At 34.2% G+C, this 59,201-nt stretch overlaps 1 protein-coding gene across 1 annotated transcript; it reads left to right on the top strand.

Moving 5' to 3' along the window:
- The first annotated feature begins 6,204 nt into the window (after positions 1 to 6,204).
- LOC137404793 (DNA polymerase theta-like) lies at positions 6,205 to 56,391 on the top strand. Its single transcript, XM_068091025.1, has 24 exons — positions 6,205 to 6,329; positions 7,535 to 8,306; positions 10,139 to 10,324; positions 12,567 to 12,779; positions 13,306 to 13,484; positions 14,345 to 14,425; positions 15,222 to 15,431; positions 16,267 to 16,500; positions 17,562 to 17,730; positions 18,684 to 18,843; positions 19,962 to 20,148; positions 22,621 to 23,695; positions 24,121 to 24,453; positions 25,328 to 25,515; positions 26,761 to 26,944; positions 28,479 to 28,691; positions 33,184 to 33,311; positions 35,530 to 35,650; positions 37,018 to 37,218; positions 44,630 to 44,680; positions 48,519 to 48,703; positions 52,332 to 52,443; positions 53,688 to 53,909; positions 55,498 to 56,391. Exons 1-24 carry the CDS (start codon positions 6,219 to 6,221, stop codon positions 55,689 to 55,691), a joined length of 5,709 nt encoding a protein of 1,902 aa, XP_067947126.1. The 5' UTR covers positions 6,205 to 6,218; the 3' UTR covers positions 55,692 to 56,391.
- Positions 56,392 to 59,201: the final 2,810 nt, after the last annotated feature.

Genomic DNA, 59,201 nt, shown 5'->3' with positions numbered 1-59,201 from the left:
GAGTCTCTTTATAATTAAGCTACTCCACATGTCTTCTTTAGTTGCCCCACTAACAAAGTGTATGTTGCTATGGTAACTATGTTGTAACAAATGCAAACACTGTCTGTCTACCTGACTCTCCTTCACTCCCTTTATTTTTTCCTCACTCAACCTTTCTCCACTTTTCCCTCACGCTCTCTCGTCTCCCCTTTCTTCCTCTCCTTCCCTTTCTTCTCTCTCCCTTTTTTTGTCAGTTATTTTGACAATGATTGTCTATTGGTTTAGTTTTATTGCTAACTTCCATACAGGTTTGTTTTAATAAAGTGTGCCAAAAAAACAATGTAGATGTATGTATAATAGTATGCTATATATTATACATACATAGTATTACATACATACATACCGAGAATACATTTGCACATTTAAACTTACTTTTGAGCTGCAGCAGTGTTTGAAGCCATGAAATTTTAATAAAATACTTTTGCGCACATATGTAACATGCAAGAGATTAGTCAGCTAAACTGGTATTATATTTAAAGTTACTTTCTTAGAACTTTCTCAGGTGGCAAGCAATAAACTTTCAATATCTAATCAATAAAAATTCAATAACTAATCAATATATGTGTACCATAGAATACTAGGATACAACATGGGCATGAAATCTTAGCTGACCAGATAAATGTTCTTCATCATTGTATTTGTGAACATTCATGAACTGACCATACAAGAGTAGAAAACTCCTAATGGGCTTCACATGGCTGCAATCCATACTTTTTAATTTTTTCTGACATTCTTGTGGCCTAACAGAAATTCCAATTTTTTATTAGATGGAATAACACAGAATGGAGATGATAAAGTTCATCAACTTTGGCAACTATTACGAACTCATGTCTTCAGACCTAAAAAGAAAAGAACTCACTCCAAGAAAGATGTAATACTGAACCATAGTCTTCATGTTTCTACAAAAGAGGGAAGAGAAGCGCTGTATCAACGATATGGCATATCTAGTCGTAGACCTCGGATACAGAGTGCCCCAAGTTATGACACTTCCAAGCAGAATGCACCAAGTTTTGATATGTCTAGACGCGTAAAAGATCTTGCGGACAGATTTCAAAAAACTAAGATTCGGCCACTAACAGCATCTGCTTTCCGCACAACTAGAAGAAGGCTTAAATCTTAAAGTATATTACTGACAAAACTATATGTACTTCTTAATAATTATTCTATGTAATAACGTATAGTAACAAAAACAGAAAACTTTAGTTTGTAGTAGAGATTTTTAGCCATTAAAATTTTTAACATAACTTTGGCATGTTATAAATTAAATGACTGCTTCATGTGCAACAAACTGAATATGTGTTACAAGCTCAACACAATGTCCATATGTCTTACAGAAATGTTTGGTCTATGGAGTTGTAAATAAATGCAATTATTTTGAATCAAAATAAATCAAAAGATACCTGCTAACAAAACGATTTTAGAGATCACAAAAATTATTTTTCAGATTGTGCAGCAGAGTGCATAAGTATAATGAATAATACATCGGAGTCTCAGAGTGTCAAACCCCATAAAGAACATGGCGCTCATGTAAACAGTAGCAGTAAAAATGACTACGCGTTAGCACTCTCTAGCGCGATTTTGAATTCGCTTAGCCGATCTTAGCTCGTGGACTAATTGTATCGGCTCAACCAAAAAACATTTTAATTAAATTCTAAATTTGTTTGGTTGGGTTGGTTTGCATCAACGTTTGACAGCATGAATGAACGATAACTATTTTTATCACACAGTAACGACTTACATTACTTGATTACATAATTTGCAGTGCTCTGTCCTTTGTAGCTCTGTCCTTATAGTTATATTTTGAATAACCATGTTTATTGGTTTGCTTTGTTTGGGTTTGAGAACTTATATGTTTAGTTATATGCTGCATCAAGTCAACTCTTATCTGTTTGACTTGGCTTATTTGTTTTATTCTAGCGGCGAAAATTACTTCTAGAATTACAACATTCGATAAAAATCATGTTCTAACACAAGTATCACGACTCAATTCTCATTTCTCTTTGTTCTCACACTGTCAATCTGCGTGGATTACTTGTCTGTTTCATAAACTGCAATTTTTTTAATGTCAGTTTCTGGAATAACTATCCAACATATTTTATACTCTGTAATTGCTTTGTTTTGTCATGTTGTGTAAAAAGCCAGTCTATATTGAGTCCTCTCTTTAGTAGTGTTATGAGTGGTTTGGGAGAAATTATGTTATGCATAATTAATCCGAATCCACACACAATATCAGTGTTGAAATTGCTTTGTCATTTTATTCTATTTTGACTATGTTTAGTTTGTGCACTTTTGCTTAGCTTGTGGGAACTAACTTGATTATTACTGGTTCAGGTACAAGTGAAGGTATTAAGCTGTTGTAAGCAATACTGATATTTACCAGTAAAAGTTGCTTCTTTATTCTATGAGTCAAACAATGAAATAAACAACTAATAAAATTTTAAAACAATAATATTAATGACAAAAAAGTTGAACGAGCTAATAATGTTATATAAACGTGCGTACTCACATGTGGTTGAAGCAAAGAAGAAAGCTCTCTCAATCTCCCGACGCCTTTATACTAACCCTGACTTCTCGTACCTTCCCGTAATCTCTCGTAACTACCTGTAACTACCATGACCTCGGGCATTAGGGTAGTCCGCGGCTCACCAACTCGATTATACAACATGCCCTTTTTCTTTTTTGTATGGGCCACTAACCTTCCAGAAATACATTGGAACTCATTCACCGACTCACCTTGCTGGTGAAGTTTACCTTACGCTTTAACCCAGGTCTTCGTCCATCAACACATCCTGTGTACCATCGCTCTCGAGCAACCCGGGGCTGCCGTCGTACTCGGCCGCACTGCTCTCCTCACTCTCCTGATCCTCCACTCTCACTGTTGTATAAATCAGTGTACTCTTCTCGCTACTGCCAGCTCCATTGCCAGTCTGCACTGGCTTTTCCATCACTCTGACCTCCGCCGCTACCAATACTTTTACCGTGACCACTGTCACTACCAACACTCCTTCCACCAACATCTCCAACACTACTTCCACCAACCCTGACAAGCCCGGAGTCTTTTGGTTGGGTCAGTAATGACTCCTCAACCTCATCTCCGTATCTTCCGTCTTTACCTCGCTCTCCCCAGTAAGAGGCAGGCTCAACAGGCTTCCTGTGGGAGGTCTCCACCTGGGCCGTAACCAGCTGCACAGGGGATGGCACCACAGAGCTGGGAGTTGGCATAGGCCCAGACCTATCTAGCTCGACCTCACCTGCAACCAGTGCAGGTCTGCTACTAGCAATTCTCCTCTGAACCTCGGCTAACTCCTGCACCACTACCCTGAATGCCTTGACATTTTCCAACTCCATGACTGCTGCCTCCCGTTTGGCTTTCAGCTTAGCTAATTTCTCTTTCGACTTCCTCCGCACCTCCCTTTCCTCTCTTTCAATCGCCGCTACCTTTTTCTCATGACCTTCTCTGTCTAACATTCCATTGCTGGATATCTTGGCTAAAAAAGAGCAAACCTTTTCCATTACAGACACTGGTTTAGCTACTTTCTCAGCACCTTCCCTTACCTCATCGTGACTCTGTTCTCTATCACACCCCAAAGACACTTGCACATCTCTGGTGCCTTGGGCTGTCCCCTGTTGGCTACCAATTTCCACGTATTCGCTACTCTTCACTTCCTTGGTTTTGCAAGTCCACCAATCTTGACCTGTGTGACCTCTCTTAACTTCGCTCTCTCTGTCAGACTTATTTGTCAGGTTTTGCAACTCGACATCATCTGAAACATAACTTGACCCAGCAATAATGGTTCTTGACGAAAACGGCTTAACTGGCTTAATACTTCTACACTCCTTAACAGCCTCAAACTTACTTTCGCATACCGCGTTTACAACAGCAAACAATTTAAGCTGCCTTAACTCAGTTATGCCCAAGAAGTTTGTTCTCAATTCTTTCACCACGTATACCTCTGTCTCCATAAATCTATATTTACTTTCCAACTGAACACCTGCTTTACCGATTACTCTTAGCTTATGACCATCTATTCCCGCCAAAACAGTAGATGGCTCCTCTAGCCGTAGGTTCAGCCTTTCGGCCGTCCCCTCGGTTACAGTCGACACCTCTGCCCCAGTATCAAACGTAAATTCAACGTTCTTCCCATTGACCTTCAAAACCTGTACAATTCTCCTTTCTAGTCAACTGTCATCTTCATACTTATCCCTAGAACCAGAGAACCTAACACTTCTGCCCTTACTACTATCTTGGTACCTCTCCTTATACTTCTCCCCCTCAAACCTATCTATACTGTTGTCCCTGTACCTACTAGACTTGTCTCTCATCTCGCGGGGGCTTTCTTGGCCCCTGTCAAGTTATATCCTTACTCGAGGGTGGTCCATGTTTGTTTGCTCAGTCCCGAACGGCTGTGAGTTGCAACAGTCAGACGAGAGTCATGACAGTTCATAGGTAGAGAGTGTCGGCAGTTGAGATAGTGGCGTAGAAGAGGCTCAGCTGATGAAGGAGAATGAGGCTCCATACGGGGATGGAAGGGAGGGGGGAGAGAGGCTCCTTATCAGGCAGAGGAGAGAACGTTCAAGGTGGTCCTCGGGAAGAGAGAGAGATAGAGATGCTGAGTCATTGGAGCTGTTCTCTTTTATAGATGTCTGGCGTGTGGGATGGCTATCCTGTGGGTGTAGGTTAAGTGTTAAGGTTCAATGCTTTATGTCGGGCGTGTGCAGATATCATGTTTGCCTAAATCTTCAGCTGGTGCATGTGATGTCGGTATGTAGGGTGGAGCTCGTGACTTACTCCTGATATCTCTGATTACTACTGATACTCCTGATTTGATTCGTCTCTAATGTTTCTCTAGTGGTTTTTTGGTTATGGTGGTTGGTAGGTATTATTGCGTCGACTTTCCTTTCGCAAGTTCTCCATCTTGTGCTGACGCAATTTCTATGATTGATTCCTCCAATTGTGAAGTTTCTAATTTGCTTTTGACATTTTCTAATTATTGGATCTTTTGATGTCTTTGGGCATCTTGCTGCTTGTACGTATTATATGCTTATCCTGTGGTCTGGCTGTATTCCCAGTTGGTATGTTATTTTGGCAGTATTTCCATACGACAGTAGCAAAGTTGTTTCCCTTGTGTTGGAGATAAACCTCTATAACCATGTATATTCTAACAATATTTATTCTAAAAATACATTGATTTAGCTAAGTTGATAGCTGTACTTAACCTCAACTAAACAATATCTTTGTGCAGAAAAGTGTAAGCCATAAACCAAGGGAGACAAATAGTACTAACTAATATATCTACAAATGTAGATGGGGCAGCGGCGGTTCAGTGGTTAAGGCGCTGACTTATGATCAATAGATCAGGGGTTCGAGTCACATAAGGACCCGGCATCGACTCCCCCATTTGCGCCGTGGCGTGGATGAGGAGGGTGGCTAGCAATCCTGCAGGACTAAAACAATGGCCAGCTACAGATGGTGTCTCAATAAAAACATCCAACAGAAGGCAATGGCAAACCACTGTTAAAACCTGCTAAGAACAGTCATGGTTATAGGAAGTGGGGAGAGCCATGATTGCCTACGTCTTCGCATGACATGGTACTCAGAGAGAGATAACATATTCAGCCACTTATATACATGCAGATATTCGAAATTAGACAAATTAAAATTACATGCTGATGTTTTTTAATTGCAGTTTGCATTGTCCACTGTTAAAATTTAGCATACTTTTTTAAATAGGTTAAATTTAAATAAAATGTAAATATGTGGGAACAACTATAAACAAAACAATGGTTATGTGCAGGTTACTAGGATACCTGTACTGAATGTGCCATAGCCTTGGAACTACGTAGGTGTCAGTTGATCATTTAGATAGAATATGGAGATATGATACCCTTTGCTTTACGCCTTATATTTATTATAACTATAAACCTGTTTCTCTTGGTCTTCCTCAAACAAAACCTAAATTCAAGCTAAGATATAACTTAAATATATTGGTGAAAGTTCATGCTTTATTCTAGTACAATTATCTTGGTTTACTTGTCTTATGTGTCTTGGCTGTTGTCTTTGCAGAGTGTCGGACACATGTGGTGTTTGGTGAAGAACTGGCAGGGAGCTTTTTAATCATGTGAACCTTGCAAGCATTAGATGGCTGCTGCTGCTTTCCCACTATTTAGACCAGCCCAGAATGTCACAATTGAACAGGAGAAACAACTTAGACCTTGCTTCTTGGAACTTGCCAGATGTAGTCATAGATCATTACAAGAAGCAAGGGGTTGTGCGAATGTTTCCATGGCAGGTGAGTGAGATGATGTGTTATTGTATTTGGCACAAGCAAAATGCTGTGTCAGACATGAGCTTAGGTTTCTATTGCAGTTATTGACACTGATGCACTTCAATAAAGCTATTCTAAGAATAAATACCAGAAATAGAGGACTTCTAAACATCTTTAAAAGATTTTTGGGTAATACATGTATCTCTTTTTTGAGATAACATGTATACGCAATAAACATTTAAGGTTATATCTATATAAGCTTATATCTCTATTGCAGTTATTGACACTAATAATAACAAAGCTATGCTCAGAATAAATACCAAAAGTGGACAACTCTTAAGAACATCTTCAGCTATTCTTTTGTAATGCTATATCAGACATCATGAGCTTTTGGTGTCTATCGCGGTTTTTAATACTGAAACAACAATTAGGCTTTATTCTAAAAATAAATACCAGAGGTAGGCAACTCTTAAACATCTTTAGCAATTCACTTTGTAATGCGTGCATACGGTGTCAGATATAAGCTTAGATGTCTATTGCAGTTATGGACACTGATTGTAAACAATAAAAATAAATACTAGAAGTAGACAACTCTTAAAAAGATCTTTAGCAATTATTTTTGTAATAGCCAATTCATATTGGTAAATCCCATGTTGCTATTGTAGGTGTGTGCGTGTGTGTGCGCGTGCGTGCGTGCGCGCGCACGTGTATGTGTGTGTGTGTGTATGTGTCAGGCCGATTTTATCCAAACTTCCATACATGTACTTCCGTCAAGTCACTAGAAATATTTGGTTTCAAAACTCCATCTAGTTCCTGAGAATCAGTCCTTAAACAACAACTGTGAGCTGTCTCATTGACAATGAAGGAAATCCCGAACTTCACCATCCTTACTGCTAGTCAGATGTAAGCTTAGGGGTCTATTGATAGAAAACAATAAAGCTATGCTGAGAATAAATACCAGTAGTAGACAACTCTTAAAAAACATCTTTAGCAATTTTTTTCATCTGTTGGCCAGTATTTAGGTGGGTTTGCTGTCATACTAAATATTGCTTAGCTATGTAGGCTCCAGAAAGGTTGATTTAATACTTTGCGTAAAAAGTCCATCTATTAGTTTGTCAATTTTTGTGAACCTCCCCATTTTTCATTGTTCTATGTGTAGCTCTTTTGGTCTATGATTCTGGCATAAGTAATTTCTAATACTTATTGTCATTTAGTTTTGTTTCTATTAGGCACAGTGTCTACAGACGGGGGCTGCTCTACAGGGAGGTAACCTTCTCTACTCCGCACCCACCAGTGCCGGCAAAACTCTGGTCGCTGAGATTCTCGCCCTCAAGAGGATTTTAAAGACGAAACGCAAGGGTATATTCATCTTGCCCTTTGTCAGTGTAGCCCGTGAGAAGATGTTTTCTCTTCGAGCACTATATTCGGGTCTTGGTCTAACTGTGGGTGGATTCATGGGTGCGCAAACACCTCCTGGAGGCTTCAAAAAAGTAGATATCGCCGTTTGCACGATAGAACGAGCGAACAGCCTTATTAATCGCTTGCTGGAGGCTGACAAGCTCTCTCAACTCACCGTCATTGTAGTCGATGAATTACACATGGTTGGAGATGCGAGTAGAGGGTGTCTCATAGAACCCCTTCTAACTAAAGTAAATTTCCATGTGACAAAGTCTATGAATGGAGAAAAGGCGGAAGACAACTCCGTACAAATCATAGGAATGAGTGCCACCTTACCCAACATGCATTTGTTATCTAAATGGTTAAAAGCTGATTTGTATTGTACGGACTATAGGCCGGTGCCCCTTACTGAGTATGTGAAACTAGGCTCAAGCATATTGGATGCACAGCTGAAGTATGTCAGAGATGTAGAAGTGCCAGGGGCGTATGATAACGACTCAGAGATGATCGTCAATCTGTGCATCGAAACAATCAAACAAGGCAAAAGTGTCCTCATTTTCTGTCCAGCTAAGGAGTGGTGCGAACGACTTTGTACGAACATAGGTCAGTATTTCTTTTACCGTGTGACAGCAATTATGGTGGTCACAAAATACATTTTAATTGAAAAGGACAGTTGAATTAAGTGAATCATTGAAAATGTGAGTGAGGAATTCCTTGAAGATCGATTGTGATGTCTACTGAGCTTACTGCAAGCAGAGGCTGTGTGTTTTTTAAGAGCCCTGTTGGGTTGGCGGTTTTGGATGGACATGTCTGAGACCAGTTCCAAGTGAACCCTAGCAACCGGAGACATGCCTCGCTGCAGAGAGCAATTTAAGGTTTGGATGTCATTCCAGTCACCAAACAGTGGCCTTTTTGGCAATTAAACCTCAACCTGTTGTTGCATGTCACCGGGTCTAGACCACTAGACCACAATCGTTGAACATAATGGTTTTGGATCAGTTTATCCTCATATTTATATATATATATATATATATATAAGTCTCAATGTCTGCCGTTTGGTATTTCCAGCTGTAGCTATAAAAATCTAGGAATTAAACATCCGCATTATGCTGGATTTGATCTCGGAACCTCCCGTTCACCAGGTGATAAACTGACCAATTAAGCTCACCAATAAACTCACCACGAAATGCAACAGATTCCTTAGGCAATATGAGCAGTTATCTCGGTTAAAATATGCATAACACTCTGCCTTATGCGATGTTACCAAAGCTTGCTCTCACGGCTCTTATTAATAATTTTAGCAATACTGATAATAGCCTACTCAAATTAGTCATTGGTATTGAGCAAGGCTAATGTCAAGTGGCAAGCAACTGCATTACTTTCCACTGTTTATAAGCTGTTTTTTAATACCCATGCAATGCCGGGCATTCGACTAGCGATAGGTATAGAGCAGAGCTTCATGACGTTGACAGTTTTTCTATGTGTAAACGGTTGATTCAGGATTTTTTAATGTTTAGTCACCAGTAGCCAACTTGTTATGATATGTTTGTGTGACCGGAAGTTAACCTTGTCTAAAGTTACTCACAAGATTGTCGATTTGTTGTTGTTATTTTGTTTTAAGTTATTTTACAAATAACTTTGGCATAATATCTCAGAAATAAGATATTTGCATTTGACCTTGAACTTGATATGTGGATATCTACTTTGCCGTGTATGTTAAAACCATCATATGTTGGAGCGAATATTTTTATAGAAATACATTGTAGTTTGTTTAATTCATTCCAGAGCCTTACATTAATTATCTGTGCTTCAAGTAATCACCTACAGCATTGAAAATTCATGATGTATAAAACTGTAAATGACTAATTGGGATAAAATATTATTAAAGTAAGTATTCAGTCCAAAGAGCTTTTTATTGTTACTTTTCTTTTGAGACATGTGAAGAGAAATGTAGACTCAGCAATGTGTAGGTTCAGTAGGTACATGACATGACTTACCCTAACTTGTATAAGATATAATTTAAATTAACTTGATTAACATATCTTGTATTATTTCTGCTTTTTATTTTTTCTGCTGTTCTATTTTTTCCCTAACAAAACTGTAATGTTCTGAAAAAGTTTGACGTCACACCTTAAAAACCACTGCATATGTTGCACTGCGTCACATTGAAAGATTTATATGTAAATTAGCAAGTTGAGATTGTACCGTATGTCATTAATGTTTACTTGCTGCTTGAACAGAAAATCATCATTAATTTTTAACTAGTTCGGCTTCAGTTTGAGATTAGCTAGGCATAGAACCATGATAGCCTTTCAAAATTAAAGATCTCATACTATGTTTCGCTAGTCATTTTTAAAAGCGAGCTATACTAATCTGGTTTACATGCACTTTTGAGCTTTTTTAGCATAGTTGATATTTTACTTGTTTTCATATAGCCAGGTCTCTATATCTGATTATGGCTGGTAAGGTGGAGACATCCGATGTGTTGTGTGAGCCGGTTACACAGGCTATAGACAAGGAGAGAATTCTAGAATTGCTAGAGCAATTGAAAAGGTCACCCGCTGGACTTGTCGAACAATTGAGGATTTCCATATCATATGGTGTTGCATTTCATCATGCTGGTAGGTATCGGTACCATTTGAAAAGCTTTTGCATTCAATTAATTCTAAATATAATATAGAATTAATTGCTACAATTATTAGATATTCATCACATGCATTAATTTTATTACTCAGTATTTCAATGTTTGGACAGACATTTCATTGTTGGCTGGTCAAAGTTTTGTTATGAAGGTAAACTTTGACCCATGTAGGTAGGCACCTTTTACTGGACAGGTGAATATTTTTCATGGAGGTACATATAGGCATATTATCCTGTTAATGAGAGCTTCCTATGGGTAAATATTTCATTGAGTAGGTAGGTATTTCATGTTATGGGTAACCATTTTAGCCTTGTATAGGATAGGTGTTTCCTTAAACATTGAGCTAGAAGAGTATTACATTGTGCAGGTAGACAGATCGTCTTCTAAGTAGGTATTTCTTTGTTAGAATTTCCTTACACTCAGTGAATCCTACCTTTTTCCTACAAGAGTTGTGTAGCTTTTTTGTATTCATTTTTTTCCAACTACTATATGGATTATCATTTTCATTGTTTTAATCACATACCTAACACTTGATTTTTTCTCAAAAGTAAAAATTCACTTAGCATAATAAATTTAAATATTCAAAGATTACGAAGTAATTTTCAACCGATTCAGAAACTTTTTTGGGTCTCTTTTTAAACCAGTTGATATATGGTGTGTTTAACGGTTCTAATTTCGCTTGGAAAAAAACACATCAAATATTTACTAAAACAACTGAGACCCTTATCAGGCTTGCTCTATCGCACATTTGAACATTTACCCCACAAACCTCTGCTTTTATTATATAATTCTATGGTTAATCCCAAACTTTCATATTGCATTGAGGCATGGGGCAATGCACCTCCCACCCATCTTACAAATTTAATAACACTTCAAAAACGCATGATAAGAACCATTCACACGAAACCCTGCCTCACCCACACCAAACCTCTTTGCAATCAACATCCATACTACCTATCAGTTCACTATATTCATACAGCATTATACTTTTAGCTCATCAAGAATTTTATTTTAATTACGGTATATTACAATCAAACAGTATATCACACAGTATATCAAACTCGATTCTCAAAATTCTGTCTAAATCTTCTGCAATCTTTTTCCCGTGCAGGCCATTGCATGGTAGGATTATCAACAAGCCATTTTTTGGAACCAACTCCCTAATACTATAAAAAACATATAGAGGGTGGCCAGTTTCAAGAAAAAACTTAATTTACATCTTTTAATCTATATATATTTCTCAAAGTCCGTTGTGTGTCCGTGTGTTCATCGGAAATCTGGCTATAGATCTTAAAATCTTAGAATAAATATTCCGAATCGAAGAGGATTTGAAATCGTACCAAGCCGTTCACCAGTCTGACGCCTTGCCCACAAGACTACGGAAGTCAATTTGCTAGCCTGCCAATATAAGTCATTATATCGGAGCAAAAACTAACTGCTTCGCGTGTGACGCGGCTCATAGCATAACGTCACGAGAAGCTGTTTGCTCACATTATTAAACTGCCTAATAGCAAAACTCTCACTACTTCTCATTGTTTATAAGACAAAAAACTTTTCTCATGATATGTAGTTTGAAAGTTAGAATGGCAAATGTTGTAATATGTTAAATACAAATCAATTTTCTGTCCAAATACTCCTCTATTACACGGGCTACGCCGGGTGGCACAGCTAGTAAGTGAATAAAACCTACTTACACATAAAAATTTATCTTGATTAAGTGATGACGACAAGCCCGACGCCACGACTAGCTATGCTAATGCGTATAATGGGCTTCATCACTCTTTCAGCTTTTTGCTTCTGTTGAATTACTACTGTCGATCAAAATAAATCAAAAATCAAATTGTATCTTTTATTTACGAGTATGAACACCATTACTTTCACTAGGGCTGTTTAGTTTTTTCTAGGGATTCTATAGAGTGTCTAAACATACTACTTGTATCTTTAGGTATTAAACTGCTGCATTACTACTGTTTGGTTCGTAAATCAATGGAGATTATATTTTTATATTGAATAGGTACATGTGCATGCAGGTATGTCATTCAGTGTCTGTGGGTAGTTAAATATGCACATTTTATCCCACTATCGTTAAACCTTTTTTTTGCATTGTGTTTCTGTTATGTGACATATTTGGGAATGGTTGTTTTTAAATATATTTATTTTGGTAGAATCAGCCGTATTACCACCATTTACCTCTAGCTGAAAAGAGTGTATTTGTTATGAAGGTTTAACATTGGAAGAAAAAGACATCATTGAAGGAGGGTTTCGCAGTTCAGTCATACGTGTTCTTGTTGCTACGACAACGCTCTCCTCTGGTGTGAATCTACCTGCTCAGAGAGTTATCATCAGATCTCCTCTGTTCATGGGCAAATCTATGGATGTGCTGACCTACAAGCAAATGGCTGGTAGGGCCGGTCGTAAAGGAATTGACTCTTACGGTACGTGGAGCTCAGGCTAAGTTGGATACTCACGTTTAAGACTTCATATTGAGATGTTTACGGATTCACAAATCAGTCATTTTCTTAGGGTTTTCTACGATTCTCAAATCGGCCATGTCTCAGGTCACCTAGAGAAATAGCCTTAATGCACAAGCCTTAATTAACAAAGTCGCATGAGCCACTTATTTTTTAATGTGTTGATAAAAAATAAAAAATAATTTTTTCATTATAGATTAAAAAAAATTTTTTTTTAACATATATTAAAAAATTTACTATTTAATATATATTAAAAAATAAAATTAGTTTTTATTATGTATTTTATGATAAAAAACAATTAATTTTTTTGTTATAAAAAAATAAAAAAAAATTTTTTCAAATTATTTTGAAAAAAAATATTTTTATTAAATTTCTCATTTTAAATTTTTTTTTAAATAAAAAGTTTTATTTATTTTTTATTTAGTTTTTTCAGTTTATTTTTTTATTATTTTCTTCCGCTTATTTTTTTAATATATATATATGTATGTAGGAGAAAGCATACTCATATGTAAGCCAACTGAGAAGCGCCTAGTAGCTGACCTTCTAAACTCAGAGCTTCCTGCTGCAACAAGCAAACTCGTACGACGAACTTCTGATGGTGGTTATATTCTTCGTCCAAGTGTCCGAAGAGCTCTTTTAGAAATGATTGCTAGTGGAGTCGCTACAAGTGTGAGTATTTGGACTATTATATAATCGTCACTATCTCAGGGTCTACTGTTTTACTAACTATAGCTTATGGACCAAATGTTGTCCCAGTTTGGGTGCTAGAGGGCAACTTTGTACTTACTTAATGTTTTTGGTATTTCATATTATGAAGTACTAAACATTCTTGTAAAACCATCTTCTTGGTTGAATAGAATTAGGAACAAGATTTTTCATTGTTTTTATGTTTGCTTGATATTTTTTAATTGTGTAAGCTGGTCATTTCTGTTCGTGTAAGCTTTGCGCTTTCTGCTTCGACGAACCATACTTTTTGTTTGTGTAAAAAAATGTGCTTTTTCTTGTTGTTATTTTTGTTTGAATGAGCTTTCTGTTTGTTTCTTCGTGTACGATTTTTCGGTAAATATTTAAATATTTAAATTTTGATTCAAATCAAAATTTTGATTTAAATCAGAATAGAGGTGTTTGGGTAAATTTTTAAATTTTAATATATAGATTGATAAAAAAACTTGTTATAATAAATTGACAAACATCATATTTAAAAAAAAATTATAGCATATTTTCAGTCAACCATTTTGTTGTACAAAAGTTAATAAAAGTTGTTATTTTCGAGGAAATGAAAAATTTCCATTTTATAAATTTGTTTTTTGTTCAGTTGTCGCTAATGACTGTACGATGAAAGAAAGGACAAACATTAATACCAAAATATAATTTTTACAGAAGAATTGAAGAAAAACTGTCCAAGTTGATAAATTGCTCATCGGTTAGATAATTGTCCTTTTATATGTTTATAAATCTAGTCTTTCTGTTTATCTTTGATACATCCCTTGGTGATGCATCGGAAATTCTCCAAGTTTTTGTTGTTGCAGGTAGAGATGATACAGAAGTACATTAGCTGTACATTATTAGCTGCAGAAATAGATTCAAATGATGGTAACGCCTCACAGCTGGTAAGTAGTACACACCAAACATGATTTTATAAGCTAAAACTTAAGGTCTAAAGAATGTGTTTTATATTGGGAGTTGTCAACACATTGGTATGGGAAGATAACTTTCCTTGTTTGAATGTACTTCAGTTTGCACTGGCTATGTCTAATGTTGAGTTGTTCATTTTGAGGCTTTGCTGAACACTTCTCTATAAATGTCTTGACAAGGAGTGTAAGTTATAAACAGAAATATATCAATTGTACAAATTTTCAAGCCATATTTTATGAGAAAACATATGGTAATTTTTCATCAAAAAAGTACTAGTATTGAGATGAACATATTTGTACGAGTTCGACAAAAGATTTTGTGATTATTTTAAATTGTTAACTTTATGGGCCACTTGATTGCATGACTTCTACATCTTTGTTATCCGCGGAAGAAAACAAACTTATCTAAATGATGTTTTATTATGAAAAGAATTTCTTTATATTTAAAAAAAAAAGAAATGTGTCAGTAATGAGACAAATCTTTTGATCAAGTTGAAGCACCATTTAGGAATGTTTCAAATCATTAATGAGTGGAATCGTCTTCTCTCTATAGAGATAGTATCTAATTGGTTTTTTCCCCTTTACTTCATCTTATAATAAAATTTTATTTTTGTAACAAAATAAAATACAATAAATTTTTATTGCAGGTATCTCTCTATGGTTAATCAAGCTAGTTTGTCTTCTTTACTTCTTGTGTTATAAATTTTAGCGCATCCATTTTGTCTGTCAGCGTTGGTCAGCATTTTGCTGCACTGCTTTATTTTGGCTAAAGGTAGAGGATTGTTTGGAGTCATTGAAAGATGACGAATTCATTAACATCGAGAAAGGAGAGGATGGGAGTGACCTCTTGACCCCAACTCAGCTTGGCCGGGCTGTTTTTGCTTCATCAATGAACCCAGATGACAGTTTGACTATTCACTGCGACCTCAACAAAGCTCGCAAACAGTTTGTACTAGAGAATGAGTTGCACATGGTTTATCAGGTATAACTCTATGTATATTTGTCACCGAGTGATAGCTTTATGTTTTCTGATGTCATAAATATCATATTCCGTTATTGATCTCACTATTGGTAGGTTACTGTATAAATTAGTATTACTAGGTGACATGGAGTTAATATATCACTGTTGCCAGGTGACATTTTGCATATATATAATTATTGCGCGATAATATAACTATTGCTTGGTAACACATAGTTTTGTGTTTTGTTGTTGTTATGTAACTTACTGTCTATATATCTGTTGTAGTATTTGTATATGTAGTCCATATCATTATTTTACATTCATGCAATTAAACTGTATTCCTGGAATACTAAAAGCATTTTTAACATCCGGTATTTGTTGAATAAGTAACTCAAAACACAGTCCTAAAGATTTGTTGGTTGCTATCACTTTAACAAATGTGCGCTGTTAACTTTCAGCAGGATCCTATGCTTTTAGATATTATGGACATGGAACATGCGCTTTTTAGCTCATAGCCTGTGTACCAAACTGTTTGCATATTATGAAGCAAGTCATATTAGAGCCGCTGTGGCCTAGTGGTCTAAATCACCTGACCTGCAAACGACAGGTTAGGGTTCAGTTCCCAAAAAGGCCACCAGTGGTGACAAGAATGACATTCAACCTTAAATTGATTTCTGCAGCTTTGCATGTCTTCAGTTGTCGATGTCTTTTGCCATTGGACTCAGACATTCCAGCAAAGATCAGAGAGCCATTGTCTGTTTAACAATGCTCTTAAAAACAACCACACAGCCTCTGCTAAGCAGATTCCATACTCGATCATTCGAGGGATAAATATAGTTAACCTTGAACTTGCCAGGTCACACCTATCAACTCCATACACAGTGACCTAGATTGGGTGAAGTACCTGAACCTTTGGGAAACACTTCCAGGTGACCAGCAGAGGGTAGGAGATTTGGTTGGTGTCAGTGAGAGATTCATCATGCTCTCTCAACAGGGGAGACGACGACGAGGGGACGATAAGCAGTATCGCTCTTTGCAAATTCATAGGCGTTTTTACACAGCACTTATCTTGCATGACCTTGTAAATGAGGTGAGTTATGTTTTTACGGCATAACTCAATGAATAGTACAACTCTACAAGTAACAAACATAACTCTATGAATAGCATAGCTCTATAAATAACAAACATTACTCAATGAATAGCATAACTCTACAAGTAACAAACATAACTCTATGAATAGCACAACTCTATGAATAGCATAAGTCTACAAGTAACAAACATAACTCTATAAATAGCATAGCTCTATAAATAACAAACATAACTCTATGAATAGAATAACTCTATAAGTTAGTAACAAACATAACTCTATGAATAGCATAACTCTACAAGTAACAAACATAACTATGAATAGCATAGCTCTGTAAATAACAAACATTACTCTATGAATATCATACGTTCATGAATAGCTTAACTCTATGAATGTTAATCTTGGTCGATGTTTATAAAATTGGGGGTCTCAAATTTTTCAATTTTTGAATATTTTATCATTTAAGTTGAAGTAAAGCCTTCAATTCCTCTTGTCTACGAGTTAATACATCCTGCCAAACATTAAGCACTTCCTCATTCAGGTTTTGTGAATTTTCTATGACATGTAATCTCAATAATATTATTAAAATTGTATGACAAAATTATATTACAAATGTTTTTTATTAAATTAATAATTTTTTGAAAGTTATTTTTTGAGTTTTGTTTCTTTTTCAGTTTGAGCTTTCTCAAGCAAAACTTGTATTTTTTATGCCATTTTACGGTTTGTGTTAGAGTTTTAGAGTTCGATAGCATGCTTAGCACTTAGCTTAAAACAGTTTCGCAATCAGCCTTGCTTACGCCACTTAAATGATTGGTTTAGTAGCTCAGTCTACCATTTGATTGTCAAATTCTGTTCAGTAAACTTTAACATACTAGTGGAAACATGTCATACGGGAAATCCACGATGCGTGTTAAAGGGAATTCTTAGTGATATGTGAAGCTACAGACAGCTCTGCTAGTGGAAGACTTGTTTATAGGCAAAAAAACTTTTTACTTGGTGTTTTCCGGTATCTATTATATATTTCTGCGGAGGATAATTTGATGTCTAAGTTATTATTTTGCTAGATGACCCTAATGGACATAGAAAGGAAGTATGGTGTGAACAAAGGCACCGTGCAGGCATTGCAACAGAATGCTGCCATCTTTGCTGGCATGGTGTGCACCTTCTGCAGTAAACTTGGTTGGACACCTCTCCGGCTCCTACTCGCTGACTTTCAGCAGCGACTCGACACTGGTCAGTTTGTATGGCGTTCTTAGAATTTTTAATACTTTATGAATCTGTAGTTTGAGGTTTGTTCAACTGTAGTTATGAAATCTCCGATACTTTTTATAAATTTTGTAGTATCTTTGACACAAGCATTTAATGGTTTGGATTACCTTGTACTTTATAACTAGGATTATAGTTGGTAACTGATGTGAGCTGATGGCAAATCATTTGTTTTCTCCTTTAAGAATTACAATTATATTTGGTATCAACTAGTGACAGAATAAACAATAATAGCACTAAACTTTTCCTTAGCCACTTTTTAGGCCATTTTTTGGTAGTCTCATGCTATTTGCGTTTGGCAGCGCTGATGCCCCGTAATTGCGCTCACTTTACCTGACTGTTGACATGCCACGACCATTGAAATCAGATAGCTTTCCTGACGTGTAACCTAATCAACTTGCTGGATAACATTTGCAGATTAACTTTATTATATCAAGCATCCCTGACTCAACATCCCACACATTTACTAAGTCATGGACACTCTAGAGCACTTGAAGCGTGTCATTTCAGCTCAACTTACAAATTTTACTTATTATGTATGTTGCGCACTAAATCATTTTTATGCAAGGCTGGAATGTTTTGTCTGTTGTACTTGTGCACTTCTCTATGTATTGTGGGGTTGTTATGGGGAACTTGAATGAAGTATGTAGCTTGGACGCTGTGCGATTACAGAAGAAAATTCTTTATTTACACAATTCTCAACTGTTGTAGACTATTTTACTCATTTCATTTGAACTCAGTTAAACGAACCCCGTAACTACTATCTGTCTGCCTTTTCGACTGTTTCATAAATTTTACGCTACGCGTGGAATCTGCTGTATCTGGCAGTCGTATGAAATCAATCGCAGGTAACTGGTTTTTTTGTCATTGCTAAAGTTTACTGTTTCTTGGATGCACTTTATAGCTTACTGGTTTGTCAGGTGTGAGGCGGGAACTGGTTGACTTGGTAAGGATATCGTGTCTGGACAGTAAGCAAGCGCGACACTTGTACAACTCCGGTCTGCAGACGGTTTCCGATGTTGTTAATTCGAATGTCGGGCAAATCTCTCAGCTTCTTCGATCTTTTTTGCCTTTTGAAAGGTAAGGCCTGAGCTCTATAATTCTTGCTTATATTTGCAACCTTCTTTAGTGGAAAATGTTGATTTTTCGCTAGAGAAGGTTGTCTCATCTCATAGCATAGACTTCTGTACGCTACACTTGCGACATGATTATACCGCTAAGTGAGTTCGGCTATCTGCTTGTATCCACTGATGATGTTGGATAGTCTCTGTGGCATCTATGCAGTCTAGAAACATTCTAGTGTGATATATCTATGTTTGGAGTTGCCTTGTTGGAAGCACTTGCTCCGGTGCTACAATGACTAGGAACTCTGAATTGGCCATTAGATTGCCTTTAACTACATATATGTCTGGTGGAGGTCATATATATACAGTATGTACATGTGTATATATGTATATACAGACACTTAAGTTTAAAATCTATATACAAAATAAAAGGGTTGTTTTTATATCTCTGGTGAAGCAAAAATTGGAGATTTCACATGATCTGTTTTTACAGTGTTGTAATAAATTGTAAATAAAATGGAAAATTGACAAATAAGAGATGTTGCTGTTGTTTGGAATATTTTTATAGTGAAATAATATGGCTAGTAACAGTGTATGATTTCACTTTTTACGCCCAAATTTTTCAAGAATATATTGCTGGAGAGCTCAGGTTCGATAAGTACACGCCCCTTAGTTCATCGTTTATCAGAATTGCTGTTGGGGCTAACATTAGGTTTAACAAAATCATCAGGTGTAAAAAAGTGGTTGGTTAATTGTTAGTAACAAAATGTTTTTCAGTTAAATGAATTAATAGTTAGTTACATAACCATAAAGTCATGAATTTCAATTTACTGTTGACCTGCTTGTCGATTACAAATTACTTCACGAGGAAATAACTCCCGATTGTAATGAAGTTGTCTGTCCCAGAATCATTTTCACTCAATACTTAGATTTAGATATTGTCACACTTATAGGGTTTCAGCTGATACATTGTTGCACAAGAGTTGGTTGAAACCTCAAGAAGTCAGTAAAAGGAATTTATTGGGATTTAATTATATTTATAGGAATTATAATATTTGTTCAATTTACTTTAAACGTATATCACTTCTCTCATCACTATATTTCTAGAGCAGTTGTTGCTTTTGTTGTTGTTAGTTCAAAACAGGGATATGGAGAAACGGAACAAGAACTGAAAGATCGTAAAGCTCGTATGCTTGTTCTCAAGGGAAGAAGCAGGTCAGTAGGTATAACTGAAGCAGCTCAGTTGATCATGCAGGAAGCGCGAGAGGTGCTGCAAGACGACCTTGAAATACTTGGAGTTGATGGAAAAGTGCGAATTCTGGTCAGTATTAACATCAAATTAAGACCCTTTTTTTATTGACCGATTTAATTCTGAGCAAGTATATGAAAATAATTTAGATCTTTTATAAAGATTTTTGTCTCGTAGAGTAGGCAAAACTCCACAACTAAGTTCTGGATAATAAAACTGTTATGCCTTCCATTGTTGGTTCTTAATTCATCTTGTACAAAAGTTCATTGTGATGGTTGACACTGAATCTATATATTCAAACAACTCATCAAAACTCTAACAAAAACTAATTTATCCGAAGCAAAGTGTTTAAAAGTTTTTTTCAAACATTACCACTGATTGGTTGGCCCAGCTTGATATGTAAGCATATCAACTTACCTTTATAACAACCTGTAATTGTACATTTTTTGTGCTAAAGTGAACACATAAAAAGTTGAAAAAGCAAAATTTAAAGTTAGCGTTTTCATTGAGAAATTGGTAATTTTTTGGACAAAAAATGGTGTCAATAGAATTGGACTGCCTTTGTACAGTTTTAATAAGGACAACTTGATAAAGCATTGATAACTAAGAAAAATTAAAATTTTAATTTTTTTAGAGTTATTTACTTTTATTAATTAAATAAATAATTCTAATTTATAAATAATATAATTTAATGAATTTATTAATAATTTATTAATAAATGGTAATTAATAATTACCATTTGTTAATTATTCTTATAATTTTTTTGATTTTTTCAAAATTTTAAGAAAATGTTTACGATGAATTGGTAGCAACAACTAGGGCTCTCAGGCAACTGGACAACAACAAAATAAAATGGAACATTTTTACCTCTGAATCACACAAAATATTGCTTTGACTTGTTAAAAGATATAATTTTCTGTGAATGTATTGCTCATGAATTCGAGTTTATTGCATGGCACCTTCTATTAAAAGCATCAATACTGTCAATATTACGTTGCTATTGCTATAACTTAAAGGTTGACTTGCAACAAAATTCACATTACAGTTATTTGGTATCAAAAGATTCACCATGTTTTACTCTGTTTTGTTGTAGGTGCCAAATATGTGAAAATGTGATTACAAGCTCTTAAAAGCTCAAAAACGAAAAGCCGACCGCCGTAAATTGGAATATCTTTATTTCGATGACGTAACCATGAAATTTGGTTATTGTCTTGTCACGTGATGTTCTCATGTGAATTGAAAGGCCAATAAAAAGCTCAATATAAAACTTATCGTAGCACTAGTTTTTGACAAACACTTCAGGTTTTACCGAAGACCCCGTATCAAATATAGATGCTCGCTACTTTACAGTTTTGTTTCGGCATTATTCAATCGTCAAGTCGTAATGTGATCATGTGACCCAATACTTCGCAAATAATTTTTGCAGCACTTTTCGATTATCACAGGTGACCAACAGGCTCGTCATGATTATCAGACAATGATATCTACTCCTTCGAGGTAAGGCTAAAAAATTAAACAAATTTTTACGGTAAGTTATAAGGTATCACTGCTAAAAGTGAGTAGTGACAGCATTACAATGACGATAAAACAGATGTGTAAGAACAATAGACATAGTTTTATTGAATGCGTGAAGTATATTTGTGAAAATATTTCGACGAATAAGATTGCATGAAAGTGTAAACAGAAACCATCTCTCACAACTACGTCACATTTGAGCCGTTTTGGAAAGAGAATCCAAACTACGATGGTCTCGTGTGGCTGCAATTAACTGTTTGTTTTTGAGCTTTTAAGAACTTGTAATCACATTTCCACATATTTTGCACCTACAACACAGCAGAGTAAGACATGGTGAATCTTTTGATACCAAATAACTGTAATGTGAATTTTATTGCAAGTCAACCTTAAAGGATGAGCAAAGTTTAATATTACCTAGCCACTATGGAAATATGGAAGCAACAATTTTTTATGTTGGTTATACCAAAAGAGGCACATCATAATTTGTTGAACGTAACACAAATTATGCAAAAGTTTTTAGTATTATATATATTATATATATTACCATATAAATTATTTGTTCAAAATTCTCACATTCTACCTCCTTCTGGTCCAACCACACTCATTATGTGCTGGAGTATTTTGTAAGTTATCTAACTGAACAGTCGTCTGAATAGGAACTGTTAGTTTTCGATTGATTATTGGCCAATTTCTGATCGACGAGATAAACAATTGCCACAAATGATTGTCTGAACCTAAAATCTGGACCTCTTCAATACTTGGGCAGTGTACTTGTAGCATAAGTAAGCAATGGTTATCATGGCATGCTGACTCTGTGAGTAGGCAGTTTCGTTACAACTGTGCAATCAATAAAGTATTTGTAACATTGTTGGTCATTAATCATTAGATCATATTCGATAGTTATAATAGGTTGTTAATGTGCAGAATCAAGTTAAATGAAATCGTAATGTTATTAATCATTGACGATAATAATAGTATTACTAAGAATCAATATAGTAGTATTAATTCTTTTTATGTTTGTTTTTAAAGAAGGGTGAAAGCGATTCATCAGTGTTGTCTACTTCACAAACAACTGATGAGAGTGAGCCTGGCACAGACAAACAAGTAACTACCACAATACCTGTTTCTCACCAAACAGACAGCAAACATGCTGGAGAGGCAGCCGATAATACTGTTGATTGTGCTGATAACCCGTCCAGTAGCAGATCTAGCCTGGGTCATGAGCGCTTGGAAGAAAAGCAGACGATTCCAGATGGCATTAAGAAGTACAATCAACTTTTGGATAATTTCGAACGATCTGTACCGTCTGAGAATATTTCCTGTACTAGTAGTTCATCGCTAGTTGAAGCAAACGCTGGTTCTGTAATAGTTGACCAATCAAAATTGATAAGTTCAACTGCCAACCAATCACATCCAGATGTTCCATCGACTTCCCTGTCAAAAAATAGTGATATATTTGTTAAACGATTTTATTTTGGTAGCCACGCAACGGACCAATCAGAACCCAAGTGTTTAACAGTTAGCCAATCAGATGCTCACAATTCAAGGATTGGTCATTCTGATGCTACAAGCTCAACTGAGCAAGATGAACCCTCTCTTTCGGAATCTGCAAACAGCTCTTCGGTTCTTTGGGAAGACTCATTTTTGTTTCCTTCTCAAGAGAACCGAAATGAAAAAACGCCTGAAAGGGTTACCACTCCAGACTGCTCTGTTAGTCTTAGCAGTAGTCTTTGTTCTTTGGATGATTTACCAAGTGACCAATCAGTGAAAAAGAGACGTATTGTTAAACGCCGAAGTTTGTCTCCGGATTTAACATACACACGCCTGAAACCTCATAAACGAATCCGAACATCCACAATTAAAAGACGGAGCAGCCAGCTATCACAACAGAGTGGTGCTTCTCAAGACCACTCACACAGATCTCATTTGCCGGAATATTCTTCAGCTAGTAATCCTATGGTACACGTCAACCAAAGTTTATGTCAGGATGCTATTACACCTATACGAAGCCACGTAGACGAGTCAAGCATAATTAGCAACCACCCTTTTTCAACAGAACGTTCCGGAAACAAGTCGGCATCAGATTCAGCTGATCTATTTAGTAGTGAGTATTCCTTGTTTAAATCAACTCTTGGAGGATTTCGACTGATCTGTACCATCCAAGAATATTTTTTGTATGTTCAGTTCATCAGTAGTTGAATCAAACGTTGGTACTGTACCAGCCGGCCAATCAAACATTGGTACTGCACCAGCCGGCCAATTAAACATTGGTACTGTACCAGTCGGCCAATCAAACATTGGTACTGTACCAGCCGGCCAATCAAACATTGGTACTGTACCAGCCAGCCAATCAAACATTGGTACTGTACCAGCCGGCCAATCAAAATTGACAAGCTCAACTGCCAACCAATTACTGTCACTATATATTGGTTATTATTTTGAAGGGTCAGACTTTATAACAAGCTGTGGAATTTTACACTAGTCTTTAACTAGTGGCTGACCGCTGTCCACATAAAATATATCTTTTAGAATCTATGGACAGTTTGATTTGGAGTCCTATGCCAGACTCGACCTGTGGCACCCCAAATAGATCGTTACTAGCCAAGCCTGAGAGCAGCCCTGTAATAAAGAAGGAAGAGCCTGTACCTGATACATTAGACAATCCTAGCAAGCTACAAACGACCCCAAAAATTGAGATCGTTAACGTTTCACAGTACCCCCAACTATTTAAAACATTCTTGTCTGATTGGTCTGAGGCTACAGAATACTCTCTTAGTTTAGCCTGTGGTGAAAATGTTGAAGAGGTGACGCAAGATCAAGATAGTATAGGTTTGCACAGTTCTGATGCTAAAATTTCTTTAGGTGAGAGAACAGCCTCCTCACTTACATGTATGCAACTGTTTTTTTATCTTTATTGAAACATTAATCTTAAAAACAAAGCTCTGTAAAAATCGGTATTCAGTCTACATTCAGCTAGGATGAGAAGGAATCTTTATGCGAGCAACTAGTATCTGTCTACAGTAATGGTTTTCTTCAGGGCAGAGCTTCCGATGCATTAGTTTGAAAATGGCTGTCCATTTCTATGGTTACTGCTGAACACTGTTGAGGCCTGATTCCGTATCACAAAATCAGTCAACTTTAAAGGCTTTAGCCTTTTGTGATTCATAAAATGTAAATTTGGTGTTTTTCTCTTTTGTGGAGACAACTCCACATATGCAGCAACTCCTGGCTACTAAGTAGTTCAACTTTCGCGGTTTCTGTGCTTTGTGGAATCAAAAGTATTTGTGACAAAGTAAAAAAATCCATAAAAGTAAGAAAAACTAAAGCATATCAAATATGTAAATCGCTTTAATGCTTCCGCAAGCATCATTTTGATAGCAGTCATCGCTGTTTTTTTGCTGCCTTTAATGAAGTGCTTGTGACACCCATCATCTGCCTTTCAAATGTTGTTGACCCTCAAAATTGTCTAATGAGTCTGAGAAAAAGATGAAAAGGTTTACGATTAATAAAATATGACTTTATTAGATATGAGTTTATTAGTTTCTATTTCACGGATTTTCACTTTTCATAGGGAGTTGTCTGTCCCTTCTGGATTTACTATGGAAAAAGAGAAATAACTGTAATTGTTGTGCTAACTCCTGGAATTTAACAGCCGAGTAATTCTTTATGCTCAAGCAGACTAAAGATATTTTGATTTTTATTGCGTTTCAAAACAGTTATTTCCTACTTCTAACAGGTGAGAGACGTCTTTCTAACAGTACCTCGGTCTCACCAGAGGGAGTTGTACTGGAGCAGTATGGTGTGGTTGTGGTAGGCGTGGCTATCACTCTCAAATCTGTAGTCTATTACATAGACCTCTCATCTGATGTTGAGCAGAAACTTGATGCCATCAGGAAGATGTTAGTACTCCCTCACTCTACTAAGGTAGCTACTTGGGTTTATTGATTGTTGTCTGTAGGTATCCAAGCCACGTTTGACATGCTGGCTGTCTAGTGTACTATTGGTCAGTCAGTCACATGATGGTCCTATGGCAGATCTGATACTTTTTCTAAGTTGTCATACCTTGTTTCTGAAGAAAATTTTTTTCATGATTATTTTTCAGCATAAGAAGTAAAGCATAATTTGACAAGTTAAGTTGGTGTGATGCTGCATATATTAATATTATTACCCTGGCAGTCTAGAATACTGTGAGAGACCATCAGGTGTGTTTATAAAGTGCAGAGACTAGTTATCTGTACAATGTCTGCGTGGGTGTTTGTTTGTCTACCAATCTGAATGGCTTGAGTTCGAATCCTGTACAATGCAATCTTTTTTTCTTAACCTCCAACTTTGGCTTCTGAAGGATAGACTGTTTTTATTATAGTAAAGATTCGTTTTAGTGATAATTTTTAATTGAATTAAATTTAAACCTTACCTGACCACAGTTAGTTTTGTGTTCTTCAAACACTTTAGATCATAATTTTTAAGCAAATCTTGAGAACTCATCAATTTTTTTGTCATTTGATAATTTTTTTTAGTTGCTGTTTATATGCAATTTATTAAAGCAAAAAAAGGTACGAGCATGTTTAAAGATAAACTTGTACAACATTTTTATAGATTTTATCAAAAAATATCAGTATTTTTCAATCAGATGCGATTGCTTTTGATGTTTGAGGTGACCTGACTGTCAGGATGTTTCAAGATTAAATTCACCAAACCTTGGCTATGGTTAAAACGCTCAAATCAAGCGAAAGTGCGGTTATGACGTCTATTAATACTAGTTGGAAAGAGACCGACAGGATAGAGACGCGTAACGTTGCAACTTGAACGCAATAACTGATATCAACGATAGCTGTGAGAGCAGCTAATGATGTCATTACGCACGTATTTCTATTCTTAAACACGGTCAGGTTTTGTTGATTTTAATCTTGTAACATCCTGGCAGTCAGATTACCTGAAATGCCAAAAACAATTGCAAATGTTGAGAAATATCCATACTTTGTGATAAAATCTATTACAATTTCATGCAAATTCATGTTTAAATATTTTACCTGCTAGAGCATGCCTACATATGTTAAAACATGTTAATTTTTAACATATGTTCAACATATTCCATTTGTTAACTTGTTTGACATATGGAATATGTTAAACATGGTTGTGTCTCATTTGCTCATCATCTATCTCACTCAGGTAATGTTTGATGGTAAAGAGCATATGAAGAGACTATCAGCCCTACTGGGAACTCACCTTGACCTAGGGCCTGTTCTTGACCCAAAGGTTATCGTTTGGATGCTTGAGCCTGATGCTAAGGAGTATAATCTGCCCGGGGTGATACGCAAGGCAGCGCCCTGGTTCGACTCTGTTTTTACTAAAAGTATGAGTTTTTAAATTTATTAATAAGGTTTGACATAAAAATTGATGTTTTGTAAAAAAGTATTTCAACTAGAATATACGGAGTTATCTTCTCTTTCAAGGTTTTAGTCATGCCTGAAAAGTTGAAATTAAAATATTTAAAACAAATAAAATATTTCAAGGTCTAGTTAAAACCATAGTTATCAAAGAGTGTTAATGGTCTCTGTCAACATTTACTATCCAAAGACACCTGCACTTGTCTAGATTTAATGAGTATACAGTTCATCCTCTGGATGCAATTTTGATTCGTTCCAGTGTTGGCATCGTATGGTGAAAAAATCTTATGTAGGGCCATAATAATTGTAATGAAACCATAATAATTAATAATGAAACCATAGTAATTATATAATGCAAACATACCCTGGTAAATAATTATCAAAATTTTATATAATTACTGTACAAGTTAAAAGTTAGTAACAAAATAGTATGTAAACCTTAGTAATTATAATTACTTACAGTAACTTTATTGTATTTAGTGGTTAAGATCTGCAATAACATGTAACATTGTAATGTACCATGTGCAGTACATACCAGAGGGAGTTCTTACCTTCAAGACAGACGTACGTATAACATAGACTTTGAATTCACCTCAAATATGTTTACCTTACTAAACACACTTAAAGCTAAGATTTAGTGTGTATTTTCAACTATTTTACTGAATTTCAACTTTTTATCAATAAAATTTATCACTTATCAGTGTCTGTCTTCGCTTTCACCATAAATTTTAGCGGACTTGTTTAAAACCTTTTTTAACCTAATTCGGCAAGAAAACCCAAACGATGCTGTTATCGTGATGAAGTGGATTTTTGTTAACAGGTTTAGGAAAGTTGTCTGACCATTGATTTTTTGTTTGAAAGGACCACAACTCCAACTTTGCTAATGGTTGTAAAGGGAAAATATTACCATTGTACGCACGAAAATTGCTGAGCTGAGAGCAGTTGGCAAACAGCATTTCGGTATCTTTGAAATTGAGTGAAAATTTTGTTGAGTTTGTATGGTGAAATGAGATTCGTATGGTGAAAAATCATCACGTTCCGCTTCGTAAGGTGAAAAATCGTATACCAAGGTAATCGTATCCTGAGGGTGCACTGTAGTTGCTAATCTAAAGATAGAGTATACAAAAAAGATATGTGTATAATAAAGAGCGATGCAGTCGATCTGTGTCCTTTGGCTGTGGTTCACTCTGTGCTCCCTGTAGAGAGGTGTAGCTGTCCATCATATATTCATGCTGGCATTGCCCACTTTTTGGGAATGGCTGGTCCTTTGTTCAGCCAGTCAGTTGCTTGTCTAATCGGCTTTTCCTTTGGCCAGATGGCCTGGTCTAGCTGGTCCTCTTCTTGGCCCAGCCAGCTACCCCCCTCCTAATATAAAACTGTAAAAATCAAGTCATTTAAAGTCACTCTGTTAGTGCCAAAAACTTGGAGCTGATTTTGGTGGCTAGCATCAAATTTTTAAACCAATTTTATTACACTGTAACTCTTTGGTATACATTGTAGACATCGGTGCTTGCGTCGGGAATGGCAGTGTAGGTCTGACACCTCATGCCAGTGCGTCTCCTAGACTGAGGGCTTGCTACGAAGCACTGGCTATGACGGCTGTTCTTAAACCTCTCCTTGCAATGATAGATAAGCAAGGGCTAAGGCATGCACTAACAAATGTTGAGATGCCTCATTTAGCTTGTCTAGCCAGGATGGAGTCTGATGGACTCGGTGAGTGATTTTATCATGTGAAGAGATCATTGCTTCTGCCTTGCAAAGAGATATCAGCATGTAAACTCTACATTGTTCTAATGTTCAATTGCTTTGAATTAAATATTTCTCTTTATATAGACTTTTATGGGATTGTTGGTAGAGGTATTATCATTTGTAATTTTAGTTGCACTGGTATATTTGGCAGTCTCGAGCACCATGAGAGCTTGTAATGAGTAATCACTATATACATAATTAATCCATGAAGTGGTAAGGCAGCTGGGAGGTGTAGCGGTTAGAGCGCCGGATGGTACGATGGAAGGTCTGAGTTCAATACCCGTGTATTTCTAACGTTTTTCTAACGTTTTCAGCATTGCTTCGGGCAGGCAGACAGACGGGTACTGCTCTTATTGTAGTAAAGACCAGCTGTGTTCCCAGCGTTGCACGGGTATTAAAACTCAGCTTATAAATAACTAGAGGTAATGAAGTTACCTGCCACTTGCTATTGGCCTGGCGCATTGTCAATGGCTAAATTGAGTAAGCTTACTAGTAAGAGCTAAATGCTTGCTCTCACGGAGAGCGGTAGCGTAGTTTCACCCACATAGTGACATATATCTCCCATTGAATTCATCAATCTCTCATAGCTAAATTGTTAAAGGTTGACTTGCAACAAAATTCACATTACAGTTATTTGGTATCAAAATATTCACCATGTCTTACCCTGTTGTGTTGTAAGTGCCAAATATGTGGAAATGTGATTACAAGCTCTTAAAAGCTCAAAAACGAAAAGCCGCCGTAGATTAGAATCTCTTTATTTCAATGACGTAACCACGAAATTTGGTTATCGTCTTGTCACGTGATGTTCTCACGTGAATTGAAAGGACAATACAAAGCTCAATATAAAACTTATCGTAGTACTAGTTTATGACAAACACTTCAGGTTTTACCGAAGATCCTGTATCAAATATAGATGCTCGCTACTTTACAGTTTTGTTTCAGCATTATTCAATCGTCAAGTCGTTCTCTGATCATGTGACCCAATACTTCGCAAATAGTTTTTGCAGCACTTTTCGATTATCACAGGTGACCAACAGGCTCGTCATGATTATCAGACAATGATATGTACTCCTTCGAGCTAAGGTTAAAAAGTTTAACGATTTTTTACGGTAAGTTATAAGGTAACAGTGGTAAAAGTGACAGCATTACGATGACGATAAAACAGACGCGTAAGAATAATAGACATAGTTTTATTGAATGCGTGAAGTATATTTGTGAAAATATTTTGACAAATAAGGTTGCAAGAAAGTGTAAACAGAAACCATCTCTCACAACTACATCACATTTGAGCCGTTTTGGAAAAGGAATCCAAACTACGGCGGTCTCGTGTGGCTGCGATTTTCTGTTTGTTTTTTGAGCTTTTAAGAGCTTGTAATCACCTTTCCACACATTTAGCACCTACAACACAACAGAGTAAGATATGGTGAATCTTTTCATATCAAATAACGGTAATGTGAATATTGTTGCAAGTCAAATTGTTAAGAGGTTTGCCTGGTGAACAGGAGGTTCTAAGATGAAATCTTCTGCGATACAGATTTTTCTTTCCAATAGTTTAATAGCTGTAGCCGGGCATACCGGGGGACATATACCCACACATACACACAAACTTTCAGATTTATATAGACTAAGCGATAACTGCCGTATTTTCTAGGTAAATCAGACACACTGATTCCGATTTTGTACTCAAAATAAAGATTGATCCACTAACTTCCAAAGTAATGAAGGCTTTTTTAAAGCGTTTTAATATCGGTCTCGAAGACAACGCAATCGGCACAACAAGCTCCGCCCATAAATATTTGATGTAGCCTAGCTTGTTAGGAACGGAAGTTAGGGATGTTTAGTCCGATTTAGAATGATAAAGATGGGTGTCTTAAAACCCATTATTATCTAAATTCAGCCTTCAAAATAATCTCAGTATTTTATGGAAGGTAGTTAAACCATTTAAAATTGCTCGTAGCTTGTTACAGGATGTTCAATAGGCTGAACGCCGAAAAAAATGAGCTCAAAAAAACCGTGATTTTATCACAAGCTAGCGTCGTTATCGCGCTTTTTTTGAGCTCATTTTTAAATATGCCATGTTAAATAGCTTATAGCACACATAGTGTAATGTTATTCAAAAGGTTCATGCAATGGTTGTCATGATACCAAAAGGTCATCTTGTAAGAGCAGATTACTCCTGAAACACCTTTGTTACGTGAAATCCTTCAATTCAGTAAACTTGACTAAATGCTACATTATTGTTACAATAAGTTAGTCTGTTAAGAATTATAGTTGTTTTTATGCTAACTGATATGGCCATGGTTTATTACTGCCTTTCATTGGTTAACCACAGTTGTGGTTTGTTATTTCAGCTCCACTCATTGGTTTGATTAGAATTGATACCTTGATGTGGTCACCATGTGATTGTGGATTTAAATCACCTATAATTGGTTAATTGTGGTTTTATTGTACAAATTTTTGGCAAAGAAGTATTACAGAAAACTTTGCTATAATAGCAGCCGTGTCCATTAGTATGTCGGAAACCATTGTTGGAGGTTAGGAAAAAGAATCACATCGTACGGGATTTGAACTCATGATATTTGCCTTCGCAGCCTAACAGTTTTCCGCATAACACTTTCCGGCATATCAGAATAGTTCTGCGCAGTCACACTTTTTGTGCTTTACCAGTACACTTGGCAAGCTCTCACTGCCAGGGTACTAATATGAATAATAAATCTGTCTACTAACTTGGGCAATATTTCCTAGCAACAGTTATTGTGTTTGTTTATACCTTTTTTTATTGATTGGTGTTATTGATTATATTGATTTGTTATTGCTTGTTTGTTGTAGGTATGTTTTTAGATAATTCTCAACACATTTGCTGTTACCATTTGTTGTGAAATATTTGTTGTTCCATTAATAGAAACAAATTCATAAAAAGTTGGTGCTTTATTTCACTTAGTTATTTATTTTTCAATCTCAAATTTATAAAAAGAGTTTGATAAATTTAACTTAATGCTGTGCTTACATTTATACTACTGAGTTAACTAATATGAGGTTTTGTAAAAGTGATATTCAACTGACTCTTGTACAATAAGGTAACAAAACGCTACCTTCATATTTACCAGTACGCTCAGAGATCGTCATGTGAAATAAGTGTGTGCACACTTATTCCTAGATATGGAAAGGTGGTTGAGTGGTGCAGTTGGTACCAACCATAACTTGGATCCAAATTTTATTTGGACACGGTTTTCCCACGACCAAACAAGAGTGAAGTGATTGATTGGGAGATTTATGATAAATGCACATGTGCACACAACTCCCGAAAAATTATCCGTTAACGGCCGTCACCAAACCCTTGCAACGAAATCCTATCAACAAATTTAATATTTTTCAGTAAAGTCGTTTAAGTATAATAATGGTACAAGACGCATATAAACCAATTTAATACGTTACCAAGCCTTTGAAAGGTTACCGCAAATTCCTAAAACTAACCCATCTGATCGGATTATACATAAATAGACAGATTTATTAGGACGAAAATCATCACAAAACGCTTGAAAAGCTTGGTTTAATAAAAGTTAAGACCGGAAATTGAAACGCCGAGAAACAGAGAATAGAACGATAAAGACTTGCGCATTTCACGAAAAAAACGTGCACTTTTCACCAGTCTATAGCATTGTTCCCAAGGTTTCAGCAATTAACATAGGAGTACAGAAATCGTTTCATTCTTGTCGATTTCAATTTTTTCATTTTCAATTTCATTTGCCGACACATTCAAGTACTTTCGTATTCTAACTGATGTCCAACGAAGTATAAGTAAAGGAAATGACGATGATATTTTTTAACAGTTCTTATGAGATTATTACAATAATTGATTATAAGTTTGGATGACTACAGAACAATGACTACCTAGTACAGATTTTCTAAAAATCTAACGCAGTGTAAGTAGCCTAAAGGGAAAGACGATGATATTTTTTCTAACGGTTCTAATGAGATTATTACAATAATTAATTATAGGTTTGGATGACTACAGAACAATGGCTACGTAGTACAGATTTTCTAAAAATCTATGTCAGTGCATTTTACTTCTTATATTGGCCGATATTGCATTTCTCTTTTTGCAGGAGGAGAGATATAAACATATAATCTTTTCCTTTCATTATTGCTATTTGTTGTATATAATAACACCCACACCCAGTACATTACAACTACCATTGCAGTTATCCTATTTGACTGCTAATATTGTATTTCTCAACCATCAGTACCCTTTCTTTTTTCCAATATCACTTTGGTCGTGGGCTGTATGACAGTGGAATTTCTAGTTATTATAGTGAAGATTGAAGCTGTATTCGCATTTAAAAAGGTCATACTTCTCTTCGTCCTACTTCTCCAACCTACTTTACAGAAGGTGTCAAATGTTAGATTTGTCTTTTCACCTTTCATGGGACGATAACTCTTTATTTTCTGTTGCCAGGCATTGATGTAGAGGAGATTCAAAAGCAGTCAGCTGGAATTATAAAAGTTCTTCGATTCATACAGTCTCAGGCTCAAAAATATGCAAAGAGGAGGCTGGACCTCAACTCGGCTAAAGATATCGGAGAGGTAGTTAGGCTATATACTGAATTATTGCTAAAGCAACATTGCGATATGGCCTTTTGCAGAGATACAAGATGTGCTAAGATGAACAACTTATAGTGATTTTTTTTACTTTTTCCAATGCAGAATTGTTTATTCATTCTAACAAAATTAGTTCATGCTAAAAATCTTTGCTGATGTACACTCGGATGTTTGCTGTAAATGCTAAAGTTTTTGTCATAGATCTATAATCTATAGATCTACAATCTAATGCTTTTTGGAGCTAGAAGAAAATTCTGCATTATAACGCATGAAAAGCCACGTTTAATGGTTTTTTCAAGTTTAGTAAAACCAGTTGCAAAAGAAAAATGCTATCGCTCTTATAGTTTTACCAAATCGCAGACCATTTTTCTCTAATATAAAAATATATTTATCAAAAATATCTGAGGTCCAATGGTGAAGAACTTTATTAGCGACAATACATTTAGGTTGCTATGGACCATTTTTCTTTCACCCATCCTAAACCAGAAATAGCAAAAATTGGAAACCAGGAAATTGTGTTATTCTGTGAATTTAAAAAGAAAAAGAAAATCAATTGGTTTGCTTTTTTGCAAAATGGTAACCCGATATCCTAAATTTATTGTGGCATTGTATAGAATGGGTCTGTCAACTCTGTGATCTGTGATTAACGTTTTGTATAAGTACTTGGCGAGCAATTATAACCTCTCTTCATATCGAAAGAGTTCACTGTTATGTAACAATAGCCTCTCTTGTCTTGTCATTTCATTATACATTTACTGTTTTCACCCTGCTACCCAATAACACATCTCCTCTGAAGGCTATTGAGGGAATTTTAAGTTTAGTGCTTTACAAGCAAGTGCGGAGATCACGTATTAAATCTCCATGTGGACTCGCATTTGTATAGCAAAAATGTTGATGCCAGCTATTATGAGATGTCACCTGTTACAAGATGCCACTTGTTATGAGATGCTACCTGTTATGAAGTGTCACCTGTTATGAAGTGTCACCTGTTATAGTGACATTTCGTAACAGGTGGCATCTGGCATTTCATAACAGATACCACCTGTTACGAGATACCACCTGTTACGAGATGTCACCTGTTATGAAATGTCACCTGTTATGAAATGTCACCTGCTATGAAATGCCACCTGTTAAGAGATGTCATCTCTTATGAGATGTGTTCAGCAGTTTGATAAAATAGTACTCTTAAATTAGTGTTGTGTGTCTCATTATTGGGATGATTCGATCAAAAGCATTAAACTGTGTTATCTTAAAAGTCTCATAACATCTTCCACATTAGTATTGATTTTGTCTTTATTTTTGTTGAAGGTAACACTGTTCTGTCTACAATCGTACTACCTGTTCATCTCCACTTGTATGTTAAGTACTGTGAGGTTTATCAAATGTAATAAATGTAATGCACCTGTAAATATAATAAATAGTCTTAATCACCTATTCAGCTTTCGATTTAAATATTCATTATATTTATATTTAATGTTTAATATTATATATTCCATCCTAACCTCTAACCCTAGCAATTTGGTGCACTGCGGGACATGGTCAGTTCTGCTGCGAAAAATTATCAATTTTTCAAACTTCATCTAGATTATTTCAGCTCGCTTTCTTTGTCACAAAGGACAGAGAAATATTTGCACAATTCTGAAGTTCAATTTGACAGTCGATTAGGGCAAGTGTTAGGATGTCAGTCTACTAAACTGGATGTCATGAGTTCAAGTCCCGTACAAAGCAATATTTTACCTCTATTTTAGCCTCTATCCCTAACTACAGATGGACACGGCTCCTATTATAGTTAAGATGATAAAATGATTTAGGTTTATGAGTTTTCTCCAGCTTGTCTCCAGTATGCCAAATATCGGAAAGTTTGACAGCTACAAACTTTCCCGACATATCCGCGTCGCTTTGTCGATGCTATCGGCTCCCAGTTCACATAATCGATGATGAGCGCCAGAAGGAAAATGCCGACATATGGCGATATAATGTAAATCGGCCTTTTGTTCTATGAGCTCCAGTTTGTCTGGATCACTGGCAAAAACCCGCTACACTCCTAGATACTATGTGTCTACAGTCGCATATATAACAAGTGCTTTTTGCTCACAATTAGTAGCCACCAGGTTTTGAACCGCTAGCCTCCTGTACAGGAGTTGATGGTTTATTCATTATTCCACATTGATATTGGTAGTGCTAAAACACTATCCATTTTCAGGTTCTTTTTGTTGACCTGCGTCTCCCTTATGAGAGGAAGAAGGTGGTGAGCAAGAAACTGGCTCCTTGGAGCACGGCTCAAGCCCAGCTGAACAAGATCAGCTCTCTGCATCCTTTACCAGGTGTGTAGCTAGTAATTGATAGGTTAGTTTATTTATCAACGAGGATTAATTTTCTGAATTAATAATACTTGAAAATCACATAAACATTTCAACCTTAAGCAGCACCGTTTGGACATCTTTGAGATGGACCTTTCACATTTTAAAGGGATGTGAATAGGTTGCTGCTTTTAATTTGGTCTTCTTTACTCCCAAAATCCATTTTAATCTATTCACGGTTTCTCACATCCATTGCTTTTATGAAATTCTATTTATTATATAAATAATAAACATTTACAATGGTTTAAAATGCAGTTGCTTTTTTCTCCAGTTCAAGTTCCCAAAATCAAACTGCAGTACGTTTATTTGAATATCTATCACTCATGTAATTGATTAATTTTAGCCATCTCCAAGTACATAATCAAATGAAGCAACAGCACGTGTGTGACAAGGAGTTGGTAGTTGTCAGTTCATGAGTGGCACGAAATTTTTAATTTTCGCATAGTTGTATTCTGCAGCAGTAGCCTGTTCAGTTTGTATAGAGTTTATAAAAAGCATGTTGTGTTAAAACACAATTGTTCAACTCACTCAATAATCTCTGAGTTCTGTCTTCCAATTTTTTCTTTCTTTTGGCATGAAATGAAAAAAATCATTTTGTTAATGACTCCCGATGTTAAATTAAAAGTTGGACACACGTACATGAAACAATCAGATATAATCAGTGGCAGTCGGCACAGAACCAACGACTTAAAACTAGCCTTCCACTGTAAGTCATGGGGAGACAATTGTGCTATTCGTTATTGCTAGCTTGTAGTTGAACAAGTTTAATCTATTGATAAAAATATCGATAAAAAGATTAACTCAGATATAAGCGAAAGGGCAATTATGACATCTATTAATAGTTGTACTTCGGCAGAGAGACTGACAGAATAGAGACACGTAATGCTGCAACTTGAATGCAACAGCTGATATCAATAACAAGAGAGACAGACAGCCACGCAACTAGTGATGTCATTTCAGCATGTATTTTTCTACCGAGTGTTTTAACCATGATCAAGTTTTGTTGAATTTAATCTTGAAACATCCTGGCTGTCAGATTATCTCAAACATCAAAAACAATCACAAATGATGGAAAAATACTGATACTTTCTGATAAAATTTATTAAAGTTCTGTGTAAGTTCATCTGTAAACATTGAATAAGAACCAATCTGACTCAAGTTCAAGTCTCCATAACCAGACATTTATTGTCAAGTACTTGGTACTTACAGATTCATGGCCTGTCATGGACCATCAGTTGGTATGTTAGGTAAACAGGGTCGGTTAACAGCAGCACTCTAAAGCCAGTAGAGAATTAGTTACCCTGTTAAATATCTAATCCAATATTTCTAAGGGATGGTCCTGTTGTGGAGGAAGTTGCACATGGCCCTCACAAAGCTTGCGGAACCCTTACAAAAGAGGAAGGTTTGGTGTGAAGAGAAGGCTATGTATAGGATCTATTCTACGTGCAGCCTGCAGACAGCTACAGGTCGGGTGACTATGCACGAGCCCAACCTACAGACAATCAATAAAGACATTTCTGTGCAACTCCCAGGTATGTGAGAGTTGTGGAGAATGGAAAAATAGGGGAAGGCAAGACTGTGCAGATTTGAAGGTTATCTGCTGTGGTTTTTGATCTATTTGCTCATGGTCACGTCTTAATATGTTAATAATTTTAAATAATATAATGTTTAGATTCTCATATGCAATAGGCGCTGTTATAGTGTAAATTTCACTTTAAATTTGACTTTGAAATTTCACTTTGAATTTACGTAAAGTTTTCGCTTCGTATTACATAAGAAGTTCCATATAACACCAAATGTCAACTAAGGGCAGGTTCTCAAATTCAGTTAGAATAGTGAGAGTCACATAGTTAGCCAGTGAAATATTGATTTTTCGCTTGTTGCCGCACTTGGGACAGAAAGTATAGGGGTGTCTCTGTAATAATTATATGCTAGTACCTTGACAGTCTAGCATGCCGTGAGAGATTTTGTCAGAGGTACCGAGCTAGTTCACCGTGAGAAATCATCATGTGAGAGAATAAGTAGCTGCACAAGTATTCTGAGATGCTTGGAGGCAGTCGATTAGTGCAGCTGTTAGAGTGTCAGTCTACCAATCTGAACGCTAGGAATTGGCATCTCATTAAAATCAATCTTTTATCCTAACCTTTAACCCTGCCTTTGGACAAACGGACAGACAGACAGCTCTCACGCTAGTAATTGTACATTTTTGTTTTACTCTATTTTAGACATACAATATTATTTATTTTGTCTTTTTTATAGAAGCTGCTCTCTAGAAAAATGCGAAAAAATCAATTTAAATTGACATTGAAGGTGTGCGCTCCGAGTAACGTAAAAAAATTACGGATAAAAGCGATAAAAAAGGAGAAAATTTGCCGATGCAAACTGAGAATACCACCGTTGCTGTACAGTTATTAAATTGAAAATTTAGGTTTAGTAGGTTTTAGGGAAGGTCTTAGAACTAGGCAACTTATGTGTAGTTTACTGTTCGTGTAACATAAAATTCCTTTCTCGGAATTCTCGGAAATTAAACTTTCTCGGAATGAATCACTTGCGTCGTACGAGCATTTACTGTATATTTTGATTCAGTCTCAAGTCTAATGCTATTTACTGACTGCTACCTGCACCTGTAATTTTTTATAGTAAAACAACTTAAAATCGCAAACTGTTCAAACAAGTCCAAATGATTTTTTAAACAAAAATTCCCAGAACTTTACCCTATTTCAATTGGCTTCCGATACTGTTTGTTTTTCTGATAAATTGCATATTAAAATAGTTTTAGGATTAGTGCTTCTTAGTGACTGATTGATATAACCCTAATCTATAGTGCTTGATTGTGATTGGCTAATTCTAAAGTTAATTGTCAACCTTCTTCTATAGCTAGAGAGCTGTATAGAGAGCTATATAGCTAGGGTTGCTTTAATGACAAATGTGTTTGATGAAGTTAATAACTTGTTTAATTAACTGCAGTGAAAACTGTAAGAGTTATCCATATTATTATTACTGTCCCTTCTGGTCCCTTCTTCTGTTTGCTTTGTCTGGCATTAGGCAATTTTTAATCTCTGATTGACACAATTATTCTGAGGCTTATGAAGGTGACTGATTAGCTCAGCTGGTTAGAGAGCCAGTCTAAAAAGCTGAATGGTCTGGGATCGAGACCCAAATTTGTTAACATTCTAGTCTTTTCTTTAATTGGATTTCACAAATTCAGAATTCTGTGATTGAATGAAATTAAAAGCTTGGACATCCATAATGCACTTTATTATTTCTGATAATTTAGCATTGATTCAAAAGTTACCTTTTACTAATGATCAGCCTGTGAATCCTTTTCTATGAATCTCAAATGAAGCTAAATTCAGATAGAAAGAATTACATGTACAATGGAAATTATAATCTGTCCAATGCAGACCACTCATTTAAACGAACCAAATGCATATGTATATATTATTTCTCATTCATTAATTATTAAGCCTTATTAATGGAGGTTGTTATGATATCGATAGTGATAATAGTGATAGTGATGATAATGATAGTGATAATAATGATAGTGATAATAATGATAGTGATAATAATGATAGTGATAATAACGATAGTGATAATAATGATAGTGGTAATAATGATAGTGATAATAATGATAGTGATAATAACGATAGTTATAATAATGATAGTGATAATAATGATAGTGATAATAATGATAGTGATAATAATGATAGTGATAATAATGATAGTGATAATAATGATAGTGATAATAATGATAGTAATAATAATGATAGTAATAATAATGATAGTGATAATAATGATAGTGATAATAATGATAGTGATAATAATGATAGTGATAATAATGATAGTGATAATAATGATAGTTATAATAATGATAGTGATAATAATGATAGTGATAATAATGATAGTAATAATAATGATAGTAATAATAATGATAGTGATAATAATGATAGTTATAATAATGATAGTTATAATAATGATAGTAATAATAATGATAGTGATAATAATGATAGTGATAATAATGATAGTAATAATAATGATAGTAATAATAATGATAGTGATAATAATGATAGTTATAATAATGATAGTGATAATAACGATAGTTATAATAATGATAGTGATAATAATGATAGTTATAATAATGATAGTGATAATAATGATAGTTATAATAATGATAGTTATAATAATGATAGTGATAATAATGATAGTGATAATAATGATAGTGATAATAATGATAGTGATAATAACGATAGTGATAATAATGATAGTGGTAATAATGATAGTGATAATAATGATAGTGATAATAACGATAGTTATAATAATGATAGTGATAATAATGATAGTAATAATAATGATAGTGATAATAACGATAGTGATTATAATGATAGTGATAATAATGATAGTGATAATAATGATAGTGATTATAATGATAGTGATAATAATGATAGTGATAATAATGATAGTAATAATAATGATAGTGATAATAATGATAGTGATAATAATTATAGTGATAATAATGATAGTGATAATAATGATAGTGATAATAATGATAGTGATAATAACGATAGTAATAATAATGATAGTGATAATAACGATAGTGATAATAATGATAGTGGTAATAATGATAGTGATAATAATGATAGTGATAATAACGATAGTTATAATAATGATAGTGATAATAATGATAGTAATAATAATGATAGTGATAATAACGATAGTGATTATAATGATAGTGGTAATAATGATAGTGATAATAATGATAGTGATTATAACGATAGTGATAATAATGATAGTGGTAATAATGATAGTGATAATAATGATAGTGATAATAACGATAGTTATAATAATGATAGTGATAATAATGATAGTAATAATAATTATAGTGATAATAATGATAGTGATAATAATGATAGTGATAATAATGATAGTGATAATAACGATAGTTATAATAATGATAGTGATAATAATGATAGTAATAATAATGATAGTGATAATAACGATAGTGATTATAATGATAGTGGTAATAATGATAGTGATAATAATGATAGTGATAATAACGATAGTTATAATAATGATAGTGATAATAACGATAGTAATAATAATGATAGTGATAATAACGATAGTGATAATAATGATAGTGGTAATAATGATAGTGATAATAATGATAGTGATAATAACGATAGTTATAATAATGATAGTGATAATAATGATAGTAATAATAATGATAGTGATAATAACGATAGTGATTATAATGATAGTGATAATAATGATAGTGATAATAATGATAGTAATAATAATGATAGTGATAATAATGATAGTAATAATAATGATAGTGATAATAATGATAGTGATAATAATTATAGTGATAATAATGATAGTGATAATAATGATAGTGATAATAATGATAGTGATAATAACGATAGTAATAATAATGATAGTGATAATAATGATAGTAATTATAATGATAGTGATAATAATGATAGTGATAATAATGATAGTGATAATAATGATAGTGATAATAATGATAGTGATAATAACGATAGTGATAATAATGATAGTGGTAATAATGATAGTGATAATAATGATAGTGATAATAACGATAGTTATAATAATGATAGTGATAATAATGATAGTAATAATAATGATAGTGATAATAACGATAGTGATTATAATGATAGTGATAATAATGATAGTGATAATAATGATAGTAATAATAATGATAGTGATAATAATGATAGTGATAATAATGATAGTTATAATAATGATAGTGATAATAATGATAGTGATAATAATGATAGTGATAATAATGATATGATAATAATGATAGTGATAATAATGATAGTGATAATAATGATAGTGATAATAACGATAGTGATAATAATGATAGTGGTAATAATGATAGTGATAATAATGATAGTGATAATAACGATAGTTATAATAATGATAGTGATAATAATGATAGTAATAATAATGATAGTGATAATAACGATAGTGATTATAATGATAGTGATAATAATGATAGTGATAATAATGATAGTAATAATAATGATAGTGATAATAATGATAGTGATAATAATGATAGTTATAATAATGATAGTGATAATAACGATAGTGATAATAATGATAGTGGTAATAATGATAGTGATAATAATGATAGTGATAATAACGATAGTTATAATAATGATAGTGATAATAATGATAGTGATAATAATGATAGTGATAATAATGATAGTGATAATAATGATAGTGATAATAATGATAGTGATAATAATGATAGTAATAATAATGATAGTAATAATAATGATAGTGATAATAATGATAGTGATAATAATGATAGTGATAATAATGATAGTGATAATAATGATAGTGATAATAATGATAGTTATAATAATGATAGTGATAATAATGATAGTGATAATAATGATAGTAATAATAATGATAGTAATAATAATGATAGTGATAATAATGATAGTTATAATAATGATAGTTATAATAATGATAGTAATAATAATGATAGTGATAATAATGATAGTGATAATAATGATAGTAATAATAATGATAGTAATAATAATGATAGTGATAATAATGATAGTTATAATAATGATAGTGATAATAACGATAGTTATAATAATGATAGTGATAATAATGATAGTTATAATAATGATAGTGATAATAATGATAGTTATAATAATGATAGTTATAATAATGATAGTGATAATAATGATAGTGATAATAATGATAGTGATAATAATGATAGTGATAATAACGATAGTGATAATAATGATAGTGGTAATAATGATAGTGATAATAATGATAGTGATAATAACGATAGTTATAATAATGATAGTGATAATAATGATAGTAATAATAATGATAGTGATAATAACGATAGTGATTATAATGATAGTGATAATAATGATAGTGATAATAATGATAGTGATTATAATGATAGTGATAATAATGATAGTGATAATAATGATAGTAATAATAATGATAGTGATAATAATGATAGTGATAATAATTATAGTGATAATAATGATAGTGATAATAATGATAGTGATAATAATGATAGTGATAATAACGATAGTAATAATAATGATAGTGATAATAACGATAGTGATAATAATGATAGTGGTAATAATGATAGTGATAATAATGATAGTGATAATAACGATAGTTATAATAATGATAGTGATAATAATGATAGTAATAATAATGATAGTGATAATAACGATAGTGATTATAATGATAGTGGTAATAATGATAGTGATAATAATGATAGTGATTATAACGATAGTGATAATAATGATAGTGGTAATAATGATAGTGATAATAATGATAGTGATAATAACGATAGTTATAATAATGATAGTGATAATAATGATAGTAATAATAATTATAGTGATAATAATGATAGTGATAATAATGATAGTGATAATAATGATAGTGATAATAACGATAGTTATAATAATGATAGTGATAATAATGATAGTAATAATAATGATAGTGATAATAACGATAGTGATTATAATGATAGTGGTAATAATGATAGTGATAATAATGATAGTGATAATAACGATAGTTATAATAATGATAGTGATAATAACGATAGTAATAATAATGATAGTGATAATAACGATAGTGATAATAATGATAGTGGTAATAATGATAGTGATAATAATGATAGTGATAATAACGATAGTTATAATAATGATAGTGATAATAATGATAGTAATAATAATGATAGTGATAATAACGATAGTGATTATAATGATAGTGATAATAATGATAGTGATAATAATGATAGTAATAATAATGATAGTGATAATAATGATAGTAATAATAATGATAGTGATAATAATGATAGTGATAATAATTATAGTGATAATAATGATAGTGATAATAATGATAGTGATAATAATGATAGTGATAATAACGATAGTAATAATAATGATAGTGATAATAATGATAGTAATTATAATGATAGTGATAATAATGATAGTGATAATAATGATAGTGATAATAATGATAGTGATAATAATGATAGTGATAATAACGATAGTGATAATAATGATAGTGGTAATAATGATAGTGATAATAATGATAGTGATAATAACGATAGTTATAATAATGATAGTGATAATAATGATAGTAATAATAATGATAGTGATAATAACGATAGTGATTATAATGATAGTGATAATAATGATAGTGATAATAATGATAGTAATAATAATGATAGTGATAATAATGATAGTGATAATAATGATAGTTATAATAATGATAGTGATAATAATGATAGTGATAATAATGATAGTGATAATAATGATATGATAATAATGATAGTGATAATAATGATATTAATAATAATGATAGTGATAATAACGATAGTGATAATAATGATATTTATAATGGTAATAGAAACAGTCAGATCATTTACAGATGATGAAATGTGCTAAAAATTTCATCTTTTGATTTGTCTGTTCTTGTAGCTAGGGGTGGCAACCTGTTATTAATACGATCAGGTATTTGGAGCTTTTAAATTGATTACCAATATATCTGTCAGTTGAATTTTTTAATTATTAAAACAAACAGTTAGCTAGCTCTCACTCAGCATCGGGTATATGCTTGTTCAATGTAAGTCTTTTGACAGATTCTCTCAAAAATTCTCTCTGCATGTCATATTTCACTCTTATCTTATATGACTGTTTATAGTATACAGTCGTTGAATCACCAAGACTGTTCTGCTTTAATATGATTCATAGAATTATGTTCACTTTAGAGAAGATGATTCTATGAATGTGCTTCTCTTTAGAATGCATCAAAATTGTGAATGGTGTGTGTAAAATTAGTAAGGAAAGTCTCTGTGGATTCTGTGCGCTACCAGCTGTAAAACTAAATCAGTAGTGCTGGCCTGTTTGATTTTCTGGTTTCCGTTATTTTCAGATTTGGATGAGCAAGTCATTAGCTTGCGCAATGCATTTCCAGCAGCACCCGGTAAGTTTTTTAATTTTCACAATGATACCATGCAGCGTGGTCGTACGGCTAGATTGGATCTCAAGCTAAGGATTTTTTTATAATTACCCACACGTTAGGGTATACGATTAGGGTGAACGGAGACATTCAAATTTTAATCGCGTATTCCTGATAATTGTAGGAGAATTACAGTTGGTTATGCCTTGATGGGGATACAATAACAGAGTAGGTTTGAATACATTGACAGATCATAGTCTGAGACCTTTATAAATATTTGATGTTGTTAGGCTGTGATAACTGAACACCCGCTATATAAAAGGCATTTCATGTATTCTGAACCTTTTGCATTGGATTCCCTCATGAGCCATTGATCGACATTTTTCTGTGTCAGTCACATACATGTACAGTCAGGCTAATCTCTTATGACGTAAGTTCTACGTAACGTAAATAATTTATGTGAAGTTTTTGCTTCAAACAACGTAAAGAATTCCATGTAACAAAGTGTCAAGTCAGTGCAAATTCTCAAATTCAATTAGAATCCCGTAGTTAGCCCTAAAATATTGATATCTTTTGCCGCACTTGAAAGAGAAAACAACATATGTCAAGGGATCTCTCTATTATATATACTAGTACGCTGAAAATCTAGTTCACCGTTAGAGATTTTCAGGTGTGACAACAAAGCATAGAAAACAACTAGCTGTGCGATCATTTATAAATACGTAATGGCCATCTATTGGAGCAGGAGTCTGAGTGTCGATATACCCAGCTGAATGTCGTAATTTTTAGTTTCGTCGAAAGCTATCTTTTATCCTAATCTCGAACTCTGGTGAGGGGCGGTCGGGCAGGCAGCCCTCCTAATACGAACACCAGAGTCATATTTTTGTTTTACTTTTTGTTACATAAAATATTTTGCAATATTTCCTTTTTGCAGAATAGGCCTTGCTGTCTAAAAAAATGAAAAGAACTGATGTAAATTGACACTGAAGGTGTGTACTCCCTTAACTTTTTGTAAAATTACAAAATGAGTGAAATTGATAAGAAAAAGTAAAAATCTTGTTGATACAAACTATTAATACTACAGTTACTGTACAGTCTTTAAATTAAAAAGTTGAGTCTAGCTTTTTTCTTTTGGAAGAGCCAAAGGAGTGAGTTTTGGAAAATCTTAGAACAGATTAGACAATTTACAGTTATTTCACTGTCCGTATAACGTAAAATCCCTATAACGTTAACCTTCCTGGAACGGATTATTTACTCTGTCGGAGCTTCTACTGTATTAGCAAAAGTGGGATATAGAGGATAACTCCCAGTTTATTTGAATGCTCAAAACTGAACAAATGCTTATTGATTACCTTGTTCAATGATTGATATTTTTCGATATTTTAGCCATTCTAGGGGATGAATGGAGAATCCCAAAGAAATCTAAAACTTGTTCAACTTTCTCTCAAATGTTTATGTTCACTGTTTGACTAGCGTCGTTGTTTATTCCTACCAAATTAACAGGAGTGTCAAATCCTAACATGTCAACTCTACCAGTACTGAAATATTGTCAACTCTCTATTATAGTGCATATAATAATTTATATTAATACAAACTTGCTTACTTATCACAAGAAACCGCGTGCTTTTTAATTGTGTCATAAACATTGTTGAGTCGATGTGTATTCAATGTGGAAACTCAATCCAATCTCTCAAAATCGAAAGTACGCTGGGTTAACATTGACTGATTTAATCTTAAGATAGCGTACTGCTACTTACAATTTAAATGTATGCAATGATAATATAAATAACTAGAAATTCCACTGTCATACAGCCCATGACCAAAGAGATATTGGAAAAAAAGAAAGGGTACTGATGGTTGAGAAATGCAATATTAGCAGTCAAATGGCACTGCAGTGCAATAGGATAACTGCAATGGTAGCTGTAATGTATGCAATATTGGCCAATATTAGAAGTAAAATGCACAGATATTATTAGAATAACCAATATTATTAATATAGTAATAATATAAAACCAATGCACAATTTTGTTTACATTTAAAAACGTCATTGCTAGCAGCCTAGCAATATCAAGAAGTTGTGATATTTATATAGATTTTTAGAAAATCTGTACTACGTAGTCATTGTTCTGTAGTCATCCAAACTTATAATTAAATATTGTAATAATCTCATAAGAATCGTTAGAAAAAAATATCATCGTCATTCCCTTTACTTACCTGCGTTGGACATCAGTTAGAATCAGACCTGCCAATCCAAGAGTGGGGCAATGCGTGAGGTTTGGTTTTGGGGCAATTGATGTATCAATGATAGTATATATGAAATTTTGGAAATTGAGGCAAAAATCTCACGCATTTCTCACGCATTTTCATTTTTTCTTTGGGGCGATTGCGTGAGTCTCACACCCAATGCGTGAGAGTTGGCAGGTATGGTCAGACCTGCCAACCCTGAAGTGGGGAAAGGAGTGAGAGTCTATTTTGGGGGCAATGAAAACGCGAGGATTTGATAAGTGGGGTAAATTTTCATAGCGTATAAAAGCACCACAGCGAAAGATAATATAACTCCATATGGAAATTACATGTCGTGGAGGTTATTGATAGATGAGAATGCCACAAATATGTTTATACATAGTTGTTTATTAGTAGTAAGTATATTATTACTATTTGAAGATTCGGGCAAAAACACAGGTTTGCTTGGGTAAAAAGGGCAATTGCGTGACACGGGCGTGAGATGCGTGAGGCATGGGGCAGTTGCGTGAGTCTCACACCCAATGCGTGAGAGTTGGCAGGTATGGGTATGGTTAGAATACCAAAGTACTCAAAAGTGTCTAAAATGTCAGTTACTTTGAAATCGGCAAAAATGTAACGATTTCAGTACTCCTACATTAATTACAGAAACCTTCGGCAATTCGACAATGCTATAGACTGGTGAAATGTGCACGTTATTTTTTGTGAAATGCGCACGACTTAATCGTTCTATTCTCTGCCGCTCGGCGTTTCAATTTCCGTTCTTAACTTTTATTAAACCAAGCTTTTCAAACCTTTTGTGACGATTTTGGCCAAATTAATCTGTCTATTTGTGTATAATCCGATCAGATGGGTAAGTTTTAAGAGAATATCGACAATTTACAAAGACTTGGTAACATATTTAAATAGGCTTATATGTGTTTTGTATCGTTATTATACTTTAACGACTCTACAAAACGATGGTTAAATTTGTTGATGAAATTTCGAGACAAGGGTTCGTCTCATTGTTGATGAATAATTTTCCTAAGTTGTGTGCACATGCATTTATCATAAAAACTCTCAAACTTCGCTCCGCTCGTTTGGTTGTGGGATCATATAAATATACTAAATTATAAATATTGATTTATCAATATTTATAATTGTTGATCAGTTTGTAGAATACCACACCTAGGATTTTTTGTTACTTATTCGTTTATGTAGAGTTGTCTGTTTGTATCTATCACTGCTTCCTGCCGTGATAGCCCTTCGCGAATGACTAAATATCGTGTCCATTTATGAGTTAAAACAGCCATGATAAACTAACCAGCGCTGTTTGGAGTTATGAGTAGTTGTTTACTCTGTCAACTGATCACAAAAACTCGTTTTCAATAAATCAATCCATACATACTAACTGCTAACAAATGTCCAGTTTATAGAAAAACAAATCACAATTCTGCATTACTTGTGAGTTGATCTATGTATCTAGAAAGTCTTATCGGTTACACTATTATGTTGATCTCAGGCTATACACCAAGGCTGATAACAGTTTTATTTTACTCACAAGCTGATAACCTGATTTCAGGCTATAAAATGATACTATTAGCAATTCTATATTGCTCATTAATTGATCTGTTGATCCCAGGCTACACCCTGCTGTCAGCAGACTACTCACAGCTAGAGTTGAGAATCATCTCTCATCTAGCCTCAGATTCTACACTTTTGTCTCTCCTAAATGGTGGTGGCGATGTGTTCAAGGACATCGCATCTCGTTGGAAGTCTGTACCGGCGGATGATGTCACAGATGAGCAAAGACAGAATGCTAAGCAGGTAGGAATAGACAAACACCCAAGAGAAGATATTAGGTGTTATCTTCTCTTGGGTGAATGGGAAGATAAAACCGAATGGTTCATAAATTGAGCTGTTAGTTACACCACCTGCCAGTTAGTACCGTGACTGCTAGGGCAGGTGCTTCATGTCAATATAGGTGTGTCATGCTATGGCGTGTCAAATTGTTACCCTTGAAGCAATATGCTCTCGGGACAAAAATTTTATTATGGTATATTCTATACAAAGTAAGGGTAATGCTTAGCCATATCCCCCAACAGTGCCTTCAAATGCTGTTATACAACATTCGAGGGCACTGTTGTACACTCACTATCCAACCAGTCATAAGTCGACACAGTCGTTATTTGGATCGTGTACATTTGAGGTGTACATTCAAGGACATATGATGCAAAGTGTAAATCCTGCGCAAATATTTCATCTGTGATCTCATTGTGGAACATCTCAGTTTATGCAAAATATCCAATACTATATACCATAATAAGAAATTAACAGGAGTTAACAGGATAAGGTAATGAAAGAAGATTTGTTCCTATTAGAAGCCTAAAATTTAAATTAACGCAAAGATATAAATAGTATGTATGTAAAAAAATTAAAATCTATTTTGTTGTTGCGCATCATCTAAACTTTTTTGTGCATACGTTGAAGGAAAGGTCAGGCAGTAGGTTTAGCAAGGAAGCATGAGAGATCAATTGGTATTCAGCAACAGTAGTTTTCTTGCTCTCTTCATTTGATTGCCATCTGAATCAGACTTACTCTCGGGGCCACAGTAATGGTGTACAGTAAATTATAATAGAGAGTCTACTGATATTTCTATGACGACATCTGCTTAATAAGCTTGCGAAACTGAATCACCAATCTATCATACTAATCATTGTTTGTTACGCTTTGAGACTGCATCAAATAACGTCTGCTAATGAAAGTTCATCGGTAGGTTGATAGGCTGCACTCTATTGTATAAACGCTTCATCGAGATGTGACCTCGCTTTGTAGAAATGAAATGGTTGTCATTGATGTGGTGCTGCCTCAATCCTGCTAACTAACTGTTTCTTATGTGTAATGCATTACTTTCTTCGCTGATTTCTGTTTGAGAGGTCAGCATCTCCCCTTGTTAGTTCTCTACTGGTTCTCACAAAGCTTACATGATTACAGAATCACTGCAATATTTATCTTGGGACAGTGATCTTATCTCACCTGAACTTTGCCCAATCGTCGCTATCTCTAGAACATTCTCAAATTGCTTGAAATTCCATTACTCGCTGTTGTCGGAGTTTAGAAATTTTTTTGGCACATTGCCAGTTGTTCACTGGCATATTTTATTATCAACGTGTTTCAGAAGTATGTAAGTTTTCTGTCTTTGGTACAAGAACTGCATCACTTGTCACTATAAAAATAATGGAGATGGGAATTCAAACCAAATCCCCGCTGCTAAGCGTCTGAATGTATAAAAAAAAACTTGGCTTCACTCGAAGTGTGGTGCTTGCAAAAGATAGTGTAATGTTCGCTTTCCCTCCTCTTGTTGTGACATATGCAACTTGGGATGCAATCATCATGCAGCTGATCAGTTTGTTAGGATTTGGTACTATAAGCTTTAACTACCATATGAAGAAGCCTTGGTTATCATTTCCGTCATAGCTATAAGTACACACATCCTTTTGCTTACACATCCTGACAAAAAGGGTAACTTATACAAAGAAGATGGTTTATATGTTGACAATATTACTTGCTTTATTCAAAACGAGCTATCTGAAATGGGAAAGAGATTCAAATACATTAAAACCTCAGTTTTGAATGTCACAGATCTCAAACAAATCAGAATACGGAAGTTTTTGTTCGAAGTACATCAAATAAATTGGAGTTTAAACACTCCCGAGATCTATCAAAACCTGCAGCCTGTCTTTGTTGCCAACCGACCCTTTTTCTTTATCGTTATTTGTAGTATTGAGACTTTGTATGGAGAAAGGGTTGCTGTGGTTGAGGAAATATTGAATGTAATTTGTGTTTTGGTATTAGTGTATTTATTATTAGTGTTTTTTGTTATTTTGTTAGAATAAACACACAAGCTCGTTCTTTACATATCTTTTTTTTATTTGGGCAGCTACAGGCGCTTCAATACATCGTCAGTCTAGCCTTCGTTTTTTCGTGACGTCATTTTATCATTGTCGGCCATCTTTATAGACAATTTTATTGTTAAAAACACGAAGCTTTTGCAATAAATGTTTGAAAACGATGCTTTTGTTTGCAATTTTTTTATTATAGTATCAAAACAACACCAAAAAGTACTATTAAATAAAAGAAAAACGATCGTTTTCTACAAATACGGCAGCTTTTTCGTGAACGAGCGCATGTGCAAATGGCTTGATGACATCAAAAAAACAATGGGATTAATAGAGCCTGCATTGTACGCTATAGATACTAGTCTGCTGGCACCGTGAGAGATCCTCATGTGTAATAAGTATGCACACGATTATTCTTAGACATAGAAAGATATTGCAGTGGTGCAGTGGTAGCACCCTTCCAATCCGAATGTCCAAGTTCTATTTCTGTGCAGGGCTATCTTTTTTCTTATCACTCTTGGCGTGGTTTTGGATGGACAGTTCCAGCTCTTATTATAGCAAATATTGTATTACGTGCGCTTTTAATAAAAAGTTAATAGTCTAAAATAATGTAAAACTGTGTAATGCTTTAAAGCCTGGGCCCGAGGTACATGTAACTCAGTAAATTGTTTTCCCATCTGATCCTACGACCCAATAAACTCAACGGCATAGTTTCGCTTTTTTTTTAGTTTCGCTTTGTTTGTGATTTTATAGAAAATTATAAAATTTTGACACTTTGTGCGTAGTACGTTTTCAGTATAATTTTAATGTTTCAAGTCGATTGGTATACTATTTTTTGAAATATCACCAAAATACTGAGGGAACTTCTGATGACTGAGAAATGAAAATGGCTGCTGACAGAACATCAGTTTCTAATAACACACTGATTTGAAATTCTTTGTAGCGAAGGAGTAAAAACAGATAAAGTTATAAAGCTTTTTTTCAGCAACGAGAATTTTACACTAAAACTATTAGTTTTTCTATTCATAACAAATATACACTCTATCAGACTCGGTGTACTACAATCATTATGTTTCTTTAGTTACCTCAGTTACATTCTATTATTTAAAAGAGGACGAAATAATTCAATTTTTTATTTGATTTCTCTTTCTTTCATCGAGTTCTACAAACTTGGAGCTTTACTGTACTATTTGGTTCTAAAGGAAATTGCGCTCTTTAATGTACTTTCGCAGATGACTTTAAGTTGTTGATACGGTCCAAAATTAAGGGACTTGCATGTGCAAGATTAGATTTCAATGTGTTAAAAAAGTGAGTTTCGAGTTTGGTAATAAAATTATTTGCTTTAGTTGTAATGAAAAATTGTTTCAAAATTTGAATAATTTGCTTTTTGAACATCCTTTTCAAACAGATTGTGTTCAAAAACTGAGGTCAGACTTCACACTAACAATGATCAACTGTATTGCTTTTACAGGCATAAACCAGCCTGATTTTCAATTGAATCTTCTTGCTCATTTTAAGCTGACCCGTCTGACCTTGTAAGCGACCTTTCATTTTAGATATGCTACGGGATAATATATGGTATGGGGAGCAAAGCTCTTTCCGAACAGCTTTCAGTGGATGAAGATACAGCAGAGCAACTCATGAGGGACTTTCAGACAACCTTTATTGGTAATATTTGCTTCATTTTACATTTATTACAAGTTTTTATGTTACGCATTTCAATTTAACATTCAAATGCAAGTTTCAATTTTCATCAGGTACATTCTAACCGAAAGATGTTTTTTATTTACAACTTTATTTATTTGTAACTTCATCGTTTAAGAGTTAGCGCTTTTAATTCGTGCAACTTTGTTGCTCGAGTTCCAGTGTGACTAACTTTATAGATATTAGAGAGAGCTACCTGCTCTTCTTGTCATCCTTGCTATGGGGGGAGGACATAAACTGTACATGATTTGCAGAACTAAAATAAGTGTTCACCTAAAAACATGTGCGATTGTTTTGAGCCTCAAAGCTTTAAATAAATACAATGATGATGTTTTTTAAATACTTTTAAATAAAGTCGATTGTTTAATAGAGTTATAACTTGTGACATACAGTATAAAATCAGTCTGTCTAGAGTTGTATGACTTGAACATGAAGTTGTTTGTAAATTTTATCAGAAAGTATCGGTATTTATCTATCATGTGCGATTGTTTTTGCTGTTTGAGGTGATCTGATTTGCTAGGATGTTTCAAGATTAATATCGATTAAATGTGGTTGCGATCAAGACACTCACTCGCGAAATTATATCATGAGTTGTTATCGTTGAGATAGTGGACATCGACTAATGCGTTCAAGTCGAAGCATTACGTGTCTCTATTCTGTCGATCTCTTTGTAATTATCATCGCATATTGCAATTATCGTAATCACACTCAAGTTTGATCAGAGCATTTTAATCGCAATCAAGATTTATCAATCACGATAAATTTGTTTGAGGCGATCAGATCACCTCAAACATCAAAAACATTCGCAAATGATAAAAAATAACTACTTATTGATAAAATTTATAAAAACTTGGTGTGAGTTCATCTGTAACAGATGTTGCAAATGTTGAGTCAGGGATATTTGATATAATAGAGTTATTCAGGGATATTTGATATAATAGAGTTGTTCAGGGATATTTAATATAATAGAGTTATTCAGGGATATTTGATATAATAGGGTTATTCAGGGATATTTAATATAATAGAGTTGTTCAGGGATATTTGATATAATAGAGTTATTCAGGGATATTTAATATAATAGAGTTGTTCAGGGATATTTGATATAATAGAGTTGTTCAGGGATATTTGATATAATAGAGTTATTCAGGGATATTTGATATAATAGAGTTATTCTACAAATTTTATCCGAGAGGCTGAATACTTTACAGGCCTGAAAACCTATCTGATTTCGACAGTCGAGTCGTGTAGAAAGTTAGGTTATGTGAGCACCATTGTGGGACGTCGACGCTACCTTCCAAACATAAATAACGCTGCTCGTGGGGCTAGCAGAAGTCAGGCTGAAAGACAAGCCATAAATACGACGGTACAAGGTTCAGCCGCTGATCTAGTTAAAATGGCTACAATCAACCTTGAGAGCGCTCTAAACAGAGGTAAGATTATGTGAATCTATTAATTTCGTAGATGTTTGTATTCCTTTCGCAGGTATCATTGTGATAGCAGTAGTATAGGTTCACTCTTTTCCTGTGATGTTTTCTGAAGCGTATAAGGTCAAAGCACTTGTGATATTATTCATCATGCTTCTTGAATGCCCTTGACCCTCAAAATTGATTTCCAATTCACAGATTTTTACTTTTTGCAGAGGCTCTGATCTCAAAAAATTGTGAAAATGAGAGATCAATGTAGTTGCATTTCCCTTTCAGCTTTAACTGATAAAACTGTAACATACTGTTTTACCTTAACTGTAAAATAAACTTATAAAATTAAGTATTTTTTCAATTAGACAAAGTTAATTTTAATTAAGTATTAAGTAAATTTAAAAATAAGTAAAAGTTTTCAAATATTTTTTAAGGCTTTCTATAGGTCAGTCGGTAATATGATGTTAGCGCTACAAATATTCATTCACTGATGTGTACAAACAAGACTAACATAACGCTAAAAGTATTAAATTTCAGAACAGCATTTTAAATAATTAATTAGCAGCATTGCTAATCAATGTTGCCTTCAGCTAAACTCGGAACTTAGATGTTGTCTGTTAGGATGATGCTCAGATTACAGTCATCCTTAGATAATTGACATTAAGTACATAAAAACTATCGTACGTAAATATAGATGAACATAGAGTATTTTGTCTTATTCCTTCCAATGAACGGAAACAACGGTAAATCCTTCAAGTAATTAGATAAAGTATTGAAAGAAATGCATTTGATAAAATGTATGTTTAAGATCTCATTGAAAATAAATTATATATAAAAAACAAATTAATGAAATGATACTCAGTATAAAGATTTTTTCATTGTGTTAATGACGCATTCAAGTTCAGTACATGGGGTAAGTTCAACGCTAAAGTAAGTTAGAAAAATAGGTGATGTGACTTACTCTAACTTACATAAGATATGGTTTAAATTTACATGTACTCAATTTATATAACTTTTATTATTTTACATTTTCAGGTTTTTTAACAATCTTTTATGTTTCACTGACGCATCTGTAATGTTTTGAAAAATGGGTTCATCAGCTGACAATTACTACGTATGTCAAATATATGCTCAAAGGTCGGCGATGCCTGCTTTTCCATTTTTTCAATCAAATTGCCTATAAGTGGGTGTTTAAGAGACTGGTTCTCAGGAACCTGACGGAGTTTTTAAACCAAATATTTCAGCGACCTGTCGGAAGGCACAGAGCATCGGCGTGTGAAGTTTTCATAAAATCAGTCCAAGTATATGAAAACGCACTTTTCAAAAAAAGTGAAAAACGTGTTTATGTAGCGTAATGGACACACGGACACAATGACAAAGTGAGATTTATTAATATAAATATCAAAAAATGTATATATAGAAGTGATTGTGAGTTAAGGTTTGAAATAGTATTTGATTTTCACTTTTGTTTTAGAAATTTTAAAAATGGAAGAAAGCTGTTTTGTTTTCCTCAACTAGCGTATGTTAAAAACATTTTCAATGCTGCATATATAGGCTTTCTATTAGTGCAGGCTTAAAAACTGTATTTGTTTTTGTTTTTCAGAGGCCCGACTAGTTCTTCAGATCCACGATGAGTTGCTTTATGAAGTTCCAACACCTCTTCTCAAACAGACAGCTAGAGTTGTTAAACACACCATGGAGTCGGTCGGCGATGCATTGCAGCTGTCAGTTAACATGGTTGTTCGGATAAAAACAGGTCCCACTTGGTCCCAACTTCAGCCCTTAGATGTCCTATGATGTTTTTTTGCTATAAGATTGAAGATCCAATGATTACACACTATTATGTTCTTTTGATATTTGCTCAGTTTTGATTGGTTCAATGAGAATGCAACAATCTAGTACTACTGTGATAAAATGAACTTGCTTACTTTTGATTGGTTCAATGAGGATGCAACAATCTAGTACTACTGTAATAAGATGAACTCACTCATTTTTGATTGGTTCAATGAGGATGCAAAAATCTAGTACTACACTGTGATAAAATGAACTTGCTTACTTTTGATTGGTTCAATGAGGATGCAACAATCTAGTACTACTGTAATAAGATGAACTCGCTCAGTTTTGATTGGTTCAATGACTATGCCACAATTTTGTGCGATTATAATATGATATATCACTTTTTAACATCCTGATTCACTTTAGTGTTGTTTTACATAAATTATTTTTTCTCATATATGCGTTAAATGATTTATATTGTATTTGCAGATAGCTGCACCATTTTACTAGATTTTGTTTCTCTTAAAGTACATATAGTTCATGTTTGCTTATTCAAATTATATGGAATGTTTATTCTATTTATTTTTTTAATGTAATGAAATGTCTTTCTGTTTTGTTGTATCGTAAATGAATCATTATACTACATGTAGTCTTGAGGCAAGTTTGTGTGTATTTCTCAGATTAATGACTCACTTATTGAGAATAAATATATTGCAGAGCAATCAAACGAAGTTAAGCATTCATTTTTTGTGTTCAAATAACAGAAAAACTAATGTTTGGTTTTACAAATATGTTTATTCAATAATTCCAATGCATCGGTTCTACAGTAATTCCTTGTTACTCCTGCAACTTCAATACTTTGCGGAGTTAAAAATATTAAAATTAAAGAAAGTTAACAAGCAAATACATAAAATATAATTCTATCTCATACTCTGTCCCAGTGAGATCCCTCCGTGAGCGTCGTTATGCTGGCAGTCGTCGTAGTATGCTGTTTACCTGTTATGTTTTGTGAAGTCTAAAAAATGCAAAGTACTTTTGACACCTTTCATCATGTATCTTAAACGTCCTTGACTCTCAAAATTGTCTGATGAACCTAAAAAAAAGAAAATGCTTAAGATTAATGAAAAAATGACTTTATTAGATGAGTCTATTAGTTTCTATTTCACAGTTTTTCACTTTCGCATTAGGGAGTTGTCGGTCCCTTTCGCATTAGGCACTTTGCACATCAGGACCATTTGCACTGGTTCCGATTACCTGCAGTGAAAGAGGTATTACTGTGTATTAGCTTTTTGGGTAACAACTGCTTAAAATAAATGCCTCTCATTTGATAATATATCGCTTTTCTTAACAAATCAAAACGGTATGAATCAAAGAGGTAAATCACAGTCAGGTCAAGTTAGTTTCGTTTGAGGTTAGAAAAGCAAGCTATATTAGGTAAGCATCGCTGTCTGCTTAGTCATGGTCTTGCAAGAGATTAGACCAGATATTCTAACAGAGCCCAAGGACTAATGATAACACTTTGACCTTTTTTGAGGTGACGCCACAGCTTACCATCTATTATGTTAACAAACACTGATAATGCCTGTATGAAGCTTGAGCTAGGCATTATACTCACTTTCTCACCTATTTCATCAACATTACTCAAGGGTAACCCTTTTTGACATGCAATAGACAAGCTTGTTTGAGGGATTCCTAACAAGAGTAGATAACACATTCAACTTTTGATAAGAGATTCGGTTTGCTAATGTTTGAATTCTATGAGTTTGTAAAGTTTGACTGAGTATCGCCATACAGTATCTATAGCTACTTGTTATTGTACTAAAATTGTGCTTGCTGCAGATGAAAATGTTGTTAATCAGGTTTCTATTATAAAAGTATTTGTGATTGTTCTGGAAGTGGGTTTGCTGCAGGTGTTAATGTTGTTCATCAGGTTTTTTGTTATATAAGTATTGGTGGTTGTTCTTGGAGTGGGTTTGCTGCAGGTGTTAATGTCATTCATCAGGTTTTCTGTTATATAAGTATTTGTGATTGTACTAAAAGTGGTCTTGTGACAAAGTTGTTTAACAGGTTTTCTGATGTGTAAACATTCAAGTTTTAAATATTGATTGTGAGAGCTATCTTTAGCTCATAAGAATCCTTGTTCAGCTTCAGAGTGATATTCAGCAAACTTTTTTATTTCCAAAAGCAAATGCTTGTGGTGGTTTAACCACTCCATTGTCTCTTATACATGCTCGTACTAATCTACATGGTACGCTAGTAAACTGATTAGAGAAGTCAATATTTGTACAACTTTTAGATAACACTTAATCACTTTCTTTGCATATATCTTGCAACGCATTTATAAAGCACGTTCACTTCAGTAAAAGCGCTTGTGAAACACTGCATCCTGTTTTTATAGGTGACTCGCAGCAAAGGTAGGAAAGATTATAACAGTATCCTAGATAAAACGGTAAAACGGCAGCTTTCGCTGATAGTCTGAAATCCCAAATTATTGGAAGATTAATTTGACAGTAGTCTTCCTTTCTATAGTTGAATTCTTTTGAGCTAGTAAAATTTACAAATAAAAATAATTTTACAAATTAAAGGTGAATGGGACTAAAAAAATTTCAATATGAATAATTGGTAATAGTAATCTTGACCAGATGTTTTTTTATAAACTATTTCAAGTGAGAAGATCAGAAGATTGATTTGTTAGTCATCATTTCAAACTGTCATTATAAACATTTGCTGTCTCATTTGCTGTTAGTGAACTATTCCATAGATTTTTCTTGGTTTTTTTCTAGAGTTTTTGTTGGTTTCTACCCATTTTATGTATGGTTTCCCTTTGTGGTGCCTTTTAATCAGAGCCTTACATAATAGCGACATTGAGTGACATGTCCCAGTTACAGGTGACAGAGACAGGTGACATAGAGTCTCGGTAACAGGTGACATAGAGTCTCACTAACAGAGACAGAGACAGGTTACATAGGGTATCAGGTGACAGATGACAGAGGCAGGTGACATAGGGTATCAGATGACAAAAGCAGGTGACATAGGGCATCAGGTGACAGATGACAGAGGCAGGTGACATAGGGTATCAGGTGACAGTTGACGGAGGCAGGTTACAGAGGGTATCAGGTGACAGCTGACAGAGACAGGTGACTTAGAGTCTTAGTAGCAGGTGACATAATTATTGTTTCAGTTGCATGTGACAAAAACTTGCAGTTACAGGGACTATAGAGTTTCATTCAAAGGTGACAGAGTCTCAGCTACTGGTATCATAGATTGTACACAGAATTTTAAAGTTGTTACTAATTACTACTGACAACTGCTGACATCTGAAAACTTGGTGGTGAGAGTAGAACTCACCAAAGCTTTCAGCTATTTTAGGGATTTGAAATCTAGGATTTTACGTCTTTTCAGGTGCTTCAATTTGCTTGATTCTTATTGCAGCAGCATAGAGATACAGGCCTATTGTGTATTACTTCCACTTACCGCTGTCAACTAACTTGTGATAAAAGTGTTTGTATAAACTGGTAGAGAGCATCTTTA

Source organism: Watersipora subatra, chromosome 9 (assembly GCF_963576615.1).
Source record: "Watersipora subatra chromosome 9, tzWatSuba1.1, whole genome shotgun sequence".
NCBI classification, from domain to species: Eukaryota; Metazoa; Bryozoa; class Gymnolaemata; order Cheilostomatida; family Watersiporidae; genus Watersipora; species Watersipora subatra.
The sequence above is the reverse complement of the archived record's forward strand: the minus strand, read 5'-3'. Positions and strand labels throughout refer to the sequence as shown.

Bases quoted from the DNA above. Each gene is read 5' to 3' on its own strand.
- LOC137404793 (XM_068091025.1), top strand. From the start codon at position 6,219: ATGTCACAATTGAACAGGAGAAACAACTTAGACCTTGCTTCTTGGAAC. The intron at 26,945-28,478 runs GTATGAGTTTTT...TATACATTGTAG, and splicing joins CGACTCTGTTTTTACTAAAA to ACATCGGTGCTTGCGTCGGG. The intron at 53,910-55,497 runs GTAAGATTATGT...TTTGTTTTTCAG, and splicing joins TGAGAGCGCTCTAAACAGAG to AGGCCCGACTAGTTCTTCAG.